This window comes from Cupressus sempervirens, chromosome 2, assembly GCF_028749045.1.
Source record: "Cupressus sempervirens isolate cs-2001-9-10 chromosome 2, ASM2874904v1, whole genome shotgun sequence".
In the NCBI taxonomy this organism is placed as follows: domain Eukaryota; kingdom Viridiplantae; phylum Streptophyta; class Pinopsida; order Cupressales; family Cupressaceae; genus Cupressus; species Cupressus sempervirens.
Genome location: NC_143119.1, coordinates 234,354,079 through 234,426,167, shown reverse-complemented (window position 1 = coordinate 234,426,167; position 72,089 = coordinate 234,354,079). Strand labels below are relative to the sequence as shown.

The 72,089-nt window shown below is 34.4% G+C and overlaps 1 protein-coding gene across 6 annotated transcripts; it reads left to right on the top strand.

The window, feature by feature from the left end:
• Positions 1–26,946: 26,946 nt before the first annotated feature.
• On the top strand, positions 26,947–51,140 carry LOC149571906 (uncharacterized). Of its 6 annotated transcripts, none has more exons than XM_089813310.1 (15): positions 26,947–26,997; positions 28,439–28,537; positions 28,695–28,994; positions 44,016–46,628; positions 46,719–46,784; positions 46,875–46,993; positions 47,091–47,339; positions 47,439–47,543; positions 47,634–47,699; positions 47,770–48,537; positions 48,661–48,949; positions 49,119–49,223; positions 49,666–49,779; positions 49,887–50,164; positions 50,269–51,140. In XM_089813310.1, exons 3-15 carry the CDS (start codon positions 28,718–28,720, stop codon positions 50,845–50,847), a joined length of 5,628 nt encoding a protein of 1,875 aa, XP_089669436.1. In that variant the 5' UTR covers positions 26,947–26,997; positions 28,439–28,537; positions 28,695–28,717; the 3' UTR covers positions 50,848–51,140. The 6 variants fall into 6 exon arrangements, with proteins under 6 accessions (XP_089669436.1, XP_089669441.1, XP_089669437.1 ...); XM_089813311.1 differs by having other exon boundaries at positions 26,949–26,997; positions 28,700–28,994; XM_089813312.1 differs by having other exon boundaries at positions 26,949–26,997; positions 28,654–28,994.
• The last annotated feature ends 20,949 nt before the right edge of the window (positions 51,141–72,089 follow it).

Here is a 72,089-nt window from a genome sequence, read left to right as displayed (position 1 = left end):
TAAAGAAATAGAAGATGAGCAAGGAAAAGAGTGTACAATTTGAAGACTTGGAGGACATGCATGTGAAGAACCAGTTTGGGGTTTATGTGTTGAATCCTAGAAGATGTTCTTCCAACTACTGAGAACATATTTTTTACAATTGAGGAATCTGATGTAGGAGCATCCCAGGGTAGTTAGATATCCTGCATGATTTAGGGATTTTGGTGGGTTGAGTGGACCTATTTGGGTCTTTGGTAGTTAACTTTGATGTATTTAATAATTATTGTAAGCCTTTAAAGGCATTTGGTCTTTAATTCATGTTGGAGGCCAACTTGTGGCTTAGATTGGTATAAGTAGGGGTGATGGTGAAGTCTTTAGGCATTATTCATCCATCTTGAAGAAGAGGAGGTGGTAGAGGAGTAAATTTTTGAAAAGAGCTAGTAGCCAAGGCTTGGGAAACAAGGAGATTGCTTGGTGACTTGTGAGCATAAGTTGAGATCTTAGAGGTTTCATGAGTGTGGATATGGATTAGCTAGATTTTGGATTGGATCTTGAGGGATCTTGTAGAACTATTACTTGCATTATATTTGGTCATAACTGGGAAGGCCTTATAGCCTGACACATTGCATGTAATTAGTTATATCTATGAATAAATTATTGCAACTTGGATTCAAATCTTGCATTGTTATTGTGTTTCTACTGTGTGGTTATTTGTTGGGGGCTAGGACATCTCCTTTGAGTGTTCTCCTACCTTTCACTGCATCGATCTCTGTCATAGGGGAGAGAGCATCTTCCTCAGAATGCAAGAGATAAAGGGTAGACACAGCCAAATACATTACCCTAACTACAAACCTAGTAATCATCTCACAACTCTAGTCCTGAATCTTCTGCTTCTCCTCAAGCTTTTTGATGTTCCTATAAATGACCCCCATATTATCAAAATTCTCAATTGGGAGGGACCAAAGGGGGTTTTATTAATAAGGATGGGAGTTGAGGGTCTCCTTGTGTTCACCCCTTGATTTATCTAGCATACCATCTTTGAGGGTATAAAAAACATGGAGGGAATGGGGCTCAAATGGTTGATATCATCATCTTTCCCCTCACTAATAGTCTCCTCACCCTCATATGTAACATATTTCCTTCGAGACCTTTTACTTTTTTTTCTTTTTTGGGGGGGGGGGATGCTTGTGTTTTCCACTCCCTATGGAGTCAAAACCAAGGGGCTCTCTAGTTTAGACCTAAGATCCACTTTCTCCTATTTTTTCTTGTTTCTTAGGGGTCTCCTCCTACCACCTTCCATCTCAACATCTAAGTCCATAATCTTAATATGTTTCTCCATTTTTAATTTCTTCAAAATGTGAGGGGTAGGTTTAGGACTCTTGGTATCTCTAGTGGACATCACCTTGGTAAAAATTTGAGGGGTAGAGGTGGAGATAGTTGGGTTAGAAAGAACAAACTGCACACTGATAGGTTGGGTAGGATAGAGGCTTTTATGGAATTCATACATTTTAAACATAAAGGCCTGGTGAAGAATGGTAAATAGTCTCTCCTTTTTAATCTTCTCTTGAACCTTGAGAATGTTGTATTCCATGGAATGAAGAATGAGGTAGGGGAAATATATAAGGTTGTGATTATGGAAATCATTTAAAATGGGGAAACGATAATAGTAGAAAATATGAAATCTACCCTCTAAGGTGAGACATCTTATGATAGTATAACATACCTCTTTCCAAGGATCCGATAGAGCCATCTTGAAAAATCCACCATGATAACGAACCAAGCTTTCATTTGGGTAGAAGAATTGATTAAGACTAGCTTTGTCTACAAATCAAGTTTGTTTCTTGCATTTATGGCCTCTAGAGAGAAACCACTGACTTTAGCGACATAACTTCCTAATTAGTCTCAAGCAAGATTATGTTCACAATCACCTACCAATTGTTCTTTGAATTGATGAACTCCATAGAGACAAATTCATCATAGCCCTCAATACATTACATGAAAGGCACCAAACCACCCTCTTTCGAGTATGTCCAAGAAACATCTTTGTAGCTTTGGATGGATGTCGACTTGATATGAACATGGCTACCACCCATTTCCTCGCTCTCATCAAGGTATTCAATAAACTCCTCATAGATATCCAACATAACACTAGCTAAATACAATCTAGAAAAACCAAATAGGATAGTACTAGAAAACTTGCAAGTGAAGGCACTAGAATGGTGAATGCCCAAATGCAAGGGTTCTTAGAAATAATGACTCACAATGAGCACACTCCATGAAGGATCATAATGAACATTGGTACAATCCACTTGATGCACATTACAACTCCTTTCGCCATCGTAACACATACCATCATTAATAAAAAAATTCCCATCCTTTTACATCTAAGAATATCACACAAACTTGTAAAATCCCACATTCCAAATTACGTAAGAAATTCTTCCCTTTTTTTTCACCACTTTGGCTCCCAATCAAAACCCTTACAATATTAATGTGAAAATGACCATCTTTAGGAAAGGCACTCCTAGTAATGATTACAATCCAAACAAAAATCTACTAAATTTTTTAAATAAAACCAACCCATCAGAATAGTTTGGGTCCTTAACCATTAACATCTAACTATGAGTTGTAATCTCATCAATGTTTTCCTAGGTACACATATTATGTGTCACATGACCAATTGTCACTAGCACATCTGCCACCTCATTTCCCTCATAAATAATGTGTTGAATAGACACTTCCCAAAGTCTCTATATTAGGGTTTAAGCATCCTTAATAACTTGGGAGATATTCTAGCTAACTTTATTTCTCCATTTAGAAGCTTCAATAATAACTTGTGAATCTCTCTCCATGACCAAATTTTGAATGTTAAGTGACCTAGCATGTTTAACCCCCAAAAATAGACCCATGTCTTTGTTGGAATACTTTAGAATAACTAAGAGGGGGGTGAATCAGTTATTAAAGGTCCAAATGTACAAATAAAACTTTTTAGTACTGCAACTTATCCTTATGCAAGCATTGACCATTCAATATCTTGATCACATGCATATTGCTGTCCTATGTCAAAATTATGTTGTAGAAATGTAAACATGCAATACCACAAAATCAATTACACATTTTGACACAATGATTTTACGTGGAAACCCAGTTTGGGAAAAACCACCAGTAACATGGTACCAATTTTCACTCTTCTGAAGTGAGCTCTATGAGGAGCCAAACCTATTAAAGGTTATAATGCACACTATTAAATGTGGCCTAGTTAAAGGATTTCCATCACTCTGTTAGGAGTGAGCCTTGTTAGAGGACTTTAGAACATTCCATTAGAATGTCACATTGTTAAAGGATTTACTAATGAGAATTAGGTCAACCTTAATCCAAAGGATTTATCTAGACTAATACAATTGTTAGAGAGTAATAACATGACTTGATCTAATAACAATAACAACTCACTTGCAGATTATGAATCTCACATTTAGTTCTTCATTCTTCTTGACATTCATCCTCTTCATATCTGATAGCTTGTTCATGCTTAAAGCATTCATCCTCTGAAGCCTTCATGCTTCGTATGCTAACTATGGAATCTACTAATTGGCTACCATATGAATCAACACCCCAGACTTCTTGTCTTCCTTAGGTTCTCGCATGTGAAAATTGTTGCTTCTAGCCTACTATCTCTATAAATAGAGGATTTAGGTATTATTTTGCTCAACCACAATCATGATATTGTCTTTTGATGATTGACCAAAATTGGGTTTCTCAACATCTACTAAGTCTTTACTTGTGCTTGGAACATACTAACTTTCTTCATTTGGCACAAACTAGATTTCTCTTGCTCACCTTGTGCTAACATTCTTCACTTGGCTTCTACTAACTTCCTGCTCAACTTGCACTAACTTTTCTCGGTTAGGCTTGGTAGATACATTTATTTAAATAACTTTCTTCTAGTTGTGATGTGAATATCAGGATTTAACTGTGTGATTTTGAGTCAAACTCGATGACCCATGTTTCATGAGTAGTGATTCAACATGAATCCATCTCTCATGAGAATAAATGGAACACTTAGCACTCATTGGATCTAGGTGATGCTCACAGGGGTGAAGCACCGGGACTTCCCGGGAGGTCACCCATCCCAGTACTACTCCAGCCTGAGCGCGCTTAACTACGGAGTTTCCTCCACAGTTAAACCCAAAGCTTGCAACCCCATTTGCAAAACCTTCACCAAGTGTTGTGCCTTATGAACCATTCATTAGAAAGCCCCTTAAGCTCATCAGTTGATAAGTAGGAGATGATTTCCACAGCTAGTCAAATTGTGATGTGAATATCAGGATTTAACTGTGTGATTTTGAGTCAAACTCGATGACCCATGTTTCATGAGTAGTGATTCAACATGAATCCATCTCTCATGAGAATAAATGGAACACTTAGCACTCATTGGATCTAGGTGATGCTCACAGGGGTGAAGCACCGGGACTTCCCGGGAGGTCACCCATCCCAGTACTACTCCAGCCTGAGCGCGCTTAACTACAGAGTTTCCTCCACAGTTAAACCCAAAGCTTGCAACCCCATTTGCAAAACCTTCACCAAGTGTTGTGCCTTATGAACCATTCATTAGAAAGCCCCTTAAGCTCATCAATTGATAAGTAGGAGATGATTTCCACAGCTAGTCAAATTGTGGTGTGAATATCAGGATTTAACTGTGTGATTTTGAGTCAAACTCGATGACCCATGTTTCATGAGTAGTGATTCAACATGAATCCATCTCTCATGAGAATAAATGGAACACTTAGCACTCATTGGATCTAGGTGATGCTCACAGGGGTGAAGCACCGGGACTTCCCGGGAGGTCACCCATCCCAGTACTACTCCAGCCTGAGCGCGCTTAACTACGGAGTTTCCTCCACAGTTAAACCCAAAGCTTGCAACCCCATTTGCAAAACCTTCACCAAGTGTTGTGCCTTATGAACCATTCATTAGAAAGCCCCTTAAGCTCATCAATTGATAAGTAGGAGATGATTTCCACAGCTAGTCAAATTGTGATGTGAATATCAGGATTTAACTGTGTGATTTTGAGTCAAACTCGATGACCCATGTTTCATGAGTAGTGATTCAACATGAATCCATCTCTCATGAGAATAAATGGAACACTTAGCACTCATTGGATCTAGGTGATGCTCACAGGGGTGAAGCACCGGGACTTCCCGGGAGGTCACCCATCCCAGTACTACTCCAGCCTGAGCGCGCTTAACTACGGAGTTTCCTCCACAGTTAAACCCAAAGCTTGCAACCCCATTTGCAAAACCTTCACCAAGTGTTGTGCCTTATGAACCATTCATTAGAAAGCCCCTTAAGCTCATCAGTTGATAAGTAGGAGATGATTTCCACAGCTAGTCAAATTGTGATGTGAATATCAGGATTTAACTGTGTGATTTTGAGTCAAACTCGATGACCCATGTTTCATGAGTAGTGATTCAACATGAATCCATCTCTTCTAGTCTTTTGTCAAGTATCCTTTCATTATAACCTTAAGTAGATAAAGAATACACTATATCATCAATGTCTCCCTTGGTCTTAGTACTCCTTTTATACACCAAATAACTCAACCTTTCTCTAGGTTCTCTTGTTATTTTTTCTTTTCAAATCCTCTTCATCAATCAAACAAATAATAGCATTCAGACCAAAGTAAGCAATTGTCTCACCAACAAGTAGTAGGTTTGACATCAATGATAAAAAAATGATTGTTCCATGATAGGTTTAATCAATCTTCTTCACGTCAAAAATCTCATTTAAATAATCTCCCTCTTTGGCATTGATGGCAAACTAATACCAACAAAAATACCAAAAAGAAACCTAATACCTTTTATTGAAATCTCTCACTCTATTAATATGTGTGTCTTCCTCTATATTTTTAGATCTCAGATTTCTCTGATATCTCCCTCAATATATTCTTCAAGTTTTAGGTACAACTCTCTATTATATTCTCCCTCTTTGTCTTATATCTCCCCCTTACTTGTATATTCTCCCTCTTTGACAACAATGCTAAAGAATTGTCACCTAAACATGCAAATATAATCAATTCAGGTTCTCCCTCTATCACCTTTCATGTGACTGTAAATCTTCTATTTTCAGCTCCTTCCTTACTTCAGGAAGGTCCTAAAGTAAGATCCACTACATCAAATTGTAAAATATGGAATTAAACTCAATTGATGCAGGGCACTACTCTTTCCTCTTAAGTAGCTCTAGATAGTGGTATCACCCCTAGTTTACCTCTAAGATATTCATGTAGATCCTTAGGTAAAGTCTTTGTGAATATATTAGCTATCTGCTCTTTTGTATTCACATATTCCATTCTCACTTCTTTGTCTTGAACCAATTCTCTCAAGTAATGTATTGTCTCTGTATGCATCACAAGGTTCTTTGATAAGTTTATAACACTTATATTGTCACAATAGAGTACCACAGGTTCAGTAATTTCCTCCTTTATTCCTTTGAGTGGGTGTTTCATCCATACCACATTTGTGTAATTCACTCCAGTAGCCACATATTTAGTTTTAACAATATATTATGATATACAATTTTCTTTCTTACTGGTATAGGTGACCAATCTTTTTCCTAAGAAAAATGCTCCACCAATTGTACTCTTTCTGCCATCAATGTTTCTAGCCCAATCAACATCTATATAGGCTCTCAATTCAAACTTGTCATTTTTCTTGTAGTGTAGGCCATAGTCTTCTACTTATTTCAAGTATCTCACAATCCTTTTAACAACCATTAAATGATTCTCCTTAGGATTTGCAAAAAACCTTGTAACAATCCCAATAGCTAATGCAATTTTAGGTCTACTATGAATTGCATATTTCAATTTTCCAATCATACACCTGTACAATATTTGATTTACTTCATCATAATCATTAGTTTTGGATAGTGTGTGCCCTTTCACCATAGGAGTACTAACAAGTTTTGAATCCTCCATACCAAAAAAATTCAATATTTCCTTCACATACTTGGACTATGTGATGTAAATATCATATTTCATCTGATATACTTGTAGTCCAATAAAGAACTTTATCTCTCCAAACATAGACATCTCAAACTCTTTCTTCATTTCATTTGCAAATGTCTTACACAATGCATTTTATCCTCCAAATATGATACCATTAACAAATATTTCATCTAGTAAAATTCCTTTACCTCCTTCTATCTTCAAGTACAAATTGATTTTGTCATCAGTCTTCTCAAAACTAATCTTCACAAGATAGTTGTGAACCCTTTCATACCATGCTCTGGGAGCTTTCTTCAAACCATATAAAGCTTTGTGTAATCTACACACCCTGTTCTTGTTGTTTGGATCAACAAATCATTCAAGTTGTTCTAAGTAAAACTCCTCTTCCAATATACCATTCAAAAATGTTGACTTCACAACCATTTGATAAACTTTAAATCCTTTGTATGTAGAGTAAGCAAGTAGAGTTCTTACTCCTTTCAATCTTGCAACTAGCACAAATGTCTCTCCATAATCAATTCCTTCTTCTTGTGCATATCCTTTGCAAACTAATATTTCCTTATTCCTTGTGACTTCACCATTCTCATCTAGTTTATTTTTGTACGCCCACATGGTTCCAATCACATTTGTGTTCTCTTGGCTGGGTGCTAGAGTCCATGTTTTGTTCTTATTTCATGGCTTTACTCTAGTATTCATTCTCTAATGCACCCTTCACTAACTTAGGCTCATGCATGTTTAACAAACATTTATCATTTCTCAAACTATTGCTTGTCATTGGTCTTTCTTCTTTATCTCCAATAATTTGTCCAGCAGAGTAATGTCTTCTAACATACTTTGACAACATTGGTTTAGCTCTTCTTTCCATAATGGGTCTTTCAATTTTAGATTTATTGTGTTATTCTCTATCAGGTAACTCGACATTCCTTTCACGTAAATTTATCTCAGTATCATAATGTACCTTATCTTTTGATTGCAACTCGACTCTTGACTGCAACTAGACTCCTTAATGTAACTAGGCATCTGAATGCAACTTAGCTCCTGAATGTAACTTGGCACCTAAATTCAAATCAAAATAAATTTTATGTGACTCAATAGTTACTAATTATTTTTTATTAACAACATGGTTTATAGAATTATCAACATCAATAGATAGGTCTTCATAGTAGTGCATAAAGGTTTTGTAATTTTTAGGTTCCTTATTTGGTTCATCTTCATGCACTTTTGTATATTCATCAAACTTTACATTTGCACTTTCCACAACATTTTTAGTGTTAGTATTTAAACACTTATAAGCTTTACTTCTTGTGGAATAGCCTCAAAATATACCTTCTTCACTTTTAGAATCAAGTTTACCATTTCTCTTGTCCTTAAGAATGTAGCACTTGCTTTCAAATACCTTAAAATATTGGACATTGGGTGAGTATCCATACCATAATTCAAAAGGTGTGGAATTTATACCTTTCTTGACTTGTACTCGGTTCAAGCTATAGGTAGTTGTACATACAAATTTACTCCATTATTTCAAAGCAAAATTCATCTCCTTTATCAATGTTCTTGTACAATCCATTATTTCAAAGCAAAATTCATCTCCTTTATCAATGTTCTTGCACAATCCATTATAGATATATTCCTCCTTTCAACAATCCCATTTTTTGGAGAGGTCCTAGGTGCAAAATTTTGTCTCTTGATTCCTCTGTCATTACAAAAATTTTCAAACTCATTTGATGTAAACTCTCCACCTCTATCAGATCTCAAACATTTCAATATCTTGCCAATTTCCTTTTCAACTCTTGCCAAATATCATTTAAACATTTGAAAAGCATCATATTTTTATTTTAAAAATATTACTATAATCATTCTTGAGTAATCATCAACAAATAGGATAATGTACTTGTCACCTTTGTAGCTTTGTACATCAATTGGTCCACATAAATCAGTATGAACTAATTCCAAAATTTCTTTTGAAGTATGAGGCTTACTTATAAAACTAGACTTTTTCATCTTGCCTAACTAACATTGTTTGCAAATCAAATTATTAGGTTTCTTTAGTTTTAGTAAACCTTTGACTCTTTCCATCTTATTGATACTGACCAAATTGTCAAAATTTACATAACATAACTTCTTGTGCCATAGCCACACATCATCAAATTGTACAATAAGACAAGTAGAATCATTCATATCAAGATAAAATAGATTACCTCTAGTTTGATCTCCACTTCTAATTAGTTTTTCATAAGTTTCATAGATCTTAGCATTTTTGTTATCAAATTTAAATTTACAACCTGAACTATTCAATTGTGACACACTCAACGGAATATAGTTAAGTCCTTCCACATAGTAAGAAATTTCATGCATGATATTATTTGTCAATCTTATTGATCCTTTTCCTTTAATCAGATAGGGTGCATCATTACCAAATCTAATACTATTTCCATTGTAATACTCAAGGGTAGTGAACTTACTTTTGTCTCTTGTCATGTGATGTGAACATCCACTATCAATGATCCATCTGTCACTTTTGTTCACATAAGATATCAATGTAGTTGTCTCATCTTCATTAGAATCATCCTTCATAGAAACATAGACAACTTCATCATCATGATCTTTAGATTCATCATTGGATTCTTCTTCAACACTATAACAAGTCTGCTTTCTCTTCTCCTTGTAGCCTTTGTTACTGTCATCTTTTCTACCTTTGAATTTGTCTTCATTCTTGATATTTGACTTATCAGGACACCTTGTTGCAATATGACCAACCTCATGACAATTAAAGCATATGATGTGTAACTTACCTTTGTATTTTCCTTTTCCTTAGTGAAATTTCCTAGCCAACAATGCTTCTAGTTCTTCTAATTCTTCATCATCTATATCACTGTCACTAGCAGCAAGTTTGACCTTTTTCTTTTTCTTATCTTTAGGCTCTTTTAGTGTTAGGTTAGCTTTGAAAGAAGATTCAACATTTTCAGATTCAAAATCGTCAAAATTTGAAAGTTCAAAAGTAGTAAGTCTACCAACCAGTCCTTAAAGGGTCAGATTACTACTAGGGGTACAACTCAGTTCTTGTATAGAAGAGATGCTAATAGAATAGATAGGTATCATGTTTCTCAATAATTTTTTGATTATAGTCTCATCTTTAATTTTTTCATTAGATCCTTGAATTACATCAACAATATCTTTGATCCTTGCACAATACTGGACTATAGTCTCAACATCTTGCATTCTCATTTCATCAAATTTTCCTTTTAGGCTCTCATCTTTGGTTCTCAGTACATTATTGTCTTCTCCATAGATCTTCTATAGGGCATCCCACATCTTATTAGCAAAATCAAATCCTTTTATATCATCAAGCTCTAATTAGCTTAAGGAAGATGCAATCTCCAAGATTGCCTAATTGTGCTCCATTTTTTGTTCCAGTTGTTCAATAGTTGGGGCTCTAGTTGGATCAACATGCTTAGTGATGATAGTTGACTATGCACAATCTCAAAGACCTCCTATATGTAGCTTCATCAAAATTTTCCATGTAAGAAAGTTTCATTTTTTAACATGGGAACCTCCTTTATGTGCATCTTGATCTTTAGTTTTAAGTACCTTCAAACTTTCTCTTCATAAGAACTTGGTGCTCTGATACCAATTTTTGGAATACTTTAGAATAAATAAGAGGGAGGGGGGTGTATCAATCATTCAAGGTCCAAATGTACAAATAAAATTGTTGAGTACTGTAACTTATCCTTATGCAAGCATTGACCATTTAATATCTTAAACACATGTATATTGACGTCCTATATCAAAATAACTTTGCAAAAATGTAGCTCTACGATTTTTTAAATTTTTTCCCACCTGGCTCCTGGTGCCTGGCTTCGGCTTCGGCTTCGGCCTTGGGCGACCTGGCCTCTGCATCTAGTCCTACTTGGACTCTTAGCAATGGAGTCATTGTTAGGCTCTACATCTTTTTGATTTTTCTTGCGTGGCTCCCTACACCAGGCTTCAGCTTCAGTTTCAGCCCCTGGCTTTGATCCTGCCTCTGTGCCTGGTTCTGACTCCAGCTCGGCCTCTGTTCTTGGTTTCAGCCTCGGCTCCAGCGTGGGTCCTGCTCTTTCACTGGTCTCGATTTGTGTCTTTGTTAGGATCTTCATCTTTTTTATTCTTCCCACCTAGCTCCCTGTACCAGGCTTCAGCTTCGATTTTGGCCCCTGGTTTAGATCTTGCCTCTATGCCTGGAACTGACTCCAACTCGGCCTCTGTTCCTGGTTTCGACCTCAGCTCCAACGTGGGTCCTACTCTTATTCCAGTGACTAGTTTTGGTTCGAGTTTTTTCCTATTTTTGGCTCTATGGAGGTCCCTTCGGCTTCAAGGTTCTGTTCGCCTGGTGCGGGTGGTTCAACCATTTCTTATGCTGATGTGGCTACCTTTGAGGCTGGTCTTGGTGGACATGCTATTAAGCCAGGGCTTCATGCTTCCATGCGCTTGGGGTCTCCAATTGCGGTTAGTAACCCTTTAAAGATTAATTTACAACCTTTTGCTATTGATGAGATCTCTTGTTGTTTGGTTGACTTCTCAGCCAATGCTGCTATCTTTTTCTTTAAGGGTTTTTGGCCTTCTTTGTCAGATTTGCATGCCTAGATTTCCTGTAAATGGGACCCCTTATTTTCAGCAATAGCCCATATCTACCCTTTTCCTAAGGGGTTGTTCATTGTCAAATTTGCATTTTTTTCTGATAGGGCTGTCATCCTTCACCTTGTCTTCTACTGGAAATCGAAGTATCCCTTGATGGCTAAACCTTGGCAGAAAGATTTCAACCCATTGACAGAATCTCTTAATATGTTCCCTATCTGGGTTAGCTTTCTAAATATCCCCCTTCACCTTTGGGTAGATTCTATTTTGGAGGAGGTGGGGAGTTCCCTTGGTGCTTTCTGCTACATTGATAAGACTTCTTCCAATGTTTTTCGCACTACGTATGCTCGCATACTGGTTGAGATCGATGTTTCCAAGGGACTTCCAGACATGATTTATGTGGCTTCTTCTTTAGGGTCATGGGATATCCTTCTTGACTATGAGGGTATCCCCTTCCACTATAGGAAGTGCCACAAGACTAGTCACATGGCTTCTGGCTGCTCCGCAGGTAAATCTTGGCTGAAGCTAGCCCCTTCTTGGTGGAAAGGGGCCTCTGAAGATCACTACACGGTCCACAAGGTCCTCTCTTCAGGGGAAGATGACTCTTTTCAAGATATTTTGGTGGAGGTCTCTTCTACTATTCCTGGCTCTTCAACTAAGGTTCCTTCTTTAGCACCTTTGGTGGCAGCAAATCAGTCTTTGGTTACTGTTGTCCCGTCTTTTGGTGCTTTGTTAGAGGATCCTCCTTCGGATCCTTCTGTGGTTGCAGCTAATCTATCTTCTGGTGCCCTGGGGGTAGCCACCTCTCTGGCTCCTTCTTAGGTAGTTGTTCCTTCTCCTATTCCTATTGTAAATTCCTCTGTAGTAGTTCTTCCCCTGGCTTTAGGGGTTCCAGGGTCTAGTTGTGGCCTTGCTATTTCGTAATGCCAACTGGCTACTAGTTCGGTGGGCGATGGAAGGACCTCTATTAATGGTAATTTGGTCATGCCCTCCTCTTTTGTTTCATCTGGGGTGGCCCTTCCTCTATCTTCTTCTCTAGATGCAGTTATTCCTGTTGAGGCCTCTTCCCTATTCTCAAGGATTTTTGGCAGTTCTGGTGTTGTTGATTTATGTTGGCAGAAGGTGGCAGGTTTGGTGGAGGATGGATGGACCGTAGTAAAAGGAAAAAAGATGAAGTCATCCTCTGCCTCTTTTGATATGGCATTACGATCTCATAAGAAGGGATCTAAAGGCAATGCATGACTATTTCTAGTTTGTTGTTCTTTTTTTGCCCCATGGCTTTAGGCCTATTGATCTTCATTGTGCATCATGGTTGGGGATTTCTTTCCCTATATTCTTTGGGTTTCAAGAGCCTAGGAAAAACTTGTGTTGGTGGCTATCGTGATGCCACTTTGGTCACCTTTTGTTTGGTGATCTGATGTACTTAATTTCTTTTTTTTAGCCGGGCTTTAATTTCTTTTTTTTAGCCTTTTGTCTTGTTTCAACTTGGGTTTTAGGACCCTTGTAAAGCCTGTTTATCTAATCAAAAACTTTGTAGAAATGTAAATATGCAATACCACAAAATCAATCACACATTTTGATACAAGGATTTTATGTGGAAACCTAATTTGGGAAAAACCTCTAGTGACATGCTACCAATTTTCACTCTTTTGAAGTGAGTTTTGTGAGGAGCCAACCATATTAAAGGTTATAATGCACACTATTAAATGTAACCTAGTTAAAGGATTTCAATCCCTCTATTAGGAGTGAGCCTTGTTAGAGGACTTTAGAACACTCTATTATAATGTCACCCTATTAAAGGATTTTCCAGTGATTTTTAGGTCAACCTTAATCCAAAGGATTTATTTAGACTGATATAATTATTAGAGAGTAACAATAGGACTTGATTTGATAACAATAACAACTCACTATCAGGTTATAGATCTTACATTCAATCCTCCATTCTACTTGGCATTCATCCTCTTCATCTTTGACAACTTGTTCACCCTTCAAGAATTCATCCTCTTAAGCCTTCATGCTTTGTATGCCAATTGCAAACTCTTCTATTCAGCCATCATATGAAGCAACACCCTAGACTTCTTGTCTTCCTTGGGTTCTTGCACATGACAACTATTGTTTTTGGCTTGCTATCTCTATAAATCGAGAATTAGATCTTTGTCTCTTAACCATAATCATCCATTCCAAGGTTAGGTAAGATTCAATGAATCTACCCACTTTTCCATTTTATTCCCTTCTAAAAGCTTCCTCTACAATCCTCTTTGAATTCACCTCAAACTAGTTTATCTTGATTTTTGTGCCACCAACTCATTACAGTAATCTTCCACACACTTCACACAACTTAAGAAATCAAATTTGTTGGCTCGGATTCAATAAATCTTTGATCTAACACATTTTACTGGCACTCAAAAATAACACTTTGTTTACTTGGTAAACACTATCTTCTGATGCTCGACCAACATTAGGTTGCTCGACATCCACTAAGTCTTTACCAGTTCTTGACACAAACTAACTTTCTTCACTTGACACCAATTAGATTTCTCTTGCTCAACTCATACTAACTTTCTTCACTCAACTTCCACTAACTTTCTACTTGGCTTACACTGATGTTGCTTGGCTTCCACAGTTTGCTCGATTAGGCATGACACACACATTTCTTTACTTATCCTTCTTCTAGTCTTTGCTCAAGTATCCTTTCATTATAGCCTTAAGTAGATAAACAATACACTATATCATCAATTTCTTGCTTGGTCTTAGTGCTCCCTTTATACACCAAATAACTCAACCTTTCTCTAAGCTCTCTTGTTATCCTTTATTTTCAAATCCTCTTCATCAATCAAACAAATGATAGAATTCAGAACAAAGTAAGCAATTGTCTCACCAACAACTAGTAGGTTTGACATCAATGACAAAATAATGATTATTCCATTATAGCTTCTATCTATCTTCTTCACTTCAACAATCTCCTTTCAACAAGCTTGAATAAATTTACTACTTTTTTTGTAACAATTACAAGAAAAGGCCATCATTGAATTTCCATGTCATCCCTTATAATGCCTCTTGCATCCATGTGGCCCCTTGTAGTAGACCCATGAAATTTTACCTTAAACTAGTGACACGGGGGGTGGTTCTATCTCACACGTTGTTTGGCCAAATGTTTGGAGTTGTCAACTCTAGTACAACTAGATATTTCAATCCTCGATTATCTACCATAACACACTCCTAGGGTTCCATGGGGTGGGAGGGGTTTTTCCATCTCTACTGGGGGATGTACTCATGTAAGAGGTTGGTGATCAATTGGAGAGTAACAACAGGGGGGAAGATTTATCCCTTATAAATATGATTATTTCTTTCCTTCTAGATTTGCCAGTATACATAAGGGAGGATAACCTTCCATAGAATTCTATGGGGGGGGGTGATAAACTAGAGTCTCTCAGCCCAAAACTATCTACTAAAGATTATCATTGAACACCCATTAGACTCCAAATTTATGCATTATGCCCATCCAAACTTCTCTACTCTAGATGTCATGATGATGACAAATACACACCATCTAATACTAGCTTAAGTAGTGATAGAAGGTCTTCAATGCACACATGTAGTTAGAAATAATATTTTAAGGGATTTTAAGGGGTCCTAATGTCCCTTTTGGTACACTATGACTCCTTTTGAAACATTATACACAACCAGTCTATTCTTTTTCTTTCTCTTGCCACCCTAAATAATATTTTAATTTAGGATTCAATGGTTGTATAGAAGCTTCATGAGAAATCAAAAAGATTTTACATTTCCATTCCCTCGAAATCTAATGATGGTGGCATATTTATAGGTTGTGATGATTCCTAAGATCATTAAGACTGGGGGAACCTAGTAAATATTCACCTTGGTTTCTCTTAACACATGATATGTATGTGAGCATATGTGAAATGATGATGATGATAAAGCTCACCATCTACTAGTAGCTCAAGTAGTGACATAATAAGATATACCTATTGTAATATATGCAAGATGAACTCATATACTACTACACTATCATATATTACCATAATATGATCACATTGCGAGGTAAATGTACAAAGTTGTGTTACCTTTTAGGCTATGTATTAGAATGACTAAATTTGAGTATTTCTATCTTAAACTCAACCTTGTTCAAACATATGATCTAAATAAAAACATTCTCGCTAAGTTATATATGGTCTCACACTTTTCCAATTGGAAATGTCTATTAAATGCATGTTTTATACTAATATTTCAATAACTCTTACTATTTTTTATGATTTTTGTTAATAACACATAAACACCATTTTATAGAGCTCAATGTCAAGAATATACTCTTATAGAGTTTATAGTGTTTAATAATTAGATATAGTATATTGTAATTGAAAAAATTCTACCAGTACATATTTTAACATTCAAGAAGATGTCAATTTTGGGAAAGGAAATAAATTTAAATCATATAAAAAATTGAAAATCATATGACGTTATAGAGGAGAAAGTCTTCTTCTAGAATGTATAATTTTTCACTTGGTTAAAATTGATTTATTTTGAAAAATGTGGTGGGAGATGAAAACTATTGATTTCAAGTCAGTCAAAATTTGAATTCTTATAAAAGAGAAAATATAGGTCTAAAGCCAATTTTTATTGATTGTTCTATCTTTATATGTTATCTATAATACAATCTAAGATCAAATGGAATTAAGTTTATATCCATATAGTTTTGTGCTGGGAACTAGACCCCTAATTTTTAGTGTTTTTCAACAATTGAAAAATTATCTTTAAGAACTAGGAAAATATATCAATTCTTTTTCAAAATAATTATTAAAAATCATAATCTGGGTGCATGAATCAAGATGGTCTATAATTTAGTGGACACCACAAAGAAAAAAAAAAAAACTAAAAACGTGAATAACCTTATCGGGTTATATGAAATTTTAAAAAGTGACTAGGCTTCGTTACCAAGCCTTACAATAATACAAAAGAAAAAACAAAAAACCTGGTCAGGTTTCTAGGATGAAAAATCTATTCAAAACCTTATCATCTTTTCTGATTAGGTTTTGAAGAAATAAAAATAGGATCCACTTTGGAAACCATAACTGTGACATCTAGACTCTGATTGACTCTATTAGAAATGTGTTAAAAAGTTATTGAAGAGATCTACAACATAATGCAACTAAAATAATAGTAGGAAATCAAGATTTTATTTTCTATCCATTATAATCAAATATGGTCTAAACTAAGTAGTCATTATTTTTCAAAAATGGAGCGAATAGGTAGGTAAGAGTTTTATTATAGTTTTTATCTTTCTATCATCTCTCTCACTCCCTCTAACTCTTTCTTACACACAAACTCACTCACTCATTCACTTAGTAACTCCTAATCTCTCTCTTACTAACTCTTAACCTCTCTCATTCTCACACCAACTCCTAAACTCTCTCTCTACCCCCCCCTCTCTCTCTCTCTCTCTCTCTCTCTCTCTCTATCTCATCTTTCTCTTTCCATATCCCCTACTCTTTCTTTGACCCCTAATCCCTAACCCCCCTCTCTCTAAATAGTAACTTCATGTAGAGAGAGAAAGAGAGTAGGGGATAGGAAGAGGGAGAGCAGATAGGATGATTGTGTGTGTGTGTGTGTGTGTGTGTGAGAGAGAGAGAGAGAGAGAGAGAGAGAGAGAGAGAGAGAGAGAGAGAGAGAGAGAGAGAGAGAGAGAGAGAGATTAGGGGATAGGATGGAGAGAGTGAGAAATATGGAGAGAGTGGGATAGCACAGAGAGAGAGAGAGAGGGAGGGTGATGAGAGAGAGGGAGAGGGAGAGGGAGAGGGAGAGAGACAGAGAGTAGGGGATAGGAAGAGGGAGAGTAGATAGGATGAGAGAGAGAGAGGATAGGATGAGAGAGAGAGAGAGAGAGATTAGGGGATAGGATGGAGAGAGTGAGAAATATGGAGAGAATGGGATAGCATGGAGAGAGAGAGAGGGTGATGAGAGAGAGAGAGAGAGAGAGAGAGAGAGAGAGGTTAGGAGTTAGTTGAAGAATGTGAGAGGTTAGGAGTCAATAATTCATAAAAAATAAAATACTCATCATAAAAAAAATTTAAATACACAAATTCTAGATATGAGTGTTGACTGTCATCCTACCAAAGGGTTATGAAAAATATTAAATATAAATATGTTATTTGTGTTGCACACAAAAACAACTATGTTATGTTTTCTTAAAAAAACCCAAGAACTATTTTTTGTGTGTGTAGGGTTTGACCCAACTAATCTTATCTATTTTGTAAAAACTCTAGTAGGTTAGAAAGTAGATTCAAATAACTAAAATTTATATATTTTACACCTATTGTCATTTTGAGTGGATGAACCTCAAATATCTCCTCCAAGTTCAGATTTACCTGATTTAAGAAAAAAGGTGTCCACTTATACCCCCCTTTTTGTACAACATCTTGATGCACTCACCCATCCTAATATTCATACAATTCTATACATTTCATTAGTTTAATTCCTTTCAAATTCTAAATAATACTATCAATTTTATGTCATTGAAGGTGAATAGTTATACTTTTGTTAGACTTTTCCTTTGTAAATCGGTGACACAGGTTTCTGCTTTTACCGTGTGTTGCATATATGAAGTCCATTAATCTATGAAGTCATGGAAAACTTGTGATGAAGATGACACTTTTAACTACTAGACTATAATGAAATTTTTTTTTGAAAATGATTCCTCCAACTACTAGCCTGTCATGGAAAACTTAGGATGAAGATGACACCTACAACTATTTGACTATCATGGAAAACTTTTGTTGAAGATGACACTTGCAAATATTGGACTGTCATAGAAAACTTATGATGAAGATGGCACCTTCAACTACTAGAATGTCCTAGAAAGTTGTGATGAAGATGACACCTCCAACTACTAGAATTTCATGGAAAATCTTATCTCTCTTGATTTAGAGAGAGAGAGAGAGAGAGAGAGAGAGAGAGAGAGAGAGAGAGAGAGAGAGAGAGAGATTGGGGACCTCTATAATTTTATCGTTATTAAGATCTACACTAAATTAGCTATCAATGTCAAGCATCACTTTTTCTTTCATCTCGGCAAGAGCTCCAATAATTTTTCTAGCCATTTGAGAAGAATATTGTTGTACAGGTTTCCTTATTTTTCATGGTGATGCACCCTTGCTTTAATTTCAAATCTTTCTTCCTCCTATTATTGACGTACACACAAAAACCCATCATTAAATTTTCTTGCATGATAAAAAGAAAAGAGAAAGTGGAGCAAAATGAATCGACATACCTTAGAGCCTTCACAATAAGTCTCTATCATTTCTTTACAAGATGGTTTATCTTCTGGTTCAGCCACAAGAATCTCTCTCCTTTATCTTGACCTTAGATTTTATTGTTGCATTGCAATCATGCCTGCCCTAAGGGCTACCATTTGGATGAAAAACAAACTGAATGATTCCAAGACCCACAGTTAGAGTTCCAAAAGATAAAATTCTCTTAATAGAATTGGCATTTGAATCTTTGTATAAAACCCATTGCACATCTTCCCTCCACCACACTCTTTCTTTCTATAAATTTTTTTGTGGATCATCCCTCCAATCATTTATTTGATGAAATTAATCCATTTTTAGGTAGTTGCTTCACTACTTGGGCCTAATTAGGCCTATTATTCCTTTGAACAATTAACTATAATTTTATATAGATATAACACAATTGTGGTATGTCTAGTAAAGTCACACTAGACATAATGTGATCGTATTATGTCTATTAGACATAACATGGTCACATTATGTCTAATATAATAGTTTAGTCATACGAAGAATAACGCAATTACATTTTGTTGTAAAAAAGCATGATATTGTTTAGGCTTGGTAATAGGCCTTCTCAACTACCCAAAGGCTTGTGTTGATGTTTTCCCCCATTTTTTGCTAGTTTAGATGTTTTTTCATCTTCTAAGATCAATTCTCATCTTTAACATCATTAGGTTTGCAAATGGTGAAGTGAATATCTCTAAATTACCACCATAATCTCACATATTTTCTTGCCTTTCTAAGCATATAATTTTTTAAATTTTTTGACAAGATTAGCATTGTGAAGTTGATTTTTCTATACTAGTGTTAGGCATATGTCTACCATTTTTTAAATAACTTTTAATCTACATAACCAAATGGAAAATAAACTACATATTATTGTTATACACTTGATTATATAGAATTTTTTTAAAAGTATTCATTTTAGACCACTTTGATGCAAGTTATAGCTAGTGCATAAAGAGCTACAAGAATATCAAGATGGAGTCACTTCAAAAAATCATAAAAAAAAACCTACCTGCAAAAAGATTATAAAAAAATATACAACTTCTATATCTTATTCTTACCTATCATCCTACCAAAGGGTTTTTCAAAATACTAAAGATGACTACATGTTTTTTAGAGTGCAGAAATAACTATGTTATGTTTTTCGGCAAAAAATAGGAATAATTTTTTGTGCACATGTAGGGTTTGACCCTCTTAATATTATCCATTTTTTAAAAAAAAATAGTAGTTTAGAAACTAGATTTAGAGTACTACAAATTTTTGTATTTTACTTATTTTCCCATTTTGAGTGCATGACCCTCAAATGGATCTTCCAAGATTATATTTACCTAATTTCAGAAAAAAAAAGGTCAACTTATACCCTAATATGGCCACACCTAGAATTATGTGTGCAACCTTTGACAAGTTTGGCTCTTAATTAAGTTCACTTCAGAAGAGTGAAATTACTTTGGATTTCTAGTCCCTGGTGTTTGTTTTTTCCCTAATAAGATTTCCACTTTAAAAATACTTGTGTTAATGTGTGCATGAACCCCAATCGATGTTATTTCATGTTTTGTGTTGAAAACTATTATAATTATTGTAGGTCAATAAATGAACTTGATACTCAATAGGAAGGTGAAATCCATTTAACATTTTATAATTGATGAAGTTTATGTGTTGACCAAGTTGATTTATTGATAAGTTAAAGTTGTTATAAGTGTGGTAAAATATTTAAAAGGGCCTAAGGATAATTAATTCAGGTCCCCCTTCTCATTTATGTAATAATTAGTATCAAAGCACAATTCTTGGAGGAATACATTTGAAATACTTGAGCTAAAGATATGAAGATTTATAAGAAAGAGTTATTGAGGTTAAACAGGGAGAATGCCCCTTCATGGAAAAGAAAAATGATGTTGTATTTGTTTAGAATTAGAGAATCTCCATTGTACTAGTTGGATAATTAGTATGCACTACCACCTCCTAGACCCATGACAGTAGTGCAGATGGGAGAAAAGGAAGAACACATGACTCCCTGTTGATAGAGATTTCTTCTTTCCTAAATGATGCTGAATTTTATCATATCAAAGGTTGTACACTACTACAAAGGAAATCTAGGACAAAATTACACTAGTGCATGGAGGATATTGGAACATGTTTATACCAAAGGCTAAAAGTTTAAGATGATTGTTTGGTGACATAAGTATGTAAGAATGCGAAAATAATTTGCAAGACAATAATTGAATCAAGGAAATGGTTTATTCTATGAAATGAGTTAAAAGAGCCATAAGTGAATAAGTAACCTATATATAACCCATCTATGTTATTAAAGTTTCTTCTATTCAAGATTTGAGATCTATATGTAGTAATGTCATTACTCTTGATGCTTTAGTTGAAAGATTAGTTTTATTTGAGCTGAATAACTTTGATAACTAATGCCAAAGATTGAAACTACTTTCAAGTTATCACTAACCATTGGTATTTCAAGGAAATGTAAGATTTCACATTTTCAATAATATGAAAGTTATTATGAAGTAGAGAATAAAGATTTAGAAGAGCTAGAGGCAGTATTGGCTAGGAGATTTTCAAGAGGAAAAGGAAAGTATACAGGTAAATTGGCTTTTATTTATTTTTAAATGTAAGAAAATGAGTCATATTACAGCTAGATGTCCTGACAAGAAAATAAAAGAAAAGTAATGACAAAAGATAGAATAGATACCAAGGAAACAAAGACAAAGGAAATAAGTCTTACTACATAGTAGAAGAGTAAGAGGTTGAGTATGAGACTATTGATCAAGATGATGTTGAGGAAGTTGTATATGTTGCAATGATTGATGATTCTACTGATGAAAGATATGAAGATGAAAATGCTCTTATCTCTCAGGTTAGTAAGAATGATGCATGGATTATTGATAGCTGGTTTTTACATCATATGTGTGGTGATATTGATAAGTTTGATAAAATCAAACATTATGTTGGTGGAATTGTTATTCTTGAAAATGATGCTCCATGTCTTGTTAAAGGAAAAGGTTATATTATGCTAAATGAGAAGATTACATGTGAAAAAAAAGTTTGGGTGCAAGGAATAAAATATAATCAATTAAGTGTGACACAATTGAATAACTTAGGTTACCAAATGGAATTTGAAAACAAAAGGTAAAAATCTATGATGATGCTAGAAATCTAATTGGTAATAGAGGAAAAACAAGATGTAACCTATTCTATCTGATTTCTATTGAGGATGCATGTTTGATTACAATAATTGAAGATATTTGGCTTTTGTATAAGAGATTTTTTCATGTGAATTTTTTAAACACAATCAAGGTGAGTAGAAAGAATAGCATCAGAGGTTTACCAAGTTTAAGAAAACCTGACAAACTTATGTGTGAGCAACGCCAGATAGGTAAATGATAATACACATCAATATCATATATCACTTTATCAGATAGGTAAAGAAACGTGATATTAGAATGTGACAGTTCAACATTAGTGACAAAAAAAATGGTATTTGTGTATAAAATATGAAGATGATGTAAACTAACGAAATGTGTAGAATTGGATAAATTTTATGCCTATAATTTTTATCATTTTTTTGAGTAGGAATTTATTCATTTTATTTTATTTTGAAGTCCCTTTTTTAACTGTAAAAAATATAGGGTGTAGTTCCCATCAAACAAGTATATGCAAATCACCTTTTTTTGTTTTGATTTGAAAATATCTTATAGATGACATGTATAGCTAGTGCACAAAAAAAGAAATAATCATTTTTTATGTATATTTTCTTTGTTATAAGTACTCAAGTTTGACCTTATCAGAATCCAATAGTTTTTTCCTCCCGTCAAAACTTTCCTATCAAATCTATACCTTCTTGAAAAAAAATTACATATCCATGAAGAGGATTCTCTCCTCTAGAGATAAATATAATTTTTTAATTTTTTTGATATGATTTACTATTTTTTTTTCTTTTGTGAGGGAGCATCTTCTGAAATGTTGAAATATTGACTTATAATACTTTGAGATTACAACATATTATAACTAATCAAAACACTCAAAAATTTATATAATGATGATATTGAATTTGAGATCTATAAAAGGGTATTTTTAGTTTTTGAAAAAAAATGAGTTTTGATAGAGAAATGAGATTTGACCAAAACAGGTTTTGGTATCACAAACGGTGACACAGATATGTGCTTTTACTCTCACATTATCTAACATGCACCAATATGTACATTGGTTAGTGATTTTGTGCATCTACATCTTATTAGATTAGTGTTGGCGTTCTTACTCTTAGGGGTAGCAGAGTGCATTAGTAAGGGGAAGGAATTGTTCCTCCTCGATCTTTTTAATTCAAAGGGAGAGAATTTTAGGAATTAACTTTGGTATTCTTTTTGTGACTTGTTAAAATGGTATTTTATCATCAATGACAAAGGGGGATATTATTAGAAAATGAGGTTGATGTTTTTCATTAATATCAATATATTTCTCTCACCCTCTAGTGTGTTAGTGATAATGTGGTAGAAGATTGGTGTGTGTTTGGTGTATCAATTGGTTGCATATTGACTTTCTTTCATTGATAGCATGTGTCATGGGTATTATGATATACTGTTAGTTGAGCATTTATTGTTTTACCATTTTGTGCCTTGGTAGTGGTAGGAATCATTCTGGTGGATTGCATTTTGGGTTGATCATTTGTGATGTGTGTGGTTTTTATTTTAGTCCTAGAAGCTCCTTTACCTAGCATGTTCATCATAATAATTAGCATTAAAGATCATTATGGTGTTTTGAAGTTCTCAAGAATTATTATCTTTCTCAAGATGATCTAGCCTATCCCAAATATGTTTTAGCAGATATATTTTTTGTGTGCATCTAGTATGAATAAAATATAAAATTTCAAGAAGGATTAAATGCAAGTCCAAGAATTCAAGTTCATGTATATAATTCATGTGATATTATTTCTTATTTGTGAGTTATATGTATTGAAAATGTGAACTTACTTATCTAGTTGATTCAAGGAGATCACAAAAGTATAATTTTGTAATATAGAGGATCAAAATCTCTATTTTGTGGTGGTTTTTACTTTATCCATCATATACAAGCTATAACTCTTTCTATCAATGAGCATTTTCTTACTAAGACTTATTATATTTCTAGGCTGTAGCCACCTTGGTAGTGAATCCTATTAGAAGTATCTCTTCTTGCTATAGTATGCATTGTATGGAGTTATCCTTATATCCCCTTAATTGGTGTCAACTTAACATGTGTTTTTTATTTCATTAGAATTAGCTACTCTATGGATTTTCTCATTTTGTGGTTTCTATATAAATCTTGGTTTTGATCCTATTGGTGTTGATGTGATTTTATGATTATATTTCCTATGGAGATTTACTATGTTTTAATTGATAGATATTAAGTGGTGGTTGATGAGTATTAAGTATTAACTTCAATAGGTCACAATTTTTTATAATTATGTGTTCGTAATAATTTAATCACCCCGATCTTAGTTATTCATATTTTTCAATAGGAACAAGATGAAGTCCTAAATAGAAATATTAATGAATGACTATCAGCATAAGGGAATTATATCACATCATAGTGGGCCTCATTAGGCACATTCTATATATTATTATGGTTGAGAGCTTTATCTTACATATGTGGGTGTTGTTACATTACAATTAGCTTCAATGATTATATTTTACTTTAACATAATAATGTGACCTAACCACATCCTAAGAACTAGTTTACCACATTGGATTCGCCAAGAGTAATTTTTTTCCATATCAAATAATGTATATATGTGACCTAACTATGCTATAAGAGTGTTTGTAGGGACCACATGTGTCTTCCCCTATATTATCAACTATATGTTATGCCATGTATTTACATTCTCATCACTTGATACCTATGAAATTATACCATTCCATCCAAATATTACACCATTAATGGTGTATGTGTCTTTAAGCACTTTATGCGCTTAAATGGGTGTTCTTGGTTATTGTGGTGGACATATTATCAAACTTACTATATTTTTGTTATGAATTATACAACTTTTAACCATCATGGTTATCATTAAAAATATATTTCAATATTTTTGTGTAATCACTATCAATTGTACACTTAGCTTATGTTGTTTTTCACGCACTATATTTTGGACTTTACTGAAATTCCTTAATAGAGAATACCAATCCTAGAGAAATATTTTATTGTTAACACACACTTTTCTGATTTTTGTAGTAACTATATGTGCTTATATAAAGTTTCAATTTTAGTATGTGACATGTCTTATTTTTAATCTACCATATCACATAAAACTAACAAATCATGCACTATGTTATTTTTTCTCACCAGAATATTAGATGACTAAGCCTACTTATTCCTTTGCATCTCCTCTATTGTCATTGGCAAAGAAATTCAGATCATATGTGATTCTATTGCATTATAGAAATTGTTAATAGAATGTTTTTCCTCTATGCAGTATATAGACCCCTATTGTGTCCTTTTATGTTTAAACTTCAAAGTGGGGTGAAATATAATGGTGACATAGTTTGCATAACTTCTACATCTATTATGAAGAGAATTCCTTTATACATTTATTTTGTTAATAAATTACACAATCAGAACAAATTTGGATCCCATCTCAAACACTTTCTTTAATAATATGTTCCAAGGAATCCACATAGAGAGATATACCTCAATATGGTTATGCTCAACATAAATTAATTTCAATCTATGAATGGACATATGCCTATGTATCCTTTGTTCACTTGAATTTGTAACTCTCATGTCTTAGGTCATTTGCATTGTCACAAACTCGACCCTAAAATATATAAATATTTAACATTCATGTCCATTTATTCTTCATCAATGGTTAACTAAAAATATATTTTAATCATCTATTATTACTCTCTTGTTTTAAAGGCATTCAATTTATTCGCTTTCTCACCTACAATCTTGTTTTGAACATCATTCACATTGAAGTAAAATGCTCCAACTCAAGCAATCAAATGAATCTGGATTTCTACAATCATTAGAAGATTGTATCCATGCTTTAAGGACTATTGTGTTTCATCGTTTAAAAATATTTCTATTAAACTTACAATATAACTTCTTCCAACATAATAATAATTATTTCAAAAAGATGTGGATTACGACATCATTTATGATATTGAACTAAAATGTTTATATCAATTTTATAATATATCTCTAATATTTTAAATTTAAGACGAATTATAAACTAGTAACTTTTTTACCAATCTCATGTTATCTCTTCATAAAGTAAATAAATAAAATTAAGAATTTTATAAAAACATAAGTTGTTTTTTAAACAAATATATACATTTATAGTGAAGCATTTACAGAATATTCTCACAAAAATAAAATAGCATCCAATTGTTACGATTGTAAATGTATACACCGAAAAAACAAAGGAATTGAAAGATAATTGCTCTTGAGCATCGTGAAAGCCATATTAAGCGTAACATATTAAAGAGAGGTAACATATTAAGCGTTAATTAATTTACCTTTGAAAAAGGACTTCCCAAATGCAAAGAGACATCAAATCCAACCACAAGATATTTATCATTATTAACATCTAATCGGTGGGCTCTTCCTTTATTTTCGTTCAAGCATCTCAAGATGCTTTTCTAACGCAATGAAATGAAATGTACGTTTAAGAACTGCGCACCTTTTGAGAAATCAAATTATGTTAACGCTAAGGCGAACTCAATTATCAAATGGAATTTCATACTTTTTCTTTTTTGAAGTTTTGTTCTTCTGCCGTGCTTCAACTTTTCTTTATTTCAAATTTCCCTTTCAAGAAAGTAAGAGAATGTTTAACAACTGTGCAAATCCCATGGATAATAACAAGTATATAGAATTCTGAATGCGGGTGCTAATTAATATTTCTATAGACTGAGTAAATTAAATTCAAAAGGTTACCATAGCTGAATAACTTTTTTTAAAGGTAATAGGAAATTGGAACCATTTGAGCCCATTCTTTCATGTCAATGCAATAGTCTTGGCTGCTTTTTCTCTAGCTTCTCTATAAAAGCCATCCACAACAAGCTCTTTTCAGTTAAGGGCAACGAAGATATCAAAATGCAACAACTGGTTCGTAGTTAGCGCCAGGTAACAAATCTCCAATTTCTTATTGGTTTGGATTTTCTATTTTTAATATTGAGTATTTCCGAGTTTCTATGTGTTAATTGTTTGAAGTTTGTTTTGGGATTTTTTAGTTGGAAAAGTCTATATGATTTTTGTTTAGATTTTTTAATTTGTAAAATTTATCTAAGCTAAACAGACAAATGGGAACCTGTCCTGAGATCTATATTTTTTCATTTAGAAACAACATTCTTAGATAATCTAGCCTAACTGCTCTGCATTAATCATAATCTATGATTATTCAGTCAAATTAGTAAAAGCTTTCTTCATTGTAAATTCTTAGTTTGCTGCTCATTGTGAAATCTAAAATATAAATTGAGTGATAGTCAATACTGTAATAAGTTTGGCTACAACAATAGGAATAGGGGAATAGGAATAGCTATTCTAGAATACTTATTTTGGAATAGAAAATGGGAGTACATATTCCTATTCTCTGTTTGGTTCAGCCAGAATTTGATGGGAATTCGTGGACCCAAAAATTTATGTTTTCTAAAATAAATAAAATTGGAATAGGAATACATATTCCAATTCCACCTATTTGGGTAGAATTGCAATACCTCATTTTTGGACCAAAATTGAAATACATATTCCTACTTTATTTCCTATTCCAATTCTGATTTGGTGCATCCAAACAAAGAATTCAAAATTTTAAGAATTTACATATGCCTATTCCGCTTGTAAACCCATTGCCAAAAGAGATTTCTTTCACAACTAGAAAACAAAAGAATAAAAAAACATTATTTGCATTTTATTGTTTCTAGAATAAATAAACAAGTATTATTTGAATGTTACTGTTTAGAAAAAAAATTTAGTTTGTGAAATTGATGTATTTACTTTCCTGAATGTGAGGATGCAAAAAGTAAATGTTTAAAAGATAAGGAAATGAAAAGTTTACTTAGATGTATATTAAGTGATGTAAGATAATTTCATAAGGTTGCATCTAAGTTATTATATCTCTGAATTTTTTGAAGATAAAGATTAGATAAAAATGAATTTAAAACTTTGAGGTTTAAAAAATGTTCATATTCTAATTTTGGCACAAGATCACACATGATTTTAATATTAAAAGGGGAAGGTGATGCATATTAGATTATGTATTATAAAGTAAGGAAGATACTTTGTATATTTGTTATATTGTTTTGAACAACAATATAAAACAAGACAAATTAACATGATATAATCATACATATTAAAAATGAATGTAAAGTAATTGAGAATATAAAGATAAAATAATTCAATAACACTATTTTTTTCTATACAAGAAAAAATTAATTAATTAATTAAAGATTATCTTATTTCTCTCTTCTAAAAAATTACTAATTTCCATATACATAATTTGATAAAATTGAATTCTTTTACAATTATACATTGGTCACTTGACTTTAACTAAAGCAATTTCTAGTTGCAGTTGGAGAACCATGCAGTGACTAACGCTTGGAAGAACACATATCAGATATTATAATCACAGCAATTTCTGACAAAGCTCGGTACTGCAGTAATACTCCAGGTAGTTTATCTACACATTTATTATGGTTTTTCCATTTTACATGGTAAATATGGTAACATTGATAACAAGGCGGTTAATGCGTAATCTTATAAAACATTGTGTTCCGTTTTCTTTAGTTCTCTTTGATCTCATACATGGTGCTGTTTTACCTCAAAAGTTAAGATTCAAGCGGGTTTAGATATGGCAAGCTCTACTTCTGTGGAGATAATAGCTGAAAGTCATTTCAAGAAGGTTGAAAGAAGTTATTTCAGTACTCCAAATGGATGGCGTCTTGCCACTTTTCAGGAAGCTACAGATGGGCTCAACGTGATTAAGGAGCAAAATATTTTAGACAAATGGGACAGAGTGCGTCTCCTGGACGGTTGGATAACTGGATCGGGGTATGGTTATGATATTGGAAATGACTTCAGAGGCTGTCTGGGCTACATGCTCCTCATTCAAATCGAATCATCTTCTGGTATGCTCTCTTATTCCAAGATTACATTTCTTTCAAAATCTGCTATGTCAAAATTCCAAGTGAACAATTACACGATTAGTAATTTATACAATGTTCCATATGTGTATCGATTGAAAGAAGAATGCCCTCACAAAAAATAATACTTCATGATTAGTGTAGACTCATTTCTTAGAGAGAGAAAAACCGTATGCAGTCAAAAAGCAATTCTGAAAAGCACCTCACTTCCATCCAAAAGAAAACATTTCAATTTGTAGTTGTGAAGTTGATTGGATATAACTCGATTATTGAGTACACTCTGTCCTATTACACTCTGTCCTATTAAGTTTAATTTCGTGTGCTATTCAATTTAAATTCGTGTTGTGTCAAAATTTATTTAATAGTTGGTTTGTGGAATTTGAGATTTCTATATATATATATATCTCATTTAGCCAAATCAAGATTTTGAAAATCTTCATTCTTATTTTTGGGATTTTAGTTGTATCCATTAAGATGATGAATGGAAAGATACATTTTTATGCCTAAGCTTGGAGATGAAAGCAGACTTAGCAAAGAGTCATATCTAATTTTTTTACACTCCTCAAAAACTATGCTTAGGTTTTGATTTTCAATTTTTAGTTGCTAATGGGAAGTTTGATAACCTTAATTTTGAAACAAAATTAGAAGTCTGGTATTCTAATTCTATTTTTTCAATTTTTAAAAATTAGAATAAGAATAGAAAATTAGAATGGAAAATTACAATGAAAAATTAGAATAGGAATGGAAATGTGGAATGGGAATGGAAAAGAGCAATCCCATTCTTGTTTGGTTAACCTGGTGTTTGATTGGGAATATGTTACTCCCTTGTTTGGTTGTACAAAAATGGAATAGAAATAAGGTGAAGTTTTGTATTTTCAAAAATAGATATAATAAAAAAAAATTAATTAAAAAAAAAAAAAGAATTTAGAAAAAAATTCAAAAAGATTATAAAAAAAATAAAAAATTTGAAAGAAAATCAAAAAGAAAATAAAAATAAAATAAAATCTGATGTTTAGAGGCAAATAACAGTTGAATTTTTTCCCCGCCTGGCTTCGGCTTCGACTTTGGCCCTTGGCTTCGATCTGGCCTTTGTGTTTGGATTTGACCTTGGCTTTGGCTTCCACTTCGGCCCCTGGCTTCAATCTAGCCTCTATGTCTGGATTCAGCTTCAACTTCGGTTCCTGAGTAGGTCTTGCTTTGAATCCTATGTTTGGCTTCGGTTTCAATTTTTTCTTGTGTTCGACTTTATGGTAGTCCCTTCGGCTTCTCAAGTTTGTTCGCCTAGTGGTCACTCTACAATTTTTTGATTTTTTTTCCACCTGGCTCCCTATGCCTGGATTCGGCTTCGGCTTCGGCCCCTAGCTTCGATTTGGCCTCTATGCCTAGATTCGACTTCGACTTCGATTTCTACGCCTGGCTTTAGCTTTGGCTCCTGCGTGGGTCCTACTCTGAATCCTGTGTCTAGCTTCGATTCAGGATTTTTCCTATGTTCAGCTTTATGGTGGTCCCTTCGACTTCTAGGGTTTGTTCATGTGGTGTGGGTGGTTTTTCCATTTCCTATGCTGATGTGGCTACCTTTGAGGCTGGCATTGGTGGTCATTTTGAAAAGTTAGGGTTTCGTGATACTGTATGTTCAAGGGTGCCTATTGCGGTAAGTAACCCATTAAAGATTGATTTAAAATCTAATATTATTGATAAGATCTCTATCTATATGGCTGATTTCTCAGCCAATGCTACTATCTTTTATTTTAAGGGTTTTTGGCCTACTTTGTCAGACCTGCATGCATGGATTTCCCGTTTTTGAGACCCCATCATTTTTCAGATAGCCCATATTTACCCTATGCCTAGGGGGTTTTTCATTGTCAAATTTGAATCTGCTGCAAATAGAGATGCCATCCTTCCTAATGTTTTCTATTGGGAAGCAAAGTTTCCCTTGATGGCTAAACCTTGGCATAATGATTTCAACCCATTGACAGAATCTTTTAATAAGTTCCCTGTCTGGGTTAGGCTGTTGAATCTCCCCCTTCACCTTTGGGTAGATCCTATTTTGGAGGAGGTGGGGAGATCCCTTGGTGGATTCTGCTTGATAGATAAAGATTCTATCAATGTGTTTCAAACGACGTACGTTCACATTCTGGTAGAGATTGATATTTCTAAGGGACTCCTAGAAATAATTTTGGCAGCTTCTTCTTTAGGATCATGGAATATTCTTCTTGACTATGAGGGTATCCCCTTCTGCTATAGGAAGTGTTACAAGGCTGGTCACCTGGCTGCTAGCTGCTCCACTAGTAAATCTAGACTGAAAAGGCCCCCTTCTTGGTGGAAGGGGGTCTTAGAAGATCACTACACGGTCCACGAGGTCCTCTCTACAAGGGATGATGACTCTCTTCATGATATTTTGGTGGAGGATTCAGCTGTTGTTCCTAGAATTTTGATAAAGGATCATCCTTTGGCTCCTTTGGTTGCAGCAGATCAGTCTTTGGATTCTACAATCCTGTCTTATGGTGATTTAATGGAGGATCCTCCTTTGGCTCCTTTTGTGGATGCAGCTAGTCTATCTTCTGGTGATTTGAGGGCAGCCCCCTCTCTAGCTCCTTCTCAGGTTGATGTTCCTTCTCATGTTTCTATTGTAATTTCATCTACTGCTGTTTTTTCCCTAGCTTCAGGGGTTTCAGGGTCTGGTTGTGGCTTTGCTGATTCACAGAGCCAGATGGTTGCTAGTTTGGTGGGGGTCGGAAGGATCACAATAAAAGGAAATAAGTTCATGCCCTCCACTTCTAATTTTTCAAGGACAGACCTTCCTGTGGCTGCTTCTCAAGTCGTAGATGTTCCAGTTGCAATCTCTTCCTTGGTCTCGAGGATTTTGGGATTGGCTCTGGTGTTGCTGATTTACGATGGCAGAAGGCTGCTGGTTTGGTGGAGGATGGATGGACCATAGTAAAAGGTAAAAAGATCAAACCCTCCACTGCCTCTTTTGATATGGCATTACGTTCTCAAAAGAAGGGATCTAATGCAAAGGTCTGACTGGTTTTTTTGGTCTATTGTTCTTTGTTTTGTCCCCTGGCTTTTGGCCCGTTATTCTTTGTTGTTTATCATGGTTGGGGACTTTTTTCCCTTTTCTTCATTGGGTTTCAAGAGCGCAGTCAAAACCTATGTTGGTGGCTATTAAGTTGCCACAATGGTCACCTTTTGTTTGGTAATCTATTGCACTAGCCTTTTGTTTGGCTGTTGTCCTTTTTTTGGGCTTTAATTGCTTTTTTTTAGCCTTTTATATTGTTTCAACTTGGGTTTCAGGATCCCTGTAAAACTTGTTTATCTAATTTTTTTTTTTAAATAAAAATAAAAATAAACCAATTTTTTTTTTTTTTTAATCAGATTGGGAATAGGAATGGCCCATTCTAATAACAACTATTTTTCGGAATGGACATATGCTCATTTTAGGGGCAAAATCGGAATATGTTTGCCTATTCCCTATTCTAATTTGGGGTACCAAACAGAGAAAACATTTCCAATTCCTATTTTCTGATTCCTATTCCAACAAACAAATAGGCCTTAAGGTTGATAAAAGAATTGAAAATTATAATTGGGAATGAGAATGAGAATTAAAAATAGCAATTCCAAATCCATTTGGTTCACCTGGAACTGGATAGGAAGTATGCTAATTTGGTGTTTGGTTGTACAAAAGTAGAATTGGAATAAAAATTAAATTTATATTTTTATAAAGTTTTTTTGAAAAAATAATTAATTTTAATTTTAATTTATTTGGTTTTTTTAATAATTCATATTCATTTTATTTGTTAAATTTAGTTAATGAGAATTTTTTTTTAATACTTTTGTAATTAAATCGATATAATCATGAAAAATGTTACACGATAACACTACTGGTGAATCTAATAGAATTTGTTCATCATTTATTTATAAAATCATTAAAAAAATAGTCTACACGGTCAAACAAATTGTAAGTAACAAAATGGTCATGTCATTACTAAAATTTGTCCACCATTAGGTATATAAAGTTATAAAAATAAGTAACATAACTAAGATATCCTTTAACCATATTTATGCATATGGTCCCAAATGACCACAACCAATACTACAATTACAACAATTAGAACACAAATAACACATCATAGAAACAAAATATCAATTTTCACAATAGAAGCAATCTCATTGACAATAGAAGTGTCTTGAACCTTTCATAGTTTGTTATCATTCCTATCATCTTCTATAGCATTAGAAGCAATTCATATAGATGAGGCATTGGCCCATAAAAAAAATCAGCAATCATTGTCCCTCTACATATAATATTTACATTAGTGTTTTTTTGTCATCAACATTTCCTACCCAATCTAAATCACTGAACACTTTTAGTTCAAACTTGTCATTCACCTTGTAACAGAAGTCATAGTCTTATGTTCCTTTCAGATATCTCAATATCCTTTTATAGCCATCAAGTAATTATCCTTAGGACTTGTAGAAAGTCTTGCAGCAATCCCAACTAGTAATGCAATATTAGGTCTTCTGTGAACATCATATTGTAGTTCTCTTTAATCATTGATCTATATAGTATCTGGTTCACATCAATAGAATCATCATTCTTAGATAGCTTATGTCTTGTAGCCATTAGTATACTGACTGGTATTGAATCTTCCATTCCAAACATTTTAACTATCTCTTTAATGTATTTTAATTGAGTAATGAAGATACCTTGCTTCATTTGATATACCTATTAACCAACAAAGAATTTTATCTCACCAAACATAGACATTTCAAATTCTTTCTTCATCTCATCTAAAAATGCTTTGCATAATGCTTCCTTTCCTCCACATATGATATCATTAACAAAAAATTCAGATAACAATATCTCATTGTTATTGCCAATCTTCAAGTACATATTATTTTTATCTTTAGTTCTTGCAAATCCAATCTTTACCAAATAAATATGTAGTCTTTCATACCATGCTCTAGGGGTTTTTTTCAAACCATATAGAGTCTTGTGCAACTTACATACCATGTTCTTCTTGCTAAGGTCAATGAATCCTTCTACTTCTTCAATGTATGCTTCTTCTTCCAATATTGCATTTAGAAATGCAAAGTTAACATCCATTTGGTATACTTTAAATCCTTTATAAGAAAAATACACAAGTAGTGTTCTAGCTCCTTCTAATCTTGCAATTGGGACAAATGTTTCCCCATAGTTAATTTCTTCTTTATGTGCATATCCTTTGCTTACTAATCCAACCTTGTGAATTCACCTTTTTCATTTAGCTTGTTCCTGAATATCCACTTCATTCCACTCACATTTTTGTCCTTAGCTCTAGGTACTAGTGTCCAGGTATTGTTCTTCTCTATCTTCTCAATATCTTCATTTATTGCTTGAATCCAATCTTCATTCTCTAAATCATATTTTACTTATTTGGGCTCAAACTCACAAAGTAACATTCTTTTTCTTGTTATGAATTTAGATTATTTATCTCCAATAATTTTCTTAGGTGTATGGTGCCTTCTCACATACTTTGGTAGTACAAATTCTTTCCTTCTCTCTCATTCTACATGTTCATCTTAAAAGATAATTTTAAATTCATTTTGTCTTTATTGTTCAACTTCTACTTGGTTGGCATTATCTTCCCAATGTTCAGCTTCTTCTACATGTACCTTAGTATCATTTTGATTTTTCTTGACACCCATAGTTTGTTTCTCATCAATTGGGTATTGCAACTTAGTATTCACATTTTGTTCTTGATTTGTAGCGTTGTTCCCTTGCTCAAGTAGGGTGTAGAGAGATTCTTGATTCACATATATAAATGCGATGTAATAGTTAGGTTATGTTTTGCATTCAACTGTATTATTTTCTACATATTTATTAACTTTCACATTTTTACTTTCCACAACTTTGTTAGTATTAAAATTTAAACACTTATAAGCTTTTCTCTTTATGGAATATTCTATGAATATGCCTTCATCACTTTTAACATCAATTTTTCCATTTATATTATCCTTTAGTATATAACATTTTCTTCCAAAAACTTTAAAATACTTCACATTATGTGCATATCCATACAATAATTCAAAGGATATAATATGCGTACCTTTCTTGACTTGCTCCTATTAAGAAAGAGAATTTCAAGGATCGGTCTTTTGGTTCATAGAAGGTGGATTTTATAAGTCTTGAAAAGGAGGTTGAGAATTTGAAAGGGTTGATCCTAGACCTAGACATGAACTTTTGCATTCAAGGACTTCATAGCCAAGGCCATGTGTGCAATATTGATGACCCTCCATCTTCTCAACCAGGAAAAGAAGAAAGGAACAGTTGAGGGAGAGGAAAGAAAATTATTGTATCTATAGGTTGCTTGCTAATGATTATTGAGGAATTTGGTGTCTAAACCTCTCTTTTGAAGGGATGAGATAGAATGAGGGTTCCCCTTTGGGTTGTCTTTTATTGTATTTTTCTATGGTCATCTTCCTACTATGTGTTGTGGTCAAAAAAATATATTTTAAGACTATTATGATAGTTGTTCATCATAGTAGTTTGTTAAGTGCTATTGATAATTTACTATTTATGGATGGTATTTGGAACTATTATCTATTGAGAGATAGTAGGTCAGTTATCTAGTCATTTTTACTATAGTATAGGTTTTTTAATGTTAAATAAGGGTATTAGCTATGTTGTCAATATGTTTCTCATCATCTTTTTTTTTGGTCAACTATAAGTGGTCGTGCCTCTTGATTATTTTGATGGGCTAGTCACATATTTTGACAAATTTTAATATCAAAATATGATGTCACTCACAATTTGTAGATGATAATTGTACAATATGAATGGTGATCAATGGGGGTTTCAATCCAATATCCTATAGAACATTAGGAATACAACGACACCTCAAAACATATGATCGACAATATCTTGAAAGAAGAGATATCAATGTAATATCTATGCTTGAAAGCTTTTGATTCCTTTTTCTACTAGGAATAAAAGAAGAGAGAGATAAAGGTATACTAAAAATTATCTAAAATTTTTTTGATGTAGTTGTAAATGATATAAAGATGGTGATAAAAGAGGATTTATGTGAGCCTAGTAATAAAAAAAGAGGAATTACACTACTATAATATGTTTTTCATGATATTCTAGGTTTACTAACTTAAATTAAACTTGAATCTCAATTTAATGATGTTTTAGCACCAATTTAAGGGTAATTCCATCTTTTATTTGTATTCCTCCCATTTTCCCTTTCTTTTCTTCTCATTTATCCTAAGAGAACTTAGGGTGGGACCTAATAGATCTTCCTTAAAGCCCCTTATTTTCATGGTGCAAAGTCAAAGGTAGGATCTAGTCACCTCGGTTTTCCCTTTCCTTCATCTAATCACTAACAATCTATTTTTCATGCCATAATGGTCATCTCTTAAGGTTGATACCTATTTTTTGGTATTGAAGACTTATTTTGGGACCTTGAATGAATCCTAAGGGTTCCAAGCCCTAGTAAGTAGGGCCATAGTGCATCCCTACCCTATCAAGGATGTAGTGCATCCTCTAATGGACAATCAAAGATATAGTGTATCCCTAACTGGGCCATTTTTTTAGTCTCCTTCCCATGTCTCGTGTCTAGATTATTCCAAGGTGTTAATTCCTAGGTGAGTCATCCTATGGGAGAAATTTAATTCTGAACCCTTTGTAAACCATTCATTTTCTCCATTTTGATATATCATGCATTCACAAGATCAAGCATGCTTATAATTTCTCAAGTTTTCAAGCATTTAAGACATTCATGAAATCTCTCTATTTGAAGATCAAGATTCATTTATTCAAGCCATTGAAGGAGTTTACACAAGATCTTTCATAAAAAAATTAGCATTCATGATCTCCCTTCATATATTTGGTTTTCTTTGTTGTTTCTTCTCCATCCGTCATCTCAAGATCCACATTCATCACCACTTGCTACTAAGAAAACATTTAAGAACATTCATTCATGAAGGTTTTGTCTCACTTTGATTTCCTTTACTAGGGTTTTTGAAGTTGACTCAATGTTATTACATCATAATGCTTGATTACATTCTAAATTTAAAAGCATATTCATCAATTTATATTTCTTTATATTTTATCTATCACTAGTACTCAATAGAATTTTAATTTGTATCTCAATTCAAGGTTAATTCCTGAATCAAGGTTTGATTGAGGTACCTTAGTGGTATCTAACATCACACCCTTGATGCTTATTCTTGTTTCTTTCAAAATACATCTCAATTCCAATTCAATTTTTTAAAAGTGATTATCATTATACATCCTTTTTCACAAATCTAGCATTAGATCATAAGTAAATTGATTACATTCATCCTAGGGATGACTTTTCAACTCCTCAAAATTTAACAACCTTATGTTTCATACCGACATACATCCTTGATTTTGGGCATCCAATACCTTTGTATGATGAGCATAAGCATATTGATTGTTCCTCTTTACATGTCAATCATACTACACCTAAGATATCTTCTTCTTCTAATATTTATCCTTATTTTCTATTCATTACTTATGTTAGATTTCATATGAATTGCAATGTTGAATGATATAGTTTTCATGATCATTTAACTCAATGGATTCACAACCCTATTATGTTACTTCTTGTTATTAGACATTATTAGCCTATCCTTTGGGGGCTCATTGTCCTACTTTGCAAGTAACATAATAGTCATTTCCCTTGTCTCTTCACTTGGGGGACAAGAGCCCTATTTCTTTTTTCTATCTATATCATCCATTATGACCTTTTGTTAGCATTTTTTCCTTTTATATGATGCCATCTTTTCTTGCATTAGTTATGATTACTTAAGAATTAATATCCTTTAATTATAATCTTTTGTTTTCTTGAAATCATATGTCTAGCATAAATGGAAACAACTTAGGGAGACATAACGTGTCCTTCTCTATTCAATGCATTGAATATCCTATGTGAATTTGGTTTCTTTAATAATTCAATGTTATCTCTTACACTCATTTATTGTGTTATGTAGTGATAAGCATCACAAATACAATATTATGATTGAAAGTGCATCTTCAATCTTTCATTTAAGGTATATATATTAGATTTTCTTTCTCTTATCTCATCGATCTATTATCTCTTTGTTGTCTTTTTCATGATAACTAGGTAGGCATAATATGGTATCATTTCATCTCTCTATCTGATATATCTATAGATTTGTGTTATTTTATGGTACATTATTATCTATGGCATGTATTGCTTCGTTACATGCATGACCATGTGTTTGTGCCTAGAAAATATATTTTCATGCTTCTCATTTAATAATCATTTATGCTTTACTCCATATACAATGTATTTCTTAGCATCTTATATTTCTTCAGACTTCATATCCTATGATATTTCTTCCCTTTTTTTTCTTCATGGTGTACAATTATTTTATAATACTTTTTTATATGGGGTATTTTCATTTTGTGCATGACTATTGGTTTTTTCTTATGCCTCATCCCATATATCTTTAAAGATTTTATTATATATTCCACCATAGATTTCCTTTTCTTTTCTCAATCTTGGGGGTAAAGATGCTTTCTATTTAATTTCTACAGATCTTCTTTCCTTAGGCTTAAATGGAACTTGTATATTATGTGACATTGTGCTTCCTTTATGAATAATTATATCATGACTATGGATTCTCTTTATTACAAGAGGTTTGTATCCTATGACATCACCTCTTATTTATTAAGTAACACTATATACATTATATATAATTTCTCATGCTTTGGGTTAAAGTTTGTTATACTTCATCCAAGGATCCCTATTCCACCTATTTATAGGGGATTGAACAGGTGCATTCTTGATCTTCTTCCCATCTTCTTGGATATATCAACTTGATCAAGTGCTCCTCTTAAGAAGATTTCTTGTCATTGAGATTTATCCCTTTTTGAGGATTCCTTTCCCATAAGAAATATGTCCTTTTCACAATTGTCTCTATTCTTATTTTGTAAGGGTTATGACCCTTCACTATGAATATAGTATGCATTATTGCTTTAAGGATATCTCCTTTTTGTGTAAAGTATGGATATCCTCTCTCTCTTCCTTCTCATGTCTATTATATACACATGATAATGACGGGGGGAATACATACACCCTCCTTGGACATAAAAATTTTCTCACAAGCATGGGGTAGAAAATATGGATTCTGTGTATGGCTTAGAGTACTTTAGCCTTGGATGCTTGGTATGTTTTCTAAATTATCCTCAAATATATGGATTGTTTCTTTATCTCTCTTTGCACTCACAAGAACATATGCTAAATCTCATATATAGGTAACACATTCAAGCTCACTAAATACCTTATATGAGTAACACATTCAAATACATATGCTAAATCTTGTTAGGAAAGAAATGGTGCATAAATGCTTTCTGAATGCCAAATTAATAGGAAAATATACAAGAAAAAAATTGCAAAGATGTACAAGTAAATAAAACACCATACACAAGACATAGAGAAAACAAGATTTAATGTGGGAAAACCTTTCGGGAAAAACCCACCACCACAAAAACCCTGAGCAACTTTGTATTATAGTAAAAGGTTACTTACAAAAACCATTGATTTTTGAATAGGGTTAGATTTCCTTTACAATCAACCTAATTTTAACAACCTTCTTCACAAAACTTGTAGCTATTTATGCACACTACATTTTTTTGTAAAATTTGGTAAATAAATAGTTATGTTACAGAACCATCTACCACCCATTAGTCACAATGGACACCTTCGATAATGTAGACGCTTCGGTCATGTAGTTGCTTCATTCACTGGCTAGGTAAAGCTTTCTGCCAACCCTATCATTTTTTATTTCCATCCCCAGAATAAATTATGTTGACCCTAAATCTTTCATTTCAAACTTTAGGGAGAACTAGGATTTTAATTCTGAAATCATTTCCTTACTATTTCCTATAAACAACATATCATCTACATATAGAGCAATAATAAGTATCTAATCACCTTCAACTTTATAATACACTAGTGATCCAATTTAGCTCTCGTAAAACCCAAAGACAAAATATGTGTATCATACTTTCGGTACCACATTCTAGATGACTGGTTCAAATCATACAGAGACGTTTTCAATTTACATGTTTTTCTGCAAAGTACTCTTGTTGGGACATGTATATCTCTTCTTCAAGATCACCATGAAGAAACATTGTTGTCACATCCATCTGCTCAATTTCAAGGCCATGCATTGTTGTAAGTGACAACAGAAATCTGATAGATGTTTGCTTAGATTAAGGAGAAAATATTTTTCCATAATCAATCCCTTCTTTCTAAGAATACTCCTTTGCTACCAATCTTGCCTTATACTTGTCAATTCTGTCGTCTGGACCGTACTTCTTCTTAAACACCCATTTACATCCAATGTGCTTTCTACTATTAGGCAAGGGTACTAGATCCTAGGTTTTTGTTCTTCTCCAAAGGTTTCATTTCATCCTTCATGACTGACAACCAAGAATCTAAATCTAGCATATTAATTGCTTCTTTGATAGTCCTAGGCTCATTAACATCTGTAAGAAAAACATAGGCACAATCAACATTCAACATAGAATAAGTAAACCTCTCTTGTGAATAACCATACCTATTAGGTTGTATCCTCTCGCGAGTAGATATCATCACCTCCTGAGGTTCAAGATCATGTTCTTCTTCACTTGTATGATCTCTCGAGCTCTCCCCATCATCATTCTCAATTAATTTTGGGTTTTCATTCTCAGCTTCATTTGGAGTCTGAAATACCTCCCATCTAGAAGCTAAATGGATTTGACCTACTTCCTTTCTCTTTTCAAGCTTCTCTAGTTGCTCTAGTGAGATAGGTTTCATCTCATGAAAGATAATGCTCTTGTTGCACAACATCTTTTCAGTGAGAGGGTTCCACAACCTATATCCCTTCACAGCAATATTGTACCTGATGAAGATACACTTCACTACTTTGTTATTTCAACTTTGACCTACTAACTTTAGGTACATGAGCATACGCTTCACAACCAAAGACACATGAATATCTTAATGAGGGCTTCTTACTAGACCATGCTTCCATAGGTGTCTTTTTAATTAGCATTTCTAGAATAACTCAACAAGTAGCACATTGCCACTACTTCAGCCTAATAATTTCATCCCAAACCAACACCTCCCAACATGCTTCTTTCTCTCTCCATCAACAATTGACTCATCATTTTCGCTACTCCATTCTGTAGCAAAGTATAACGTTTCATGTTATGCCTCTTGATGACATGATCTACATAGAATTTTTCAAAATCTGTATTCCAAAACTCACCACCAGTATCTATCCTTAAGCATTTAATCTTTCTCCCAGTCTAATTTTCAATAAGGCTTATTAATTCCTTAAACTGACTGAACACTTCTGATTTATTCTTCAAAAATAAACAAATGTTCTTATTGAATAATCATCAATTAATGATACATAATATCTTGAATTAGATAGAGAAGGAACATCCATAGGACCAAATACATTAGAGTGAATATAATACAATGAACTAGAAGATTTTTTAGAACTTGAATAAAACTAAACATAGTTTTTCATTCCATAGATGCAATGTTTGTAGAAATCAAATTTGAGGTTATAATCAACCAACCCCTCAACCATGATTTTATTTTTCAAGGTTTTTAAACCATTCTTGCCAATATGGCAAAGCCTATAATGCCAGGGCATTATTTTCTTAGCAAGAAGTTTAACTTCCATCGCATTTACACCATGTGTTGCCACATTGGTTTTATCAGACTTGACAGAGACACCATTACAACATATAGGTTTGGCATCTAACTTATATAACATTCTAATGCATTGACCCTTAGCTAAAATAATAGATCCCCTAGTCATCTTGCAACCACCATGAATAAATGTTACCTTGACTCTGACACCATTTAACTTACTGGCAGAAAGTAGGTTTTGAGCCAGAATGGATATGTGAAGTACTTTGTCAATCCCTTTTACTCTATTGTTAGGAAGCTGAATTTTGACTCTTCTTCTACCAAAAATTTCTAGCATGGAATTTCTCGTAAAGAACACCTTGATACCATTGTATGGTTCATGTTTTGAGAACCACTCTTTGTGAGGCATCATGTGGAATGATGCTCCCAAATCCATCAACCATACATCGTCGAACATAGGCACTGCTAAGGCTGCTATGAAGTCATTCATCATCACTTTGAGAAGATTTAGTGTCAAAAGGATATGGCCTTTCTGCCTACATTTCCAACACTTCACCTTGACTTCTTTCCAAGAGTGGCAAATCACTCTTGAGACTTTGACTTCATGTCCTTCTTCTTGCTTTTTTTCTTAGATCTACCTCATACACTCAAAGCTTCTTTGGTCACCTCAGAGGACTTATTTCACATCTCCTCCAACATAAATACAATAACTACTTCATCCATTTTCAACTTGGTAGTCAGTCTTCCAATAGCCATTACAAAATGATCCCACGAATTGGGAAATGAGCATAATAGTAACATGCACTGATCTTCTTAATCAATAGACACACCAACAAATGTTAACTATGCAATCGCCATATTATTAAGTGATCTACCACAATCATTCCTCCATCCGTCTTCAAAGAGTATAATTTATTCCTTAGGAAAATCTTGTTTACCAAGGATTTTTCTTGATAAATGTCTCCTAATTTCTTCCAAAAGGAATGTGTGGTTTTCTCTTCATGGTCATTCAATAAAACTGAGTTTGCAAGACTCGGTCTTATCAATCCTCGAGCATTAGTTCCCAGTCTTTCTATTTCATGCCTGAAGGCTTAATACTAGACATGAAAGTCCACATATCTCGATCAACTAGTAGATCTTCTACTTTAAGTTTCCATAGCTCAAAGTTGGTGCCATTGAACTTTTCAATGTCCACCCATTTTGATGTACCTACAATATCAATTTATAGACAAAATCTTGCAAAATCCCACTAAAACCAAATTGGCACAAAAAAAAAACACTACTCGACAAGGGTAGCACAAATGGCCAGGCTCTAATACTGCTTGTTCGCAAAGGAACAATATGGAACACTTTTTGAATACCAAATTAAAAGGGAAATATGCAAGAACAAAGTTGCATAGATGTGAAGGTAAATAAAATGTCAGACACAAGACACAAAAAAAACAAGATTTAATGTGGGAAACCCTGAGCAACTTTGTATTAGAGTAAAAAGTTACACACAAAACCCCTTGATTTTCACACAAGCTCAGATTACCTTCACAATCAACTTGATTTCAACAACCTTCTTCACGAAACTTACACCCATTTATGTGCACTGCAATACGTTGTAGAATTCCGTAAAGAAACGGTTATGTTCTAGAACCATCTACCATCTGTCAGTCACAATGGATGCCTTTGGTGATGTGGATGCTTCGGTCACTAGCTAAGAGCATCACTACATGACATATAGTACTCCATGTGGGAGGATTCACCATACTCGTCACACACACCATACTTGCCACACACACCGTACCCCTCACTCATCATACTCCACCGTACTTTCCATATGTTCAAAACACATCCCTTTGACCCCCACTGCACGGTGCAATTTGCCTCCACTACATGGTGGCCTTGATGTATGGTGAGGCTCATAGCCCATATGACACTCCACACTTCAACATTCTAACAAATCTTACATAGGTAATGTATATAAGCTCATTAAATGCCAATATAAATAACACATTCAAGCACAACATGCAAAGTCCCATATCACATAATGGAGAGAACTATACCATGATAATAGAAAGGATGTTGATTTATGGATGAGATTTTGGTGGGTTGACTTAAGTAATCTTAATTTTTGAAATGAGTTATCTAGATCATTTTATTCTTGAAAAAGTGCACGCATACAACTCCTAATTATTATTAAACGTAAAAATAATATTTAGTATTTATTATTTATTATTTCCATTACAATGCTAGAAAGTTGGCACTTGTTAAAAACATCTTAAAGGAGAGTCTTCATAGAATGGAATTAACTAATACTTCCAAGTCCTTCCAGATTGTGCCTACGCCAATCTTCCCATCAGCGAGCCTCAGAAAGAAGTGGCATTGATGCTGTGTGCAGATGACTGGAATTATGAAGTTGTCTACTGGTTGTTCAACACCTGGAGAAGAGCAGAAAGAGGTAGTATGGACCTGCAAGACGTGATGGGTGGGAGAATCCCATTCAGTCACCCCACCAAATTCAAACAGATGAACACCAAGCTTTCTTCTCTCGCCAGGAAACTCGCAGATAACGTCGGACCTGTCACTGAAAAAGCGGCTAAAAGGACATATTCGGGCAAAGACTCAGCGAAAGAGGTGCTATCTGACATAATCAAAATTGTTGAGGAGAACCTACCGCAGTACATTTTGGATGGTATTCCTATTACTAAGAATTACTATAGCTATGCTTTACGTGAATCGTTTCCAAGGTTGCTGGAGCCCTCGTGGCTTGATGATTTGGCTAGAAATGGGGGTGCAGAGTGGGATAGTATTGCAGATGAGATATGGAACTTTATCTCTCAAAGTTTTGCAGAGTCGATGGTAAAGCTTTTTTCAAGTATCATTCTTGCACATATATGTAAGCGAAATGATGAGTATGTTGATCTGGAAACAAGGACCTCAACACAAGAGAATTTCATATTTGCCTCTTCCATTCTCTTCAATCTCTCCTTTTTTAGAGAAGACATAATACACGCACCCCTCGCACACGGTTGCAGTTATAACAGCTGCGCAGGAGAGATGATAGGGCACGTGGCATCAGACTGCGGGAGAGATGATCTTCCACGTTTGAAGCAGAGACTGCAAAGAAACGCCATGTGGAGGTGCAACGACCAGATCGGAAATTATGACCTGCTAAACAAGCTTCTAATCGCTGTAGCCGGCGGCCATGCTTCTACTCGCTTGGAAACCAAGGCAGAAAGTGTTATATTGGTGGTTAAGAGTTTGTTAGACTGCGCCGGAGCTCAGCTTGAATCAGCCTATTTAATACATGGATCATCGACAGCCCTAGAGCATGCTGTAACCTGTCTTGGAGATGACGATATTTGTAAAAAGGTTGTAGAGTTTTTGCTCAAGGAATGCGATGGAGGACAACAGTTGGTGAATACGCCAAATAAATATGCATGGGGGTGGACCCCACTTCATTGGGCTTCTCAGCAAGATCTGATAAAGACGTGTCGTTTGCTTCTTGAGCACGGAGCTGAAGTAAACGTCTTAGATACCGATAAGCAGACACCTCTGCACAGGGCTTCACTCTTAGGTGACGCAGACACGTGTCGTTTGCTTCTTGAGAATGGAGCCAAGCTACATGTTCAAGATGACGACAAACGGACACCTCTCCACATTGCAGTTACATATGACAAAGATGCGGTTGTAAATGTATTCATGAAACAGCCAGAAATTGCTGACGTACTTGATTTAAAAGACAGCGCTGAAAGTAACCCTTTAGATTGGGCGGTTCTTTGTAACAATATAAAATTATTAGCAAGGCTGATGTCAAAGTATAGAGTCCCCGAAGCTTATTTTGATAAAGACACAGTGGATGCGGAGCAGCTTCTGCGTTACTCTTTGATGGAAGGGTCTGACAATATTGTTGCCGCTTTGTTAGAGAAGGGAACAAAACTGTCAGCTGGTGATTGTGATGATGAAGGGAAAACAGTTTTGCATTTGGCAGCAATGTGTGAAGATGACGACAAAGCAATGGAAATGGTCAAAATTGTAATTCAACATATTGATTCCGATGGAAAGCAAAACTTGGTGCTCAGGCGCGACAGAAGAGGGAGGACTGCTCTCCACGAGGCAGCTTTGAATGGAAATGTAAAACTCTGCGAACATTTGATGTCCACAAATCCAGATCTAGTCTACTTGGAAGACAGGGATGGCCGAGCCCCTATATATGATGCAGCTAGCGGAAAACATAACGAAGAAGTTATTGTAAAGAAGTTGCTTCATATACATTCCAAGAAAGATATTTCTCCGACTGATTTCACAGACCGGAACGGCTTGACCCTACTGCACGTTGCTGCTTCACTAGGGAAAAAAGATTTGGTCAGATTCATCCTTTCTCGTTCGAAAAATGATGGGAGAGATTCGAAGTACACAAGAGGTCTCATTGCACCGGATGGTTTGGAATATTTGAAGAGGGGAGATTTCCTTGGTCAAACAGCACTTCATAAGGCTGCGAATTGTGGAGAGTGTGATACAGTAGAAATTCTGTTGAATGAAGGTGCCCATCCATTCGAAGAACGAGATTGCGATGGTCGGACTGCACTTCATTATGTTGTGAAAGCTAAAACTCAAGGAGGCAAGAGAAAATTGATCGACTTATTTTTACAGAAATGCAAAACAAGTGAAGAGAAATGGCTCTTCTTGTGGGCTTCTGCAGCAGGCTTAGGTACAGCAGACGAGACTCTCAGCAATGATGATCCACTTCACCAATTCCTTGAAGATAAAAAGAATGAAATTAAACTAAATTTGACAACTACGAATTTGTTGAAAACTGCTGCTTCGGTGGGAAATATAGAAATGACCAAAGAATTGATTGCTAGAGGCTATCAATTAAAGGATATTTACCATAAAGAATGGAGACAAACTTTAACACATGAAAAAGAAGAGAATGTAAAGAAAGGTACGTTTTTATTCCTTCCTCGACTATAATATTTAGCATTTACATGACAACATGAGGTTTCAGATTTATGGATGCTTGTTTCATTTGCAGTTTCAAAGCAACTCGAGAGGATTGCCGAACAGGCAAATGACCAACCGACTGTAGCAGACAATCTCGGTAAACAAAAATTAGCTCAAGATACACCCATCTCGACATGTTCCTAATAATTTTTCTTTTAGCTAATCTTACATTTTCGAAATTGATCAGGAAGGGCTGACTATGCAAAAGGTCTTGCTGCATTATTGCTGAATCCTTCAATAAAACCTCCCATCGTTGTTGGAATCACGGGAACGTGGGGAATGGGGAAGTCGAGCTTGATGGTACAGGTATCATGTAATCCTTTTCGAAGCCTATTGCAAAGAATACTTTCATTGTAAGTTCAGTACTTCATCTAAACTTCGTTTTGGCTTTTAAAAAATTTAGACAGAAAGCATTTTACTTCAAACAGCAGCTCAAATGGCATTGTTGCCATACACAAAATTATCAAGTTCAGCGTCAGAATTACCTGAGATCACAACACCTGAGTTATCCAGAAAAGGGAAAAAGAAATATGAAGAAATCAAGAGATATGTGGACTTTGAACAAAATCCCAATAAAAATCTATTTTCTACTATAATGGAGAAAATTTTGAAGTCGGTGAAGAAAAGCAACAAGAAGAAGCTTACAGCAGAGGTATATTTTTCAACACCAAAATTAAATTTATCTATTCCTTAATGATAGAAATCAAATATATTGCAAACTTTACATTGATTGCTTGAGTTTGTTTGCTAGAATGGTCACGACGAGCAAGATTCTCTCACAGAATTCCTGAAAACTTATGATGCTAAATATCGTAAAACATTTAAATCACTTGCCGCAATGGATAGCACTGACATGGTAAGAGTGCTAGCTTAGCATAAATGTGCTCTACTTCTCAGCAATTTCATACTTTGATTTTAATGGCAAAATCTTCATTCTTGCTTCCAGTTCACAACATCAATCAGAGAAGATCAAGAACATCAAAACTCACAGTCAAAGTCAATGTGGGAAATGGTGAGGATCTATACCTAATTAAGAAGCATTTTAACATTTTTTTAATCTTAAAGCCTCACTTTCTTTGCAGTTAACAAGAAATAATCAGCAATCAAAAGCAAGCCCCCAGCAAACAACAACAGATTTTCTAGTACAGGAAAGTATCCCATCTGTTTTGACTGTTCAATATAATTCTTGGAAATATAAAAATGAAACAGAAGCTTTAGCAGGGTTGGCAGTTGAAATCACCAAAGAGTTGGAGGGAACTATGACTGAGGCTCAATGGCTAAGTACTTGCTGGAGGAACACTTGGAAAAAGAAGAAATTCAATATATGGATTGAAATTATTTACCCATGCCTTCTTGCAGTGGTTTTGGCTTGCACAATTACTTGGATTCTATGGATAATTTTGGAGAGAATGGATAAGCTAACGAATTGGGCAATACCAAAATATGCATGTCTACCAATAAGTATACTGATTATAGGCTGGAATGTCACAAAGTCCATAGTAGGAATTTTAAAACCAGTCAGTAGTCAGCTAATGAGTTACATATCATTCCCAGATCATGCAGACAAGTTGGGCTATCAAGAAAGGGTGATATCAGATATCACATTCTTGAAAGATGAAATTGGAAAAACACCTTGCATGGTTTTCAAGGCATATTCCTGGATATTAGCTATGGTTTCTACATTATGGTTCCTATTTTTTGAGTGGTGGTTCACACCATTATTTTTCCATACTAGAATCCTTGGAAAGACCATGTTGCTTCCTAAAATAGCACCGGCATTTGGGACCAACCTACGAATAATTGTTTTTATTGAAGATCTTGACCGTTGTCAAGAATCTGTGATTTTAGAGGTATTTTCTGAGCAATTTGTTTAATGTTTCTATCTAACACGAGTCTATATTTTAATCTATACATTAGTTGAAACAATATTCGTCTCATTTCAAATTTTTGAATCAGTTATATGTTGTGTATAGGTTTTGGCAGCCATCAATCTTGTTTTGGCAGTGTGTGAAATAAGCGTGGTGTTGGGTATTGACAAAGGACAAATAGAAAGGGCTATAATGAATAACTATGGAGATACGGAAACCAGGTCATACAAGGATAATCAAGAAATAGCAGAGAAGTATCTACAAAAAATAATACAACTTCCACTTGACCTCCCTGACCCTAGCAAAGAGCAATCTAGGGAGTTTTTGGAAGGACAGCTAGGTGTTTTTCCAGAACCCAGTAAAGGAACTGAACCAAAATTTAGACAAGATGCAGGTATGGCCAAACTATTGAGATAAAGATTAAAACATTTATAGGAAGTAGGAGTAAACTGCTAAAGTAATATTTTAGAGGAAGATGAAAAAATCCTGTATTTTGCTATGAGTGTTCAATTCTAAAACTGTTCCTATATAATATTTAATATAGTGGATCTTTTTAATTACAGATGCAAAGAAGCCAGCATTGACATTATGGGATCTTCCAGAACCAGAAGCTAGATCAGAACCTTCACCCATTACTTTCAAAAGGAAAATTAAAAAAGTATTTTGCGGTGGGTGTTTGAATGATATTAGAGATTATTGTTCGATTAAATATTCTAACAATAAAGTAGAATACAATGCAGATGTAAAATTGTCTTATAAGAACTAATATTTAATTAAAATATTTATCATTGTGTTATTTTTTTAATAAGTATAATTAATTATTTTTTAATGATTCTATTGATCAAAATTATTTGTTTAGTTATAGTTTCATCTAGTGTGCAAAGAAAATATCAATTTTTTATTCACAAGAATTTTTTTTTTGCTTTATTAGTTGCAGGCAACCTCTAATTTAACCTATTCAATTTATTGTAAAGTTTTACTATAATTTATTTTTTTAAATATCACATTAAGATATAAAGTAAAATTAGAATTGATCTATTATGATTAAATAATGATGAACAATCTCTCATTTAAATAATCTTACATAAACATACTTGTTTATTAAAATAGGAGGAAAAGAGGAAATAGAAGCAGCAAGAGATGGAGAGTCAAGACAATCTGATAAAAAAGGAAGACAACCTCAACAAAATGAAGCATCTATTGTTAATCATGGTCCCAAAATAAGTAAGTAATTAACAAAACACCTTATTTTTGGTTTAAAGTTGTATATTTGTATTAAATTTGTTTCTAAAATAAAGACACACATCTTTAACATTTTTAAAATTATGTAGGTAACAAAAACAATTGGTTCCAAGTTCCTATAACAGAGTTGCTATTCGTCAGGTATAGCAAAGGTGAAAAAGATGCCTTTTGTTACTTTCAGGATTTGGCAACAGAGAGCAGAAAACTTCCTCGTGAATGGAAGCGCTATCTCACTTATCATAGGCTAGTGTGGTATATATTTTATCTTACCAAAGAAAACAAGGATCTAGCAGGCTGGCAAGTACAACTGATCACATGGATATTTATATGTTGGGAATGGCGAGAGAACATGGACTTTATTATTCTGGTATGTCAAGCTTCAATAATTCACTTTCTTGTGTGCCAATTTGAAAATAATATGCAAAGAAGATTTGACTTTCAAGACATTGAAATTTGTCTTTTTCTCTACAGAATTGGAACCATGTCAGGACTTTGAAAAGTCTGTCATCCAATGGACCTTCATTGCAAATGATTGTGGAGCATTTTATGGAACTTGATAGTAAGGATACTATGGAGAAAGCAGGAACTAGCCATGAAAAAGAAGTAACCAAAAGGAATATTGTTTCTGTAGACAAAAGTTTTCAGATAGAAAGCAATATAGAAGAGTTAAACAATGTTGTGAATGAACAACTTAGTACATTACACATTAAAATTGAATTAGATAAGCTAAAGCAAGAGATTCAAGAGCTGAAAGGTGGGATCATGAAACAACAAAGTACATTAGAGATAACCTTACACAATGAATTAGATAAATTGAAGAAAGAAATTATTCAAGAGGTAAAAGATGGGGTTATGAAACAACAAAGTTCGAAGGATGAAAAGAGGGAGGAAGAAAAGAGGATTAGGATAGAACGATGGGAACTAATGAAGTCAGCATTGGGCAAATATGACGTCTCCATGGATGGCATCCAAGCTTTTCAAAGGTTTAGATTTTACTGCATAGCTGGGTATCTCTCATGGCCTTTTCCTAAACTTGAAGTTCAGAGATAAAAGAACATTGATAGCTATGAGGATTGGTAGCTCTAGTGTTGAAATATGTGATATATATATATTACTTTTTCAGTTTTGTCATGTAAGCTAATATTATTAAAGAAGCCTTTTGTTGGAGTAAAGACCTCATCCATTGAGGATATCAATATTCTTCTCGTAGCTACCAGTCAAAAAACGCCAAAGAAGGAAAATAGTTGTATTATTTGTTGAATCTATAGTTCATTGGAAGCAGCACTATGTAAAAAGAATGTAGCCCTCAAAAGAAATTGTAGTGGGGTTTTTTTTTTTGAAAATTATGTCTTCATGAAAATCATTGAATGATATATAGTGCTAATTGTAGAAACGAAACACATGGATTGAATAGAATTCCAAATAGCAACAACAAATACAAAAATCCAATAACAAACGATATACAAAAAACAGAAAACTAACTCCGTTTTAAAACAGAGGAAGCTCTGTTTTTTTAGCATAAAAACTTTATTTTATTGTAGCAGCTCAAGTCATTAGAAATACATCTTAAAATATAAAATAGTGAAATACAAAACCTACGGTGAAAAGCTAAAGATCACTGCTTGTAACAGCAGTTTGAACAAAAAAAACTAAGTTCTTTATTTCTATCAAAGCCCTTCAAACCTACGGTGGAATGAATAGTTTATTTGTTGAATGATGGAACAAACTAAATAATTGAGACATACAACTAACTAATCACATAAACAAAGAATCTATTGCATGTTGCTAAGGAGATATTAATGGCGGTAAAACTGAAGTTTCATGATTGACGGACAGAACCAACAACATTAATCTTCACTCGTGTTAAGGTATTGTTAGCACAATAAGTGATTCTTTTATCACTATTTTCAGTGGTGTTGTTTTTTCTTCCTCCATTGTCCTATTCGTTTAATCAGTTGGTTTAAGGCATGGATTGTTTTCAAAAACTACAAGAAAAAAAAGTAGTTGCAAGCGATTACAAATTTGCAAGCATATATATTAGCTTATGTGTCATGAATTCCAAAGGTGATAAAGGTCGAGTTTGAGGTCGTGTGAAGCTTTGATGAATGTGTTGACTGCTACCATTGTCGTCAATATTCTCTATTTATTAATTTATATCTATGAGGTGAACTATCTTATTGTTATTAGGCTTATCATGTTAGTTGGTGATTAAACTAAAAATCAACAGCCAAGCAAAATTTACCTTTTCAGAATATTTTGTTTCTTCCTTCAGTAAAGCTACATCATTTTTCAGGCACATATTAGAATTATTTCCCATATTATCATTGGTTGCATGATTTTGCAGAATATCAAGCAAGCTTAATATGCATCGACGAGACAGAAGACACTTTACTCAAGATCACCGTCTCTGCAGAGGATGATTTAGGTGAAGCTCTGAGATGACCTGCACTCCTCATGATTGTGACTATGCCTAGATTGTGATTACTCCGGACTGCCTAGAAGCACACCCTTCATTAAAATTTCTTCAATATTTTTGGATCAACTTCTAATTTTTTTAAAAATTCAAACTTTTCTCATTGCAATCATTTGATAGCTAGTTTCTTTGTGTTCCTATCCTTTGGAACTCTTCATCAAACATAGTTGTGTAGTTTATTTTATGCATTTTAAATATCAAAAACAAAAAATATTTTTAGGTCTGTAGTTGAAATGTCCCTTTTCTGATTTTACATGATATTTCACGCCTCTAATCAGATTTTCAAGATCAAACAACTAATATTACAAAGATCCACCAAATTTCTCAAGAAACCCCAAATCGGGTATGCGAGAAATTGTGCCAAAAGCTTCACAGCTTCACCTATTATTAATAAATCAGAAAGTGGACATTTTTACAGAAATTTCAGCAGCATAGCAGCCTACAAAATGAAATTTTCAGATCCGTATAGCCTTTACACAACAGTTCTCAAATGTAGGACAAAAACTATGCTCATCGGGCTCCCGAAATTAACACAAAAATGCTCAGAAACACCACAAAAATACTAATAATCTATCTCAGAAGTTTAATCATGTCCCAATACATATATTCAGATCTATTTTAACACCTTAAAGTCTGAAAATACAGCAGCAACCCAAACTGATATGAAATACTCAACTGAAAACACCAAACTCATACAAAAAACACACCCGAAACCCACAAATCTACACTGTTCAGCACATAGGCAAACTCTGTATGAGCATGCACATGGAATGGCTTCAAACTCCCGTCCTTAGCCTTCCTGGAAACCTACAAACTCCCATTCTTGGGTCTCCTTGGAAACCTGTAAACTCCCGTTCTTGGGTCTCCTTCTCCACAGGTTTGGCAACCTTTGAAGAATAACAAAGAAATGAGCAAAATCCAGTTCTCCCCATCTGCCCAAAATGCCTCCAAACCCCTTAAAAGAGGGCATAACTGTAACTCATGTCCAAGAGAGGTTAATGAAACATATTTTAATAATAATTTTCATTTATTAGTCCAACGGTTTCCAAAGATTAACCCCCTTTTTCCGAAACTTCACTTTCTTGGGCCTGCCTGCCTTAGCAAAGATTATTATTTTTTAATTATTTAAAAAGGGGACATGACAAGTCCTCCCCTCCCAAACATTGCTTGTTCTCAAGCAATGGCTGAACAATAAACCAATCAATCCACCTGGATCCCAAATGTAGTCATGAACTATACTACTACCAATTAACATAGGCTCCTGCAATATCCTCTGCAATATGACCAAGAGGAATCCATAATCAAACTGACAATTATAGCTCAACTAAACTCCAAAATCACCACTACCACAGTTAAAAACCCATGAGACACAAACTCTTAGAACATCAGAACCCAAGTAAAGTGGACAAATCAAACTACCAACATAGTAAATACCATCAACGCATCCCACTGGCCTATACAGAATGTACAATCCAATTCTGCAACAATGGTGAACACTCTCGAATGAAACTATACCAAGTATGGAGAATCCACACACTGTACAACTCCTGTAGTCAACAAAACTCTGCAAATCACCGGCCACTATCTCATAACCATAACTCCCATGCATTGCTGACGGTGAAAAGACATTACAAGATAAAGAGTAAGAAATGGAATCCAAACCAAATTTGCCTGCCATCAACTCCTCAAAACAAGGATCAAATGCTAACTGATGTACATACCCTGCAATATAATGTTGATTAAAAAAACCAACCTCAGTCAACAGCTCACCATGAACAAGTGATACAACCCACTGTGACTGATCACTAGCTAAGTCAGGAGATGTCATAGCCAAAGGAGTAGAATCAATAGCAACACCCACTGAAGCATCACTCCCAAACTCCTGCTCTAAGTCACATATTATCAAGCTGTCAACTGCAGAACCTATCACCATGTCATGCCCATCATAACTCTCATCTTGAGGCATCAAACTGTCCCATAACTGATGATAAGCACTAGGAACCAAAGTACATCTCTGTATCATCATCTCATCAACATGGTCATCAAAGGTAAATTGATGAGCGTACCTCATAGTGTAATGTCGATAGAATTTGCCAATCTCAGTCAGTGGCTCAGACTGTAATCTAGATGAAACTAATTGCAATTGATCATTAACCATGTTGGAACTGACTACTACCTCTGAAGATATCACTAAGGGAGTAGTATTACTAGCAGGAACCATGTCAACTACCAACTCACCAACATAGCACCTGATCTTTGATACATCTCTAGTCTTCGTGCCATCAGTACTAGAGGCCACCACCATGTCAGGCATACAACAATCTGCTACAACACCCAACTCAACTGAACCTGACTCTAGTGGGAATGAACCTAATATGCCAATGTTAGTATCAAGGATGGATGCATCCCCATCTCCACTGTCTCTGACAATCTCGGCCATGGACATCCTCGGATCACCAAACACCACAGCTTGTGGCTGTATAAAATCAGGTAAAGACTGTAGTTGCTCTAACTCCATGGTCACCCTAGCCAAATGAAACTGTGACTCCTTGAAAGCCAATTGTGTACTCTCAAGAATCTCAGAAGTCACCTCAAGCTGCTCAGTAAGCTCACTCACCTCATCTTCCTTGGCCAACAATGCATCATATGTTGTACTGCCCCACTCCATAAGATAATCTCTGTCGGCTACCAACTGCATATAATTCTGTCTCAAAATCTGAATAGCCTCCCATAAAGAGTGGAACTCTGTCAAGGAAAGATAACTGCCTCCCTGCTCATCACTAGTAGGAGAACCCCATCCATAAACTGCTAACAACTGACGAGTGGCATCGAAATGCTGGCAAGTGATAGGAATGTCTCGGTCACTAACTCTCAACTGATTAGACACATGATGGCACTGGCTTGACTGTCTCCTACAAACCTCCTCTGGTGCACTGTCTAAAGGAGTATCCTCAAAGTTACTAGTCTCTAGAGTATTACCATCCATATCCTGTGAAACAAATCTAAAGCTCATATCAACATACGAAGTATCAAAAACATTAGCATTGCCGTCCAACTCCTCTATACCCAAGGAAACTAAGTCTTCAAAACTGCCCACTGCATCCTCCTAGATGTCATTAATGCCAATATGATCCTGGGACTCATCTATACACACTGCCAAATATGAAATATCATCAACACATTCCAACAAGTATGGTCGACTGGATATATGAACAAAGCCCAACATCAGTGTATAAAAACTAATACCAACATCAGACAAGATACTGGCACAAGAAAAGACAACACCGTGTAATCTGCTAATCAAATCCATGATAGCACCCAAACAAACACTGCTACAAAAAAGTGTTAAAGATCTCCAGTCAACTGAATCCCAAACACCAATATAACAATCTCGAGTCCATATTCGTAAACTAGAATCAACTGGTAACTCAAGCAAACTCCTCACCTGAGTAATATGACCAATACCAACTAACTCCACATACCTGTCATGATGAGATAATGAAGTCAATATACTATATTTGTTCACCTTCAGTTGGCTAGACAAATCATGTAAAGTACTACCAGCCTCAACCTCATGTGATGAAGCATCTAACTGTGCCTGGTACTCTTTCTCAGCAAAGTCATGAATGCTCAATGTCTGCTCATCTCTACCAGGTATCTCACCATCCTGCACAACAACATCCTCATAATCATCATCTGAACCCACTACACTGTAGTCACTGCCTATTGTAACTATACCATCCTGAATACCTGTGGCATCACCCTTTGACAACCTGTTAACAATTGTCTCAATTTGAGTATCAAGTTGACTATTACTATCAATCTGTGTAATATCCTTTCCCACCACCTCCTGTGGCAGAGTAGAATATGAGACCTCTACTTGGCTATCAGCTAGTTTCTCAAACTCCTCATGCAAGTTCTTGGGAATTGTGTCATCTGTCCTGTGAGAAAATCTACCTAAGAGAAATCCAGTCAACTTATCCACCTTAGCTGGGTCAGACAACATGTCATTCATTATACGGTGGTGCTTAATCAACTGTTCAGACATTTCATGGCTTATTTTCATAAGTTTATCTCGAATGTCTAAATAACCATCCTTTCTACTGTTTTGACTCTGGATATCAATTGTCCAAGATCGTGTCCTCTGAGACTCTGTACTATACCTGTCCATTCTAGATAAAGTAGAGTGTAACCCCAATAGGATATAACTTCTTCAAACACCAAGAACTAACATGCAAATGATTAGAAGTAGCATGCAACCATAGATTTTGACATGCAACTGATTAGAAGCAACATGCAACCACCAAATTTACCAAGAACTAACATGCAAATGATTAGAAGTAGCATGCAACCATAAAATTTTTATGCAGCTGATTAGAAGCAACATGAAATCATCAATTATGACATGCAAGATCTAGGTAGTTGTCAAAAATGCAAGATCTGGGTAGTTGTCAAAACTAACATGCAAGATCTGGGTAGTTGTCAAAACTGACATGCAAACTTCTACAACCACCAAATTCACCAAGAACTAACATGAAAATGATTAGAAGTAGCATGCAACCATAAATTTTGACATGCAACTGATTAGAAGCAACATGCAACCATAAATTATGACATGCAAGATTTGGGTAGTTCTAAAAACTGAAATGCAAGATCTGGGAAGTTGTCAAAACTGACATGCAACTTCTACAAACCCTCAGGTTGGCAAGATCATGGCTCTGATACCACTGAAATGTCCCTTTTCTGATTTTACATGATATTTCACGCCTCTAATCAGATTTTCAAGATCAAACAACTAATATCACAAAGATCCACCAAATTTCTCAAGAAACCCCAAATCGGGTATGCCAGAAATTGTGCCAAAAGCTTCACAGCTTCACCTATTATTAATAAATCTGAAAGTGGATATTTTTACAGAAATTTTAGCAGCATAACAGGCTACAAAATGACATTTTCAGATCTTTATAGCCTTTACACAACAGTTCTCAAATGTAGGACAAAAACTATGCTCATCGGGCTCCCGAAATTAACACAAAAATGCCCGGAAACACCACAAAAACACTAATAATCTATCTCAGAAGTTTAATCACATCCCAATACATATATTCAGATCTATTTTAACACCTTAAAGTCTGAAAATACAGCAGCAACCCAAACTGATATGAAATACTCAACTGAAAACACCAAACTCGTACAAAAAACACACCCGAAACCCACAAATCTGCACTTTTCAGCACATAGGCAAACTCTGTATGAGCATGCACATGGAATGGCTTCAAACTCCTGTCCTTAGCCTTCCTGGAAACCTGTAAACTCCCATTCTTGGGTGTCCCTGGAAACCTGTAAACTCCCGTTCTTGGGTCTCCTTCTCCACAGGTTTGGCAGCCTCTGAAGAATAACAAAGAAATGAGCAAAATCTAGTTCTCCCCATCTGCCCAAAATGCCTCCAAACCCCTTAAAAGAGGGCATAACTGTAACTCACGTCCAAGAGAGGTTAATGAAACATATTTTAATAATAATTTTCATTTATTAGTCCAACGGTTTCCAAAGATTAACCCCCTTTTTCCGAAACTTCACTTTCTTGGGCATGCCTGCCTTAGCAAAGATTATTATTTTTTAATTATTTAAAAAGGGGACATGACAGTAGTCTTCTTGGTTGTTCTAAATGCTGGTATTTTTTAGGGAGAGGCTCTGAAAATTGTTTATGTGCAATGGTTTGAATGATACTGGTGCACTTTTCTTTTCCTCATTGTTCTGAGTGCTAATATTGATTTCAAAGAGGTTCTCAATACTCTGTAATGGTTTGATAGATGCTAGTGCTCCTTTTCCTTTTCTATCCACAATGTTCTGATCAGATTCTCCTCAAGAAATTGTCTTATGGCACCAGTTATAGAAAGGAAAGATTACATAGACAATATTACTTATCTTAGCATCTAGGAATTACATATTTATATATTTACAATGGAAGGACAAATAAGATTTTGAATATTGTAGATTTCTCTTTTGTATTTATTAGAAATAACTAACACTAGACTCATTATTTTGCAGGAACTTGTGGATGTCTTATCTTCGAAAATGGTAGGGTTTATTGGTTTTATGCTATTTATACTAGAATTGAATGTTACATCATGGATTGTAGATGTTAATATTTACTATGATTGTAGATCAATCTGTCCACATACAATTGTCTTAGTTGAAGCAACTTGAGAAGCAGTGAACATTAGTATAACATTGTCTCTAGTTTAGAATTCACGTACCCAACATATGTGAAATTCCTTACAACCCTACATTTGTAGTCGATTTTAGATGGTATCAAAAATTGTGAATTTATATTTGTAATATGAAAATTTAATATGATTTTGTGGATGACTTTTGATTTTTTTTTGAAGTAAATATTGTTGATTTTTTGGATTGTTGCAAATGTATTAACATTTATATTGAGTAGAAGTCATAAATAGACAGGTCCCTTCTATTCCTTAATAAGATAATTAATATAATAATATATTTAATCATATATATATATATATATATATATACATGTTTGTGTATTAATCTCTCTCATATATTTATATATGATATAATTATATATAAGTTCATCTGACAGAAGCTATCAAACGTCAACAATCTATCTTATCTAAGGAGGACAAACACGCATTACTTCAAAGTAATACCATCCCTATTGATGAAGAGGCAAACTTATCTTTTACACCTACCTCCAAAGGGCCAGAACCCACAACCAACACCTCCTCTACAACTTCCTTTGAAACAACAACCGATAATCCATCATTAGGACCAGCTCGACCCTTCTAAAGATCAACCAACTTAAAAGAAAGCATCACTACCTTCATTGATGGTTGAAAATTATTTGCCACCACCTGAGAAGACAAACCCTCAACTTCTTGAAGACCCTAAGGAGATGAACCAATAAGTTGCGTGGGTCAAGGAAAGTCTTCCACAATCTCCTCCCCCTTCGAGGCAACAAAACTAATATTCCCCTAGCTTTTATCCTCCACCTCAACAATGATATTTGGTTGATGATCTTGATTTTGTATCCATTCCTTCATTTGTCCTTGGGATTGTTGAGGCTTTAGTGCCTTCTTGATTTTTTTAGGGCAATTCTTAGCCCAGTGACCTATTTTATTTGTAATAAAAGAGGTGAAAGGAAGGGTTTCAAATTCAACACCTCTTGTTTGAACACCCCTTGTTTGGAGTTGATCAAGATAGTTAAGGGCAGATTTTATAGTTTGTAGACATTGCAACCATACACTGATCAAGCGCCAGCAGTTGACCAAAGCAAGTAGCTACGCCTTTGAAAATCTCTTCATTCCAAAACTCTAAAGGTAAACCAGGGAGTTTGACCCAAACCGAGACAGACTCAAAAAAATTATCCTCAAAATTCCACTTGGGGGTACCATGTTCAAAAAGACAATGTCATCTTTCCTATCATATAGGGTCCTGCACAAAGGGTCCAGCTATAGTCCTCTTTATTAGCAAACTCAAAAGACAAAATTCCCTTAGGAAGGGTTGCAATGTCTACTTGACCCTTCAAGAACCATTTTCTTTAACATGGGACCAGACATCCTTAATATTGAGACAAGATCCGAGAAACTTACCTATGAGTGTTAGCTCCAAAGTAGAGATAGAGGAATCCAGTAGAGGATCAAGGATAAAGATAAAAAAAATCCCCATTCTTGAATCCAACTTTAACAGGAGCACCTAGGATGGATGGACTTTTATATAGTGAGGACCTAAACAACTTCCCTTAGTCATTTTGTTCCCATTCGAATGTCCATATCTTAGAACCTCTTGAAACCCGCTTCACAGGCCCCTCATGTCCCTCTGTGCTATGTGCTAGAGCTAAAAGTAAGGGACAAAGAACATAGGACCACCCCCCAAAACATCCATCAATGTCTCCACTTGGCCAACCATAACCCAAAACTCACCTAAATAAACCAGAGATTTAGGGGACAGAATAAGGCCCACAACTAGACAAGGCTTCCCTATAATTTCCTCTGGACCTTTAGCAACATGTAACTGACCACTATTTTCCCCACTTAAACCACCATTTTTCTCACTCAGACCTTTCAAAACTTGCCCTTCCACCGACTCCTCAATGGTCCCCTCAAGCTCACCATGGTTGAAAAAAAAGTTAAGAATGATTAAATCCCCTATAAGCATATGGAAAGTATTCAAGAATTAGATTTTACACTTTATAGTTTATAATTTGTGTATAGCATCTTTATCTCATGTTCTCATTACTTAGAAGCATATTAGTTATGACAAAACTTTTGACTGACCACTTTGACTAACTTTTGTGTTATCTTATATACTGAAATTGACCTGTTTTATTTGTAATAAAAGAGGTGAAAGGAAGGGTTTCAAATTCAATACCTCTTGTTTGAACACCCCTTGTTTGGAGTTGATCAAGATAGTTAAGGGCATATTTTACAGTTTGTAGACATTGTAGCCATACACTGATCAAGAGCCAGCAGTTGACCAAAGCAAGTAGCTACGCCTTTGAAAATCTCTTCATTCCAAAACTCTAAAGGTAAACTAGGGAGTTTGACCCAAACTGAGACAGACTCAAAAAAATTATCCTCAAAATTCCACTTGGGGGGACCATGTTCAAAAAGACAATGCCATCTTTCCTATCATACAGGGTCCTGCACAAAGGGTCCAGCTATAGTCCTCTTTATTAGCAAACTGAAAAGACACAATTCCCTTGGGAAGGGTTGCAATGTCTACTTGACCCTTCAAGAACCATTTTCTTTAACATGGGACTAGACATCCTTAATATTGAGACAAGATCCGAGAAACTTACCTATGAGTGTTAGCTCCAAAGTAGAGATAGAGGAATCCAGTAGAGGATCAAGGATAAAAATTAAAAAAATCCCCATTCTCACATCCAACTTTAATAGGAGCACCTGGGATGGATGGGTTTTTATATAGTGAGGTCCTAAACAACTTCCCTTAATCATTTTGTTCCCATTCAAATGTCCATATCTTAGGACCTCTCGATACCCGCTTCACAGGCCCCTCATGTCCCTCTGTGCTATGTGCTAGAGCTAAAAGTAAGGGACAAAGAACATAGGACCACCCCTCGAAACATCCATCAAGGTCTCCACTTGGCCAACCATAACCCCAAACTCACCTAAATAAACAAGAGATTTAGGGGACAGAATAAGGCCCACAACTAGACAAGGCTTCCCTATAATTTCCTCTGGACCTTTAGCAACATGTAACTGACCACTATTTTCCCCACTTAAACCACCATTTTTCTCACTTAGACCTTTCAAAACTTGCCCTTCCACCGACTCCTCAATGGTCCCCTCAAGCTCACCATGGTTGAAAAAAAAGTTAAGAATGATTAAATCCCCTATAAGGACATGGAAAGTATTCAAGAATTAGATTTTACACTTTATAGTTTATAATTTGTGTATAGCATCTTTATCTCATGTTATCATTACTTAGAAGCATATTAGTTATGATAAAACTTTTGACTGACCACTTTGACTAACTTTTGTGTTATCTTATGTACTGAAATCACCTTGTTGTTGGGCAAGAGCTATGCGTTCTTTGTCCTTTCCCATTTCTCAGAGACTATCATTTATCTCTTTTATCTTTTTTTTTTCCACATTCGTGCTCATCCTTTTGTCCACCTTCTTGCTCATGAGTTTTTCTAATGTTGGATGTTGCTTTGCTATTATCACATGATATGGTGGTAAGTTCTCCTCGTTGTTGTTATGAATGACATCAGACCTTTCTCCTCTATGCTAAGTATATTGTGAAGTCTTCTATCATCTCTATACTAAATAATCTCATTGCATGCCTATCTACCTAAACTTTTAACAAAGATCATGTCATTATTTTAACTTCCTATTATCAAGATAAGATGTTGCCTTCACGAGGATGCATTAAAGACATGAATTTTGTGATTTGTGACCATCATTAAATGGTCATGAATCCCTTGTCATTTTATTGACCATGTATAAATTTTTATACCTTTTCCATGACTATACGTATAGTATTGTTAAAAAATAGTTATGTTATGCACTATTTTCACACATAATGGTTCTCCATATATCAACCATCAGTCACTGTCATCCAGTATTTTCACCTTACTTGACATGCCACTTTCCACTATCAATCTTTGATTCTCATAGAGTCACTAGTAGAATTGGCCTCTATTTTTTATGAGAATTGATCGAATTTTCTACCCAAGTTAGTCGAATGATCCACAAATGGCCTTGTCAGTTTTTTCACATCACAATTTTGACAAACCCTTGTTCAAGTTGAAATTTCAACATAAGTCCTCATTGAAATTGGCTCCAACATTTTTCCATTTTGGTCGTCGCAAATTCAACCATTTCTGGTCAAAACGGATGCTTCAACCAACCATAATGCCAAATCGACGACGATATTCTGGTCGATCGTTTCATCAAAATTGTGACAAAGATTGGTTGAGCTTTCAACCAGCTTTGGTTAAGGTTGAGAAATTGGCACCAACATTTTTCCATATGTGGTTGTTGAACCTTCCACCAATGTTGGTCAAAAAGGGTGGCCATCTAACCAGGATGCCAAACCCACGACGGTGACCTTGTTGGTGTGTTGGTCAGAAGTTCAACCATGTCTACTCAAAAGCTTTAGTAAAATCTGTTAGGTTTCAACCCAAATATGTCGAAAGTTTGATGAATATAGAAGGTTATATATATATATATATATATATATATATATATATATATACAATGATGAGGCATCAAGTATTGATGTATATTGTGGTGATAGTAGTAGGGTCATCTTCAAATTCAGGCAAGATATCACTATAACATATAGCAATCAAGTTTATCGCTATGTAGAGAAGACATATTGTCAATATGGCAATGAGCGATAAAGAAAAGTGTATCACTATAACCTTCAATGATCATTGACGAGCGAGGAGATGAGGTTTTGGTTATGACAATGGGCGGTGACATTATCATTGATCAAAGTTGAGTTGTTTTGTTTTGGTGATCAACAATGAAGTGGGTCATATCGCTATATGATATGGTGATAAGTTCTTTTGGTGATCGAAGAAGGAAGTTTATGTTGCAGTGATTAGTGATAGGATCTATTGATCGCCATGTGTTATAGTGATAATGCAGTGTGATTTTTAAAAGGGGTCGCTATTTCCTATAGCGATGGATTAGAGTTGAATCATGAATTGCATTTAGAGAATAATGGACATATCAATGAGCAATGGCCAATTGTTTATCGCTATGTATTATAGCGATAAGATGAAAACTCGCAATGAAGACTAAAACTTGTGATCACTATACTCTATAGTCAAAACACCTATCAAGGGTCATAGAAAGGGGATTTCCTATATAGCAATGAATGATAGGGTTATTGCTATTTCTATAGTGATAAGTGTGAAAAGTAAAATAGATCACTATATAGGGGATGAGACATAGAAATCAAAGATGTGTAGCTATTTTTCACCAGGAGTTGCAATGATCAAATATTTGAAGATATCTTATGTCTCAAGGAAGTAATGATCGAAAATGACTGCTGACAATTTGTGTTATATTACAATGATCAAAATCTTTATGAAATTGATTCATGAAGGGAAATAAATGCACAAGCACATAAGGCATATTGTACTAAAAGGGTGATCATTCCACATTCCAAACTCAAAGAATTTCATAAAAGTTGTAAAGTTTTTCATTAGTACATAGAGTTTGCAGTTATTTGATTTAGAAAGGACTTTCAGAGAAGCATGGAAAGTTCTAGTTCGAAACTAAAGAGGAAGGCTGAGAAAGAAAAGAAGGGAAAAGCTGAGAAGAAGTAGAGAACAAAAGATGAAGTTCCTCAAAGAAAGTTGAATGAGGACTTGATTGAACAAATGGATTATGTTGGGCCTAAATCCAAAAAGAGTAAATTTGTTTCTTCTAATAAGTTGGAAGACAAATATAGTGAATTAGGAGACATTTGGACAAGGATGAGGGTTATAAATTTTTCTTATACCATTATGTCAAAAGAAATCATAGTGTGCCTATTTGTCATCCATTGGAGATGAATTTGGGAAAACTAATTGTGCCCAACGTATATGTGAATGTCGAGTTGTTGAAGGTTATCATTAGTAAATATAATGTTGATGATAGGTATATCTATGATAATGCAGCCTGGGGAAAATTCTTAGAAATTTTAATTGATTCCTTGAATGAGGTCTTCAAACTGACAAATAGGCTCACAAAGAGGTTGCCATTTACTGAGTTGAAGAATGAATACAAGATATCAGATATATCTTATATGCAATGGAAGCTAATGCTATATAAAACTATCATGGAACCATTGAATAAGGTAGATGGACTACCATTTAACATTAAGGTGTTCAAGACATATCTTGATATCACATATCAGTCCTGTGGGTAAGTGGGAGGAGTAAAAGTTCCAAACCTAATGGAAATTGGACCCATGGTATTGGCATCTTATGTTCAAATATTGGAGCCTAGGCTCAATGTCTATGCTGAATATGTTGTTGATAATATTCATTCTTGTTTTTTTAATTTCAATGATGATGATTGTCCTACTTTCAAACATTATTCTCTACTCATGTACATGATTTTATATTATGGTCAACTAAGAAATTGATGTCATAAAAATTTGAAACTGAATGCGTGGGAAACAAATAGTGAGGAAAACCCAGTTCAAATATGGACTTCTATATGGGATTATCGATATAGTGCATCTTGTTACCTTACTTTTGATGATTATTTTGTCCAGCCCCTATATACTTTGTTTGGGTATCAAGCCTTCTCCTTCATTAACCCTGACATAAAGATATTTTTAAGACCTAAGGATAATGGATTGGGGGCAAAAGATCAAGCACAATTGGGGTGACTGGTATTCATGTGATTATTTTACATGTTTTAGAGTATTTGGATTTTAGGGTATGCCATATAGATTGCCAGTTTTAGTACTTGATAGGATTGCTTGGAGATTGTGAGGCAAATGTCAAAATATAGCAACAACTTTTTGGAGGGAAATAAAGGAAGCAAACTTTTCTCACTGCCACTTTATGTTTTGGTGATTTTAAAATTTGTGCAATTAAATCATATGATAAAATTGGAGAAAATTTTTAGACTGAATATCATATGTGCACTATGGATCCATGGACTCATTCCGATCCTGAAGGTTACATCCATGCTTGTAGAAAGTCACAAAAATTAGGTAACTATGTCCATTACAATGTAAAGAATGAAGAAAAATTCAAGAATATGGAATGGTTAGAGATTCAATAGATTTTGCAAGAATAGAACAAAGAGCTGGAGGAGAAGAGGCAGCAAGAGTTGGAATAATTCAGAAATGATATAGGGAATTGGCCAAACTCTCCTGTTCCACTAACTAAAACTTTAAATAGGCTAGAAGTTCAAGCATTGGAATACAATATCCAAGTGGTTGATAGAGTAGATGTTGAGAAGGATGAAAGTATTCTTGAGTCTAAAAAATTTGTGAGTGATGATGATTTTAATAAATTAAAAGAATTTATTTCTTGTTTGTACAATTATAGAGGCAAGATATTAAGATAAAATGTTCAACATGATATCACTCTGAAAAATGAAAAGGATTTGATAGCTAACTTGGAAGAGGATATCAAGAAAGAAGTCGAGAATATGACTCCAACAAGAGGGAGATAGTTGCTTAATGAAATAGGAATCATAGTTTTACTTATATGGGATCTAAGTGCATCCTACATATTTGGTAGCATACTTAAATCTAGAAAGAAATACATGAAACTAGATGTGCAAGGTGTAAAGGATGTAATTATTGGTTCCAAATTTTTGGAAGATGAGAAGTCTATGTTGTTATGGGCTCTCTATCCTTTGCCCAAGAGGCCTCAAATTATTAATATTGATCAAGCCTTTGGGTATTTGATGACATTGAAAATAGGGGTAACAAACCCTAATAAATTAACTACCATGCAAGTGGATTTTGCCTTGTTTAATCAAGCATAGATGAAACATGTGACATTTGAATGAGATAATTGGAAGGCGATGTATGAGGGCCTATTGAAAATAGGAAGTTCACATACTCACTCTATGATTCAGTTGCCTGATGACGCCTTGAAGATTGAGTTGAGGAGGCTGCAGGAGGAGAATAAAAGGTTGAAGGATATATCTTTGATAAGGAGGGAAATGTTTGACTCTATATTGAAAAATCATTTCAAAATGTTGTTGACCAAGTTAGGGAAAGTTTGGGAATTATACAATGGATACAAGCCCTTGGCTATCCAACATAATGAAATATATAGAAATCTTGTTAAAGAGAAGAATGAACTTGCTAAGGATGAAGATATTCAAGAGGAAAAAAAATTGATCCAAGTTCATAATGTGTACACCTAGGAATTTAAAGATACTTTAAAGTTATTTGAGAATCTGGTAGTAGAAAATGGAGTTCCAACTTGGCATAATGCAGATGGACAAACCATTGATTAGGATATGTGGATGGGGATTTTTCATGTGATGTAGGAACAAGGCTTGGAAGCAACAAGGAATGATGATCTAGAGATGACAAGGACTAACAAGAAGATTGAACGAATGATTGAGATGGAGATCAAGGCTAGTGAGGTGATCGTTGATACAGACTTGCTGGATGATGACAAATATCAAGCACATATTTAGAAATGCAATGATTTTTTGTAGGAACCAACATCAAATTCCTCTTGATTGACTCATTATGTTTTGGAACCTTGTTTTGATTAAGTCAATGTATAATTATGGGTTTATCAATTAGCCAATTTAGTTTTTTTATAAACAAAAGGTCACACCTTTTCATATTGTAACCAAATCATCAACTATAAATATAAAAACCAAATTTGGGGATAAAACAATCATATTTTTTCATATAGACTTTTTTTCAATAGAAAGATATATTTTCTTGTTAACTCTAGATTATTTTATCTGTATGCACTAACAAAACATGTATTTGTGGTGAACATTCAATACAAGGATTACATGTGCTCATTTGATCTTTTGGTGATATCATCTCTGTCACATTTATCTTGTTCCTTAGATTAAACTTCAAGTTTACTTTGATTGACTATTCAATTAATTGAATGTTGTAAGTTATTTCAATATTTATTAAATAGTAATTTTGTATTGATTTCCCAATCTCTATTGCAAAATCTAAAACTCTATTAAATTACGTTGGTGTTTGCATCATGCATATGATTTGCTAATAAAATTAGTTTAGTATAGCATAAGTGTGAATAGAGTATTTATAGTCAAATTTAGATAAATTAACTCAAGCATCATCACTAAGCACAAATTATTTGTTCAAGATTAAACATGGAGTACCCTTATATGCAAGCCTTGTGAATGTGTCCATATACTAATTTATTTGTATATGAAATAGAATATGATTTTAGTGTTAGTTTTTTTAATAACCAAAGGGAGTTTTGAAAAATTAAATAGACTAATAATATCTCAAATAGTTCATAAACCATGTAGATTTGATGCATTCAAGAAGAGAATACATACACAAAATGACACCAAATCATGCCAAAGAAGTCGAGTAATTGCCCTTCCAATTTTTTATTTGATAGTTTTTGGACAATGACATATTCAAAATGCACTTATGAGAAAAGTCCTAGAATGAATGAAATTGATTAAATAATGAAGGTATGTTAGTTTGAGCTTCACTTGGTTTCGAGAATAGTTTGATATTCTCTACTTAACAAGGCCAACCATTTAAAGGTGGAAGCTCATCTGGCCTCACCACCCTCCCCGTAAAATCAATCTAAATTCCTCATTAACATCTAACTACATACTTCATTCATTCATCCATCCATTTATAAACTATAACATTCAATAAATACAATCACATAAGATTCATTAATATGATATAAAATTCCTTAATATTAGATGTACTAATCAAGAATTCATTAACACATAACAATATTTATTAGCATAACATAAAATTCAATATTAATACACAACATTCATATATAATTACTTAAAACAACATTCTTTTATTATCCAACAAGGTTTATCAAAGAGCATTTTGAAAAAAAGCTTTTTTTTTTGTTTTTCTTAGATTTCTTAAGGAAAAGGCTAATAGGAGCATCAATATCTTTCTCATTGTCCTCCTCTTGTGGCTGTAATGTCAAATTATGATGCTTCATCCTACTTTGATGAGCATGAGGCTGCTGCACTAAAGGGGGGTCTCCTACAATAACAAGTAAATGGGTTAAATTCGCATACTTTTTTTTTTGTATTCTTACAAGTATTTTATTAACTAGTTGAGCATAACATCATTTTTATTTACCTAACAATGCCACATCATGTATAGTAACATTTTGATTTTCCTCCATCTCAACATGTTGAACACTTCGAACATGCTCCACTTGTTCACCATGCTTTAAAATATTCAAAAAAAGGTTATACATAGGATCAATTGTAATTGAAGATGTTTAATTCTATTAATAATTGCAAAATTTATTTCTAATAAAAAATTAATACCCCTAGCACTGTGATGCACATCATGGCCTTCGTCATGCGCAGGTCCTATGATAGGATTTGAAGACTGGGGCGAAATGTCATGCACATTGTTATCATTGTTTGATATGTAAAATGAAAAATAGTCAATTTATGTTGGAAATTAACACCAAACATGAAATTTATAAACTATTCAATTTGATTTTCTTTTCTTTTGACTGATTTACTTGTGTCTCATCTGGTGCACCACTTTCTTGGATATGACTTTCAGATTCTTGGCGTAGGCATGCAACCACAACTTTATAGCCTTCCTTTAAGGTAATTTTTTTGTCTTCATATGTGGACTCTACATTAAATTCCATGCCTTGTATTTTTTTCTTAATATCATCAGTTTTACATGAATGATTGGATTAAACAAAATTGTTTGCAACCTTATATAAAAACAATTGATATGAAAAACCATTTCTTTTACTTACAAGTCGAGAGTGAAGTTTCATATAGCCACCAGAGCCAAGTTTGTGTTTGCCAACCTTTTGCACTCTTGCTTCTTTAGCATTTGTTATGTCCTAAAATCTATAAATTTTTAAAAATATGTTAGACTATATATTTACAAAAGTCACTAATTAGTGCATGATTACATTATACTTAATACTATCATGGCATACCTTCTTTTGCCCTCTTCTAGTTCAATTCCTTTAACCTATAGCCTTTTCTCTTTTGCATCTTCTATTATTGCATTCCACTCCATCAGTGGAATCATAAGAGAATGCTCGTACTTTGGGTTAACCTTTAGAGCCCTTCTATATTAGTCCCTCACAGTCTTTATTTTTTTGGATGCTCTTTTAAGAAGTAGCGTAGCACTGTCAAAAATATTTTTTCCAAAGAGGTCCTCAAAAGATGTAATGAGTTGATCTTTTAATTCAAGACCATTTTATTCCACCTTTTTTGAAAAAAGAAATTTTTTATCTATCAATAACTTTAGTATAGTAGAATAAATGGAAGAAAAGAAAAATATTGTACCAATGATATGAAGCTACATACCTTTTACGTATGGTGGGGCCAAATAGCTTCAATGCCATTTCAAAAAGAATATCATAAAAAAACATCATTTCCTACAAAAACATCATGGGATTATTAGTCCAAAACAAGTTATGTATAAGTAAACTATAATTACAATTTAAATAATAACAATTTTAAAACACTTGGAAGCTTTGGTACTTTTAACAAAAGCATAGTTTTCTTGTTCAAGAACAATGAGCCCACAAATGAACTAGTACTAGTAACACGGGTTGATCCAGGAAATGGTTCAGCTGCTATAGTAGTGGTCTCTATTCTTGTATTAGATGTAGGTGTATATATTAGTGCAAAAATAGGTCCACCAGGAAGGATTTGAGCAATACAAATCCACAAAGCCTGAAGAATACCTACATGTAAAAAATTGTCACAGAGAAGAAAAAGACAAGAAGAGGCAAGGGTTTTCTCTAGAGATATGCATATTGTATGCTTAGAAATAAAAAAGATAAGTGATAATTACAAATGATCTATCCTTATAGAAGGAGATCAAAACCTAAAAAAGGGTAACTTAAAAGGTAAAAGGGTAAGCTAAAAGGTAAAATCCATTTAATAATTACTAATTTATTATTAAACGTGAATGCAAAAGTGCATAAAGTGAAATCTTAAAGGGAGAAAATGTAATTTAATAAATGAAATTAAATTAACTTTTTTCTCTAACACCCCCCCTTAAGATGAGCAACAATGCAACTACAAATAATACAAGGAAACTAAAATGTTGAAAGCAAACTTGGGTCCCAGCAACAAGGCCTAATGAGGTACTTGATCACAACCAAATCTCTATGAAATAAAGAAATAGAGAAAACCTAGCGAAAAAAAATCTACTCCAAAAAGAGATAGAAAAAGGATGCACAAATGAAACATCTCAAGAGAATCTCTCAAGACCATAAGTACAATGAAAACCTCCATAATACAAGCTTGAGATTCCATAGCCCCCCCAAAATGGAAGAACTTTTGTGTTGATGAATATACCAATGTGGCTTCAATCTGAAGGAAACAAAGGAAGTGGACAAGGATGATAGAACCCATGTATATAAGGTATAGCTAGAAGTCCTAGCTGATGCTCAAAGTAGAAAGCATGAGAATCATAAAATGGAATCTCCAATGGAGATGGGATAATAGGTGTATTAAATGTGTTATCTGAGAGGAGATGTGTGTCCTCTAATATATCCTCAAAAACTATAGTAGGTGACTTGATTACTAGAGTTACAATAGTAGGCAGGGTTGAAGAGTAATCATGTGCAAGAGATGGAATTTGAATAGGAGGTGGAGGTGTAGAAGTCACAACTCTAGTCTCAAGAATAATGCATAAGTTCAAGCGACTTGACTTCACCTTAGTAGACTCTTGTCAAGAAAAAGAGTGAATCTCTGATAGTGTAGATGGTGGACCAAAATGTGAGAAGGAATATAGGTGGGAAGCATGATCAACAGTCCCTGTAGCAATAATATTGCATGTCTCACTATCTCGGATGTGCATGAAATCTTGTGCAAACTTAACTGTCTTCCCTATCCCACTATGTGTAATCAGTTAAATAGAGAGAAGGTTAGAGGACAAAGATGGAATGCAAAGTACATCATGTAATGTACCATCATCAATGTCAATAGAACCTTTCCCACATACAGTCATAATAGTGTTGTTCCCCATCAAAATATGTGGAGTAGGAGAAGCCTCAAAAGAAGAGAACAAATCCAAAGAAGATGCCATATGGAGTGGAGCACTTGAATCCAGTAACCATCTAGAAGAATGAGGAATACTAGTTGCACATAGTGCATGACCCTTTCCTATATCTTTACCATCTGATTGAAATGATCATGATGATGATGAAGGTTTGTGAAAAGTAGAAGGAATATGAATGTTTCTCTTTTGAAGGAGAGCTATCAAATTTGAAACATGTTTGGCATAGCCATCTAACTTCTTCTCATAGAAATGTGACTCGTCATGATTAGGCTTATTACAATAAGAACACTTTTTTCTTTCTAGATTTGATTTACCCCCCTTAGGAGGAGGTGATCCTGATGAACTATGAGTGATAGAATCAATTTGAGACTCTGAAGAATGAGATTTATGAGTCTTCTCCTTTTGGCCCTAAAGATGATCGAGCTACCAATGCATGAATTTGTGAGCCTATGAGAGAATCCAAATGAGAGAGCTTAGTTTTCTCTTGAGTCAAATGATCACAAAAAACCTCAAAGGATGACATGAAAAATCTATTACCCAAAGTATCTTTGGTGGAATAGAAGGTAGAATAAAAAATCTAAAAGTTTCCATGAAG

Excerpts from the sequence above, each read along its gene's own strand:
- LOC149571906 (XM_089813310.1), top strand. The coding sequence starts at position 28,718 with ATGGCAAGCTCTACTTCTGTGGAGATAATAGCTGAAAGTCATTTCAAG. Across the intron at positions 46,629-46,718 it reads AGAAGAGAATGTAAAGAAAG|TTTCAAAGCAACTCGAGAGG; the intron begins GTACGTTTTTAT and ends TTTCATTTGCAG. Across the intron at positions 49,224-49,665 it reads AATTAAAAAAGTATTTTGCG|GAGGAAAAGAGGAAATAGAA; the intron begins GTGGGTGTTTGA and ends TTATTAAAATAG.